The 72,089-nt window shown below is 38.2% G+C and overlaps 4 protein-coding genes across 4 annotated transcripts; 2 read left to right on the top strand and 2 right to left on the bottom strand.

Annotated features, from left to right (window-relative positions):
- The first annotated feature begins 21,959 nt into the window (after positions 1 to 21,959).
- Positions 21,960 to 22,238, top strand: LOC116200350 (pectinesterase inhibitor 10-like). The gene has a single exon (XM_031531205.1). The coding sequence runs from the start codon at positions 21,960 to 21,962 to the stop codon at positions 22,236 to 22,238; it is 279 nt and encodes a 92-aa protein (XP_031387065.1).
- Positions 22,239 to 31,913: 9,675 nt separating this feature from the next.
- Positions 31,914 to 37,249, bottom strand: LOC116199643 (LRR receptor-like serine/threonine-protein kinase HSL2). The gene is made up of 2 exons (XM_031530094.1): positions 34,294 to 37,249; positions 31,914 to 32,605 (listed from the first exon to the last, which is right to left on the bottom strand). The coding sequence occupies exons 1-2, from the start codon at positions 36,884 to 36,886 to the stop codon at positions 32,232 to 32,234; spliced, it is 2,967 nt and encodes a 988-aa protein (XP_031385954.1). The 5' UTR covers positions 36,887 to 37,249; the 3' UTR covers positions 31,914 to 32,231.
- Positions 37,250 to 54,446: 17,197 nt separating this feature from the next.
- Positions 54,447 to 58,287, top strand: LOC116201508 (malate dehydrogenase, glyoxysomal). Its single transcript, XM_031532771.1, has 9 exons — positions 54,447 to 54,714; positions 55,198 to 55,413; positions 56,189 to 56,503; positions 56,737 to 56,826; positions 56,941 to 57,024; positions 57,134 to 57,169; positions 57,271 to 57,360; positions 57,744 to 57,838; positions 57,959 to 58,287. Exons 1-9 carry the CDS (start codon positions 54,655 to 54,657, stop codon positions 58,029 to 58,031), a joined length of 1,059 nt encoding a protein of 352 aa, XP_031388631.1. The 5' UTR covers positions 54,447 to 54,654; the 3' UTR covers positions 58,032 to 58,287.
- A 9,034-nt stretch (positions 58,288 to 67,321) lies between these two features.
- Positions 67,322 to 71,652, bottom strand: LOC116199745 (leucine-rich repeat receptor-like serine/threonine-protein kinase BAM1). Its single transcript, XM_031530215.1, has 3 exons — positions 70,830 to 71,652; positions 68,590 to 70,523; positions 67,322 to 68,062 (listed from the first exon to the last, which is right to left on the bottom strand). The coding sequence occupies exons 1-3, from the start codon at positions 71,426 to 71,428 to the stop codon at positions 67,629 to 67,631; spliced, it is 2,967 nt and encodes a 988-aa protein (XP_031386075.1). The 5' UTR covers positions 71,429 to 71,652; the 3' UTR covers positions 67,322 to 67,628.
- Positions 71,653 to 72,089: the final 437 nt, after the last annotated feature.

Raw genomic sequence — 72,089 nt, 5'->3', positions numbered from 1 at the left:
AATTTCAAAAAGTATATCCATTATATCCCTAAATACGAATAATGTAAATGAATATCTAAAATTCGTTGAACCGAACATACAAGAACTTGCACAATTCATTTAATTTAAATTAATAGATACATGAATCTATTTCTACAATAGATGGGTACATGAATCTTTTTATTAAAATTTAATTTTTTCTTAACAGATTAAGAGGCAAGTAACCACAAGTTAAGAGTTTGTAAAAGGCAACGTGCTTATTGATTTTTATATATTATAATAGAAAGTTGTTTTCACTCAATAAAAGTTTCTGGTTTTATACTTTATTAATGAAAAGAAAATCACATTTGTATGAGCACCATTCCAGTCGAATAGCAAGTAGATGACTGGCGACCATATAATATTTATATATATGGTTGTTCCATGCTTCGCATACCCAATATTAAGTGGATAGAGTTGTATATCGGATTCATCTGACTTATATCATCACTAATTTGACCATGGATACTACAAATCATATCCACTAAAAATACGAAGAAAAAATTGGCTTTATCAGCTCTCGGGATAAAGTATATGATTTTCGAATTCTTGTTTGAGGCATCCCAATCCCAGACAATATTTCCTTATTCTGGATTCCTTGTTTCATACTTGCCGACCTAAAGTGTTATTCTCTGGGTGCCATTTCCTTTACTAGAGAAAGCAACTCTCTATTTTCATGTATTTTATATTATTTTCTTAAAATAATAAATATTTATTTATTTTATAATTAAACATGCGGTCCGACCCATTGAACCCTCAGTTGAACCCATAACCCATAGCTCGGCCGGTTCGATGTCCGGTCCGATTCTGATAACATTGTCTAAAACTGTTAAAATCAAAACTAATGCTTAAAGTAGGGAATAAGTAAAAATGGGAAATCAATCACGTTTATGACTGCTAAAAATTGCAACAATCATTGTTTTGAAATATTTCATGAAGCTTTAGTGAAAGTATATATCATATAATCATGCATATTATTTAATTTAAAAATAATTTTAGTAATAAACCTAATGTTAAGTTATCCAATCAGTCTTTTAGTTACATTTACATGTTAATGCCCGTGCAAGGTGTAAACTACCAACAGCTTTGTTATAGAAAAACTAGGATTATGTCTGTGCACTGCGCGGTTTTAGACATTATTTAATTTATTTAATTTTTAATTACTTTTTAGATAACTTTTAATACATTTCTGAATTTATTTAATGTTTTACTTTAAAATTTATAATGTTTATTTACATTTTTTAATATAATTTTAAATGTTATAATTTTTAAATATAAAAAATAAAAAATAATAAAGCATTAATTGAGAATTAAAAAATAGAGCTCTCACATATTACATAGTGTTTTTAAATAATTTTGACATTTGTTTAAAATAGATAATAAGTCAAATAGTATAGGAATGAAAATTTTAATTGCAATAATCTAATCATACAAAAAATGGTATGAAAAATAATATACATAATATTGTTTGATTATGAAAGAAAAAAATGATCTAATATAATTAAGAAAAATTAAATTGCAATCATAATAATAAGTAATTCGATTCATCTGAGATTATTATTGTTAATTATAAAATATTACAAAAAGAACTTATGTTATAGAAAATGTATATTATACACACGATGAGAATTAAAAAATATAAGAGAAATAGTTATAATTTAAACTTAAATTTAAATACATAAGAGTATATCGATCGTGAGAGAAACATCTCGAGATATGGTTTAAAGAGAAATAACAGTAGAAAAAAAATAGTCTAGAAATGAAGTTTCCCATACTCTATTTATAGGACATATTGTACATTGAAGTTAAAAATGCATTTCATATTTCGAGAAAAACTTTTAAGTTATTTAGAGAATTTTTAACTTTTCAAAAAAGAATATCTAGTTATATCCCTAAATACGAATAATGTAAATGAACATTTAAAATTCGTTGAACCAAATATACAAGAACTTGCAAAATTCATTTAATTTAAATTAACAAATACATGAATCTATTTCTGCAATAGATGGGTACATGAATCTTTTATTAAAAATTTAGATTGTGTTTAGTTTTAGAGTTGAGTATTAGTTCTATTTGGTTTGTAATGATTATGTTGTTGAATTATGAGAAAAAGTCTGAAAAAGTAATGGATAGTTGAGAGAAATAATAATTGTGTTGTTGAATTGTGGAAAAAGTAATGAATAGTTGAGAGAATTTAGTATTAAAAATTGAATTGAATGATTAAAAAAATGAAAAAATAATAATTGTATTGTTGAATTGAAGATAAATTGAGTTAAGTGGAGTAGAGTTAAAAAAATTTGTAAAACCAAACGAGCCCTTAATTTTCTAAACAGACCAAGAGGCAAGTAACCACAAATTAAGGGTTTATAAAAGGTAATGTGCTTTTTTATTTTTATATATTATTATCGAAAGGTGATTTCACTCTACAAAAGTTTTGGTTATATACTTTATTAATGAAAAGAAAGTCACATTTGTATGAGCACCATTCTAGTCGAATAGCAAGTAGATGACTGATGACCATATAATATTCACATATATGCTTGTTCCATGCTTTGCATACCAAATATTAAGTGAATAGAGTTGTATATCAGTTTCATCTGACTTATATCTTCACTAATTTGATGTGCTCAGGAGACACGATGGATACCGCAAATCATATCCACCATGGTCTTGTTTGGCACGAAAGTGAAGGAAATGCAGTATATACGCATATAAAATATGTGGAATTTTGCGTTGCGATACATTTTACAGATAATTTCTATTCCTTCATGCCATATATGACCTATATCTGTACTTTAAATGTGCTGTTAATAATTTTAAGTTTTTTTTTTCCGATTATAAAGGAGGTATACAAGTATAGTATAATGAAATAGAATTCCTAATAGCTAATAAATGAATACGGGTAGTCCCATCATGACTATCACATGTTGAACCTATTGGTTATCAGGCTAGAACTTACGCCACTGTACTATGCCATTTTTATTAATTTTAGCTTTTCTTTATCCTGATCAAGAGGCTCAAAGAGAATATATTGAGGTATTGACACGGTCGAGGGAAGGAAAACCGAAGAGCTGGTAGGGGAAACTTAGAGAATCTCCTAAAAATGGGCGGGTAGATACAGTGAACCTGTTGGAACATGCCGATCAACGATCAAAGCCCTAAGGAGCCAATCGTGAGCCTAGCCGCGATGGAGAATCTAATGGACGAGCTCAACCAGCACCTTGTTGAACGGGGCTGCTGCGCCTTCTCCTCATTGACAACCTCCAATGCTGTTGGGGCCTACTGCGAGCTTTAATGACAATCGTGTGACAGCATATTGAGTTTCATGGGTGATTCTTTAAGAAAAAGAGGCATCGATTAAGAAGCACCTTAACCAAATAAGGTTGGTGTGACCAATCCCCTCCCCTTTTTCTGTTGATCTTTTCCCAATTTACTGCCAAAAATCCCCTTCTCGCACTCCCAATGCTCAGACTCCAGAAAGAGACGTTCAATTAATCTAATGAACTCCTCGTAAACTATATATGTTCAATCTGAAGCATGACAACATTGTTGATTTAACATTTTCAGAATTGTATGGTGGTCTCATTGATTCAAATTTTGGCAAGTTCAATTCAACACGGTTGAAACAATGAAGTGATGGGTCAATAGTGATAATAGAATGTTTAAGTTTTGGATGATCAACTTCATGAAGTTTTCTAGGATGATCAAGAAAACAATTGATCACTGGAATATTACGTGTTAGAAATCAACTGATCCTCAATAACTGATGCGGTAAAAGACCTGACAAGTCGGTACCTGGAGTGGAAAAAATAGGTTCTGACGACCCTATTTCGAAGGAAACGGCCTCCGGAGCAAAACTCACATTGTGAGTTTTCGATATTTAAGGCAAATTCCATCGTTTAGTTCCTCAAACAGGCAATTTATGTTAATTAGGGTGTTTTTGCAATTTTTAAAAGTTTAGTTCTTTTATGCAATTTAGGTTTATTAATACCTATTTAAGCTTTCTGTAAGCCTTAGGGCAAGGGGAGTCGTCTTTTCAGATTATCAATAAAATTCAGAGCTTTCTTGCTTTGTCCAATCTCGAATCGATTCGAGTTTGATGCCTATTTCCTGGTATTCGTAGAATCAACAGGTATAGAAGGTTGTAGTTCCGGTATTCGTGCGCGAATCAACGGGTCTGTGACGGTTACTCGCGTCGTACGCTGCGTCAGTTGGTATCAGAGCTGCGTTCGTTCTTGGATCAACGATGCCGCCCAGGAGGAGGGATCGTGTGGAAGATGTTTATGACCGTGATAATCTGCGACATCTGGAGCAGAGGCTGGATCAACTGGATCAGAGGAATCGGGAGAGGGATCAGAGGCTGGATCGTATGGTGGAGCAGCTAACACAACAGATGGCTGCACTTATGGAGAGTCAGAATCGGAGAAACCCTAATTCGAATTTTGACCTTGATCGAGAGGAAACTGAAGCGGAGTCGGAAAGGGAGAATTTTTTTCGCTGATGTTCCACGAAGACAGCAAAGGGGCCCAATCGAGGAAGACAGGCAGCGATGGGAGACGGGCATTCGGACCGATATTCCCGAATTCCAAGGGGTTTGCAGCCAGAAGAGTTTCTAGATTGGCTGGCAATGGTAGAAGAGGTTTTGGAGTTCAAGGGGGTACCTGAGATCAAGCGGGTACAGCTTGTGGCGACTCGGTTACGTGGTAGGGCGTCATTGTGGTGGCAACAGGTGAAGCTTACTCCGTAGTAGGATGGGCAAACCGAAGATCACGTCATGGGAAAAGATGAAGAAAAAGATGAGGGCTACCTTTCTGCCCTATAATTTTCAGAGGATCATGTACCAACGCCTGTAGAACTTGAGGCAGGGCAGTAGATCGGTGGATGATTACACCAATGAGTTCTACCAGTTGGTTGCTCGTAATGAGCTTCAGGAAACCGAGGATCAGCTGGTGGGAGATATATTGGCGGGCTGAGAGTGCAGCTACAGAACACGATTAATTTGTTCGACCCTATTAACGTGTCTTCCGCCCATCAGAGGCCCTGATTATCGAAAGACAGCAAAGCGAGAGCGAAGCGGGGCGTTCGGTGGAGGTGTTGCCGTTGCAGGAACCGGTGGAGCTGTCCGAGCTGGCGGTAGTAGTGCTGTTCTTGGGCGTCCGATGAGACCTGCCAACATTGGGCCGAGCAATAGCGGGCCGAGCAGTAGCGGAGCGAAGTGCTTCAAGTGTGGAGAGCCCGGGCATCGGCAATCTGAGTACAGAAAAGGGGAAAAAAAGGCGATTTTTATTGAAGAGGAATTGTTTGATGACGCAGTTTATGTAGCTGGAGGTGATGGAGAGGTCGAGTTTAACGAGGAGGAAGAAATTGTGACTGGAGATGGAGTGCCCAATCAGGTGGTAAGAAGGTCTTGTATGACCCCGAGAGCTGTGGATGAAGACTGGCTGCGTAACAACATCTTCCAGTCCACCTGCACCATCGGAAATAAAGTCTGTCGTTTCATGATAGACTCGGGCAGCTGCGAGAACATCGTATCTGCTGAGGCCGTGCAAAAGTTGAGCCTGCGAAGTGAGCCACATCCCAAACTGTATAAGCTGGCATGGCTGAAGAAAAAGGTGAAGTGAGTGTGTTGAAGCACGCGTTGGTTACTTTCTTTATTGGCCCTCGGTATAGGGACTCTGTGTGGTGTGATGTTGTCATGATGGATGCGTGTCACTTGTTGTTGGGAAGGCCCTGGCAGTTTGATAGGAGCGTGAGCCATGATGGACGGACCAATAAATACAGCTTCACGCATAAGGGATTAAAGATTGTCCCGGTACCAAACAGAGGGAGGGACGCTATTGAGCCCGAACCTGCGAATCCGGTTACTGCAACCAACTTGCTGTCCCTTGCCCGATTTTAGGAGGAGTTGCATGATGCAGAGTATATGTTTGCTCTTGTGGGCAGGGAGGTTGTGGAGGACGGTCTTACGTCTTGTGAGTCCTTACCAATCTTGAAAGAATTTCAGGATGTCTTTCCTGAGGAGCTTGCCAAATGGTCTACCACCCTTGTGGGACATCCAACACCATATCGACTTGCAACCTGTTGCGGCCCTTCCAAACAGACCACACTACAGGATGAGCCCGGCTGAACATGAAGAGTTAAGGAGACAGGTGGAGGAGCTGATATCGAAAGGGTTTATTCGGGAGAGTATGAGCCCGTGTGCTGTCCCGGCACTTCTAGTGCCTAAGAAGGATGGATCATGGCGTATGTGTGTAGACAGTCGAGCCATCAATAAGATAACGGTCAGGTATCGTTTTCCCATTCCTCGCTTGGATGATTTGCTTGACCAGCTGAGTGGTGCCAGGATTTTTATGAAGCTGGACTTGAAGAGCAGATATCACTAGATTCATTTCGTCTTGGAGATGAATGGAAGACCGCATTCAAGGCTAAAGGGGTTATATGAATGGTTGGTAATGCCATTTGGGCTGTCGAATGCACCGAGCACGTTCATGAGAGTGATGAACCAGATTATGCGGCCTTTCATTGGTCGGTGTGTGGTTGTGTATTTTGATGACATCTTGATCTACAGTGCCGACTCCGAGCAACACCTGGCCCACTTGCGTGAAGTCCTCTCTGTTCTTCGACGCGAGAAACTATATGCGGCGTTGAAGAAATGTGTTTTTATGAGGTCAGAAGTTCTTTTTCTTGGTTATGTTGTTGCTGCTGCTGATGGTTTGAGGGTTGACTCATCTAAGGTCGAGGCAGTCAAGCAGTGGCCTAGACCAATGAGCATTACTGAAGTCAGGAGTTTCCATGGGTTAGCCTCCTTCTACAGGCGGTTTATTCCTCATTTCAGCAGTATTATGGCTCCCTTAACTGACTGCATGAAGGGAGGCAAATTAGAGTGGACAGAGGGGGCAGAAACGGCATTCCAGAATATTAAGGAGCGTTTCACGACCGCCCTGATTCTTGTCCTGCCAGATTTTCAATAGCCCTTTGAGTTGCATTCTGATGCATCGAAGGTGGGGATTGGAGCAGTCTTGAGCCAAAACAGCAGGCCAATTGCTTCCTTCAGCGAGAAGCTGACGGGGGCGAAAGTGAGATACAGCACCTACGACGTGGAATTCTATGCGGTAGTGCAGGCGATTAATGTTGGGAATTGGTGTATGCCCTAGAGGCAATCTATCATCAGTTCTGTAATATGATATCTATTTCATTATAATACGAGGCATTTCCGTTATTGTGTAGATTGCGCTAAATATGATTTTACACAATAATGTCCTTGGAATAGTAGGTTCAATAGGCATCAAGTGTGACTTGATTGTAAAATCGTATAATTACCGAACATTATTCCTAAATGTCCATAGTCAAAGTATTATCGTTAATTAGGACAACGATAATACGATTAGACTAGTGTGGGTGTTGATTGATGACCAAGTCTCACAGGTCATGGATATGGAGATATCAAATCACACCACATGTATACATTAAGAGTAATGTGTATTGGACTGACCCGCCATGAGATTGCTACATGGGTTGTTACGTAACTGTCATTAGCATATCTCAAAGTGACTATAATGTAATGGTCCTTTGACTTGAGGTCACCATGGATTCCTACATGTAATGTCATATACTTTGATACTGTCAAACGCCACCGTAACAGGCTGGTTAGAAAGACAGTTATTGGGTATATCACAAGCATGGAGAGGAATGTGAGTGATTGAGATAGGATTTGTCCCCCCTACGAAACGGGAGCGATATCTCACGACCACTTGGTGGTTAAGTCTAAAAGTGTATGCATACCCAAATGAGTCGATATAGCGATATCGAGCTCATTTGTTCTGATAAACTTACCCGGTAAACCAAGAAAAAGAGATATTGAGCCATACAAGGATGTCATCGACCATGCCTTGGGCTCAATAGAGATATAGAGGACAAAGGGATTATATTACATGGTAATATAGGTCACGAGATTCGTCGAGAAATTGACTTTTCGATTACTTGAGTAACAGTGATGCATTGCTAGATGCCGCTCACTGTTTTTAATATTGAAATAGAGATTTCGATATTACTATCAACGTAATTGGGAACCTACAGGGTCACACACTACGACTAAATTGACGACATATTTTGAAACAATAAAATCGTCTAATAGAGATTAGATGATTTATGGTGCGACTAATTAATCGGATATTTAATGAGATTAAATTTATCGATTAATTAGATTCGATTTATTAGATTAAATGGACCAAATTGATGCACGATTAATACGGTGACACATGGCAATTTGGGATCCTTAAATCCCCTGTCCCACATCGGTCAGGAGACTTGAAAGTCTCCCCCCTGATGCTTATATATATGTGTGCATGTACATGTACATATATTTATATACGTGTGCTATATAAATACATATATATGTGATATATATGTATGCATAAGCATATACATACATATGTGTGTACGTGCATTAATGTGGGGAAATTCAAGTTGAATTGTTCAATTTGAATTAATCCCATTAGTCTTAAAATTTCGGGTGTTGCATCGGTGTTTCTTTCGAGTGTTGGCCGTTAGCACTGTCGATCACGAAGACTCGTCGACAAAGTCGGTGTGGATACCGGTAGAGGCGTCACGCGTGGTATGCTCGGTCGAAAATTTTAAATATTCCAGGTGCGCTTTTATTTACTCTTATTCTTCTAGTAGGTCTTGGGATTAGTTTCACGAGTAGGAAATTTTGAATTTCTGTTCCTTTTTCGCTTCCGTAGATCCTGTGAAACTAACAATTGGTATCAGAGCCTAGCTAGTTAGAATCTGAGTAGATAATAGCATAAAATATGATTTTATGCTTGTACTGGTGTGATTATGTTTGATATTTGCGGTGCATGACTGTTAGACATGGACTATGTCCTAGTTGTGTTAGTATAATAGTTATACGTGTGGACTATTATGTAATGGTTACATAATAGTGTATGGTGAGATCGATTAAATGTTAATAAAATCCCTCAAAATATTAAGTCCATATCCTTCCACAGTGTAACGCTCGTCAAGACCAAGATCGATGAGTGTGTAGACCTAACCATCGCAGGATGCCCTCATCTATCCTAGTAAGACGTAGTGTTTACAAGTGGGTCGGACTTAATTGAGCAAGCCTAATAGGATTAGGAGTTCAGAGGCATGTAGTTGGGCATCGATCTACAAGATAGATTTGAATAAGGAGTTATTCACCCAACTAATCAAGAGTTGCATGTGATGCAATTGGGAAAGTGAGTTCCCTACCTAAATAGCCAGTTCTGGGTGAATCAGCTCTCGCTGACTCAGAGCTTGGTGAGATATGGATCTTGAACTACTATGAGAATGATATTCTCTGAATCAATGGTGAGGGTCATTGATTTGATATAAATAGTGGGAGCAATATTTAATAAAGTCCTCATTGAATATTGTTGTGTCATAATACTTATTTTGCATATTTCTGTGGTAGTTACCATGACAGGGAGCACTTCTAGTACTTTCTATTTGCGATCCGTCCTTGATAAGGACAAATGTCAGGGAATAATTTCCTTGGTTGGTATCGAAACTTGAGAATTGTTCTCACCCAAGAAAAAAAGCTATATGTCTTAAAGCAACTTCTTCTTGCGCCACCACCTGACGATGCCCCCCAAGCTGAGAAAGATGCTTATACTAAGCATCATGATGATGCCGTAAACGTCGGATGTCTCATGTTAGTCACCATGGACTCGGAGCTTCAGAAGCAACACGAGAACATGAAGGCGTACGATATGATCGTGCATCTCAGGCAGCTCTATCAAGAGCAGGCCCGACATGAGAGATTCGAGATTTCTAAGGCACTCTTTCAAGCAAGGTTGACTGAGGGCAGCCCGGTAGGTCCTCATGTACTCGATATGATTGGGTACGTTGAGATTCTAGGACGACTGGGATTTCCTCTGGGTCAAGAGTTGGCCACAGATTTAGTCCTACAGTCACTGCCCAGCAATTATAGTCAGTTCATCATGAGCTATAATATGAATGACTACAATAAACCATTGCCTGAACTACTTAACATGTTGAGAACAGCTGAGCATGATATCAGCAAGGGGAAGTCCATTCTAATGGTCCAGGGGTCCAAAAGAAAGGGTAAGGGCAAGAGTAAAGGCAAGAGGGCTAAAGGTGCATCCAAGTATGACTTGGGTGTGTTGAAGCCTAAAGCCAAGGTGGCGAAGGATGATTACTGCTTCCATTGTGGCAACAGTGGACATTGGAAGCGAAATTGCAAGGTATACTTGGAAGAGTTGAAGAAGAAGAAGGGAAGTGAGACTTCCACTTCAGGTATCCATGTTATAGAGATTAATGTATCTACTACTTCTACATCTTGGGTATTAGATACCGGGTGTGGTGCTCATATTTGTGGAAATACGCAGGACCTAAGGGATAGTAGATCGTTGGCAAAGGGCGAGGTGGACCTACGAGTTGGAAATGGAGCAAGAGTTGCTGCATTAACTGTAGGGACTTATCACCTAGTTTTGCCTACTGGGCTAGTATTAAATCTTGACGACTGTTATTATGTACCTGCTATAAGTAGAAACATAATATCTATTTCTTGTTTGGACAAGAAGGGATTTTGTTTCACCATCAAGAACAAGTGTTGTTCTATGTACATGAATGATGTATATTATGGCAGTGCACATTTAAGTAATGGTCTGTATGTTCTTGATCTAGATACGCCTATTTATAATATGGAAACCAAACGGCTCAAATCTAATGATTCGAACCCGACTTACCTCTGGCATTGTCGTTTAGGTCACATTAGCAAGAGTCGCATCTCTAGACTCCATAAGGATGGATTACTGGACTCATTTGATTTAGAATCGATCGAGACATGCGAACCTTGCTTAATGGGGAAAATGACTAAGGCCCCTTTTACCGGAAAGGGTGATCTTCTCGCTCTCATACATACCGATGTATATGGACTAGTGAACAAGCTTGCTAGAGGTGTATGTCTCCACTTCATTACATTTACTGATGATTTCAGTAGATTTGGATATGTGTATTTGATGAAACACAAATTTGAATCCTTTGAAAAGTTCAAAGAATTTAAGAATGAAGTGGAGAATCAATTGGGTAAGAGTATTAAAGTTCTTCGATCAGATCGAGGAGGTGAATATTTGAGCTATGAGTTCGCTGACTATCTTAAACAGTGTGAGATTTTATCTCAACTGACTCCACTTGGAACACCACAGTGGAATGGTGTAGCTGAGAGGAGGAATCGAACTTTATTAGATATGGTTCGATCTTTGATGAGTCATGCAAACTTACCTGACTCTTCTGGGGATATGCTCTACAGACAGCTGCTCTCATATTAAACAATGCTCCGTCGAAATCAGTTGAAAGGACACCACATGAGATGTGGTATGGGAAGCGTCCCAAGATGTCCTTTCTAAAGATATGGGGTTGCGAAACTTATGTGAAGAGATTGTCTTCGGATAAGCTTGGCCCTAAATCGGACAAATGTTACTTTGTGAGGTATCCTAAGGAAACTCGATGATACTATTTCTATAATCCCATCGAAGGCAAAGTATTTGTTGCTCGAACTGCGGTATTCCTTGAGAAAGAGTTTCTCTCCAAAGGAACTAGTAGGAGGAAATTAGAACTTGGGGAAGTTCTACCACAAAATGACATTGACCAATCGACGGGTGATATTGCAGAACAAGTACCACAAGGTGTTGTGGCACAATCTTCTGCACAAGTGACACAGGAGCCTCGTAGGTCTAGTAGGATACGTCATGAGCCCGAGAGATATGGATTTCTCGTGACTCAAAACAATGACGTATTGCTCATAGATAATGATGAGCCTACAACCTATGCGGAAGCCGTAATAGGCCCTGACTTTGAGAAATGGCTGGAGGCCATGAGATCTGAGATGGAGTCCATGTACACTAACCAAGTATGGACTTTGGTTGATCCACTTGAAGGGGCAAAACCCATTGGGTGTAAGTGGGTCTTCAAGAAGAAGACTGACATGGACGGTAATGTGATTACCTTTAAGGGCCGACTTGTGGCAAAAGGTTTCAGACAAGTTCATGGTGTTGACTATGACGAAACTTTTTCCCGGTGGCTATGCTTAAATCCATCAGGATCTTGCTTGCAATTGCAGCTTATTATGATTATGAGATCTGGCAAATGGATGTCAAAACTGCTTTCCTATACGGGAAGCTCCTTGAGGATGTGTATATGACACAATCTGAGGTTTTGTCGATCCACATAGTGCCAAAAAGGTTTGTAAGCTACAACAGTCTATTTATGGGCTGAAGTAAGCTTCTAGGAGCTGGAATCTTCGTTTTGATGATGCAATCAAAGAGTTTGGTTTCATCAAGAATGAAGATGAACCCTGTGTTTATAAGAAGGTTAGTGGGAGCGTAGTAATCTTTCTGGTATTGTATGTAGACGACATACTTTTGATCGGGAATGACATTCCTTCCCTACAGTTTGTGAAGACTTGGTTGGGAAGGTGTTTCTCTATGAAGGACTTAGGCGAAACTACCTACGTGCTAGGTATCAGGATCTATAGAGATAGATCTAGGAGACTGCCTAGCTTAAGTCAGAGTGCATACATAGATAAACTGCTTCGGCGCTTTAGCATGTAGAATTCTAAGAAAGGGTCGCTGCTTATGTTACACGGTATAAGCCTTTCGAAGGCTCAGAGTCTTTCTACTCGAGAGGAGAGGGACCGCATGAATAGGATTCCATATGCGTCGGCTATTAGATCCATCATGTATGCTATGTTATGCACTCGATCCGATGTCTCGTATGCTTTGAGTATGACGAGTCGATACCAATCAGATCCAAGTGAGATACACTGGATCGCAGTAAAGAACATCCTTAAGTACTTACGAAGGACTAAAGAGATGTTTTTGGTATATGGAGGCGAAGAAGAGCTCGTTGTAAGAGGTTACACCGATGCTAGCTTCCAGACCAATAAAGACGACAGTAGATCGCAGTCAGGGTATGTGTTCTGCCTGAATGGAGGTGCTGTGAGTTGGAAGAGTTCCAAGCAGGAAACAGTAGCCGACTCTACCACAGAGGCCGAGTATATTGCTGCCTCTAACGCCGTAAAAGAGGCCGTTTGGATCAAGAAGTTCGTGACAGAACTTGCTGTGGTTCCTAGCATCGCAGACCCAGTGGATCTCTATTGTGACAACAATGGAGCCATTGCGCAAGCTAAGGAACCCAGGTCTCACCGGCAATCCAAACATATACTCAAGCGCTTCCATCTTATTCGCGAGATCATCGACAGAGGAGATGTGAAGATATGCAGAATACTCACGGATGAGAATCTCGCTGATCCACTTACAAAGCCTCTTGTGCAGCGCAAGCACGAGGCTCACACTAAATCTATTGGCATTAGACAAAAGCCAGATTGGCTCTAGTGCAAGTGGGAGATTGTTGGGAATTGGTGTATGCCCTAGAGGCAATCTATCATCAGTTCTGTAATATAATATCTATTTCATTATAATACGAGGCATTTCCATTATTGTGTAGATTGCGCTAAATATGATTTTACACAATAATGTCATTGGAATAGTAGATTCAATAGGCATCAAGTGTGACTTGATTGTAAAATCGTATAATTACCGAACATTATTCCTAAATGTCCATAGTCAAAGTATTATCGTTAATTAGGACAACGATAATACGATTAGACTAGTGTGGGTGTTGATTGATGACCAAGTCTCACAGGTCATGGATATGGAGATATCAAATCACACCACATGTATACATTAAGAGTAATGTGTATTGGACTGACCCGCCATGAGATTGCTACATGGGTTGTTACGTAACTGTCATTAGCATATCTCAAAGTGACTATAGTGTAATGGTCCTTTGACTTGAGGTCACCGTTGATTCCTACATGTAATGTCATATACTTTGATACTGTCAAACGCCACCGTAACAGGCTAGTTAGAAAGACAGTTATTGGGTATATCACAGAGCATGGAGAGGAATGTGAGTGATTAAGATAGGATTTGTCCCTCCTACGAAACGGGAGCGATATCTCACGGCCACTTGGTGGTTAAAGTCTAAAAGTGTATGCATACCCAAATGAGTCGATATAGCGATATCGAGCTCATTTGTTCTGATAAACTTACCCGGTAAACCAAGAAAAAGAGATATTGAGCCATACAAGGATGTCATCGACCATGCCTTGGGCTCAATAGAGATATAGAGGACAAAGTGATTATATTACATGGTAATATAGGTCACGAGGTTCGTCGAGAAATTGACTTTTCGATTACTTGAGTAACAGTGATGCATTACTAGATGCCACTCACTGTTTTTAATATTGAAATAGAGATTTCGATATTACTATTAACGTAATTGGGAATATACAGGGTCACACACTACGACTAAATTGACGACATATTTTGAAACAATAAAATCGTCTAATAGAGATTAGATGATTTATGGTGCGACTAATTAATCGGATATTTAATGAGATTAAATTTGTCGATTACTTAGACTCGATTTATTAGATTAAATGGACCAAATTGATGCACGATTAATACGGTGACACATGGCAATTTGGGATCCTTAAATCCCCTTGTCCCACATCGGTTAGGAGACTTGAAAGTCTCCCCCCTGATGCTTATATATATGTGTGCATGTACATGTACATTTATATATACGTGTGCTATATGAATACATATATATGTGATATATATGTATGCATAAGCATATACATACATATGTGTGTACGTGCATTAATGTGGGGAAATTCAAGTTGAATTGTTCAATTTGAATTAATCCCATTAGTCTTAAAATTTCGGGTGTTGCATCGGTGTTTCTTTCGAGTGTTGGCCGCTAGCACTGCCGATCTCGAAGACTCGTCGATAAAGTCGGTGTGGATACCGGTAGAGGCGTCACGCGTGGTACGCTCGGTCGACAATTTTAAATATTTCAGGTACGCTTTTATTTACTCTTATTCTTCTAGTAGGTCTTGGGATTAGTTTCACGGGTAGGAAATTTTGAATTTCTATTCCTTTTTCGCTTCCGTAGATCCTGTGAAACTCGCAATGAAGCATTGGCGACATTACCTTTTCCACAGGGAGTTCATTTTGTATACCGACCACGAGGTCCTGAAGTACCTCCATAGCCAAGATAAGGTGTCAGCTCGTCATGCATCATGGGTGGCTTACCTGGAGCGCTTTACTTTCGTGGTAAAGCACAAGAGCGGAGTCACTAATCGCGTTGCAGATGCTCTTAGTCGAAGGCGTAGCATTCTGAACAGGATGACTGTTGAGGTACCTGGTTTTAGTTCTTTTGCTGAGTTGCTTGAAGTTGATCCCTATTTTTCTGTGACGCTAGCTAAAGTTCGGGCTAGAGAAAGAACAGAATACGTGTTGCAGGATGGTTTTCTTTTCAGGGGAAATCAGCTCTGTATTCCTGATTGTAGTTTGCGAGCCCACATTATTCAGCAGCTACACGGCGAGGGCCATGTGGGAAGAGACAGGACATTGTAGCTGGTCCAGTCATCTTATTTCTGGCCTACAATCGTAAAGAAGTAGAGAAGTACATGCAGCGCTGTAAGGTTTGTCAAGTGTCCAAGGGTACAGCTACTAACGCGGGGTTGTACATGCCCCTGCTGATTCCCTTGCAGCCATGGGTGGATATCAGCAAGGTTGTCAGAATCGCGATTCTACCTAGAATCGATCGAGGGTCGTAGAATCGTGAATCGCGATTCGAATCGTGAATCGTAAGATTCTACCTGTAATTAAAAAAAACATATATATATATATATGTAACATACTTTTCTGAGCAAAAAAAATTAATTCTTGTTCATTCAAATAAAAACACAAACCAACAAATCAACAATAAGTCATAAAAACTCAAAATATCGTTATAAATTATCGAAATTCAAGGTTCAAAATCCAAATCATAACTCAAACTCCCGAAATAAAATGTTAACAACATATATCATAACTCATAACATAAAATGAACAAGCATATCAAATCTCATCCAAATCTTCATAATCACCTACGTCATCATCATACAAATTATCAAATTCATCTTCTTCAGCATCATTATTCATCGACTGCTTTTCCCCCTATCAAATAGTTTTCGATAAAACAACTAAACAGGGAAGGCAGATTTATTAAGTTGCTTGTATCCGATGCGAGAAATATAGGCCCAAGGAAATTGAATCAGATAAGCTACTGGAGAGAGAAAGATGTTTTGGTTTAGAAAGAGAATTAAATAAGTAAATGGCAAATTCTAGACAGAGCATACAAATGGAGCCATACTAGCACATATAACAACAAATGACTTTGTTCATAGAATCATGATCAGATAAAGGAGGTTTACATTTTCCAGATCATCAACATATAAAAATCACATGGGAGAACCTCGAGACTCTCATTCAGGAGGTATACCGTCTGCATGATCTGCCAGTCTCTATTGTGTCTGATAGGGACACCCGCTTCTTGAGTCATTTTTGGCGGAGCCTTTGGAAGATGGTGAACACCCAGTTGAACTTCAGTACGGCGTATCACCCGCAGACGGATGGACAAACATAAGTGGTTAACAGGTCCTTGGGCAATCTGTTGAGAGGTTTAGTAGGAGAGCACGTGAAGAGCTAGGATCAGAAGTTAAGTCCGGCGGAGTTCGCGCACAACCATGCTGTTAATCGCAGCACTGGTTTCAGTCCATTCCAAGTGGTATATTATGTTACTCCTCGGGGTCCCCTTGATCTGTTACCCGTGCCGGATAAGACCAGGGTTCATGGTAAGGCGGCTGACTTCGTTCACGAGCTGCAAGAGATTCATGAAGCTGTGCAGAATAATTTGAAGAATGCTGCCATGAATTACAAGGCTGTTACTGACCGAAGGAGAAGGCACGTGGAGTTTGAAGTTGGCGATTTTATTTGGGCTGTCCTTACGAAGGATCGATTTTCTGCTGGTGACTACCACAAGCTCGCTGCTAGAAAGATTGGTCCTGTGGAGATCGTTGAGAAGATCAATTCGAACGCCTATCGGCTTAAACTTCCCAGCCACATTCGTACTGCCGATGTGTTTAATGTTAAGCACCTGATTCCTTACACAGGTGATAGCTCGGACGATGACGATTCGAGGACGAATTTTCTCCACCCAGGGGAAAATGATGCGGCAGAAGACCTCGCAAGTCGGTACCTGGAGAAAAATAGGTTCTGACGACCCTATTTCGAAGGAAACTACATCCGGAGCAAAACTCACAGCTATGCTATGATTTTTCAATATTTAAGGCAAATTCCATCGTTTAGGGCCTCAAACAGACAATTTATGTTAATTATGGTATTTTTGCAATTTTTGAAAAGTTTAGTTCTTTTATGCAATTTAGATTTATTAATACCTATTTAAGCCTTCTGTAAGCCCTAGGGCAAGGGGAGTCGTCTTTTCAGATTATCAATAAAATTCAGAACTTTCTTACTTTGTCCAATCTCGAATCGATTCGAGTTTGATGCCTATTTCCTGATATTCGTAGAATCAACAGGTATAGAAGGTCGTAGTTCCGGTATTCGTGCGCGAATCAACGGGTCTGTGACGATTACTCGCGTCGTACGCTGCGTCAATAACCCTCATACGAGCTTTGGTGACAGTCGTGCGATAAGCGTTCATTTGAGTCTGAAGGACAGTGATTTTCAAAACATAAAAAACTCAAATTTGAAATCTTACTTAAGAAAAAGAGACCTCGATCACAAAGCAACAACAACTAACTCATACTGGATTTGGTTCTTTTTTAAAAAAAAAAATCAGCAAAAAAAGAACCAAATCATATTGCTCCGATCTCTCCCGTTTTTCCTTTTGATCTTTTCCCAATTTATTGCCAAAAATCCCCTTCTCCGCCTTTTCACCCCTTATCTTTGAATAAAATTACTAAAACACCCATGTATTATGTCCATAGAGAAAGTAGACTTGGTTGTTTTCTGGGCTTGGATTTGGTTCGGATGGAAGTCGGGTAGAGCTAGTGCCTGGGCTTGGTCGGTTTAAATTTCTATGCCCATCCTGCACAAGCAGAATACATTGTGTCGTCCAAACTCTTGACTCGTCCCACAAGTTGGTAAGAGAAACTTTGTTGATCAGGTTAAACCACAATCGGCTAACTAATAGAACGATGCTCTTGTTTATGAAGTTGGTTGAATCATCATATATATGAAAGTCTATCATACATTATTTACCAATTCGGGTCTGCTTTATTTAGCAAAATATCAATTTCAGTTGTATCTGTGCTCATTCATTCAAGTGGCGAGCAGGAGAAAATTACGACCTAAATTAAAACAAATTTCGGTCGTAATCAAATTATACTGGTATGCAGCATAATCAAAGCGTTAGAAAGCAGAATACTCAACCTCGAGTTTTTACTGGTAGTTGGGTCTAATTTCCGCCCAAATAATGTTTAGGGCTTGGCCTTAGGTGAGTGAGAAATATATATCTGAATGAAGCATTTGGGGTCGTGAAACTCCAAATACATGGTATCCAACGCATGGTCGTGAGGAAAAATAATGATCAGTAAATCAAAGTAAGTCCAACACATGGTATCATAATTCTGCAACGAAGATGGATCCAAATGTTCAGAAGTGGAACCATCGCCTTCCTGACCGAGATGAACGTTGGTCGCAGGATTGTCATAGAAGCCTGCAAGGGAAGTCCCAGCAGCAGCAGAGATCATCATAGAAGAAGAGGCAGCAGCCTGTTCGACAAGGTGCTGGTCGAGCTCATTGATCAGCATCCCCATCGTGGCTATGTTCACGACCAGCTCCTTGGGGACTCTGCTCATTCATCGGAGTGTTCCACCATGTCTGCTCCGTCTCCCAGCCCATCACCAGGAGCTTCCATAACTCCCTACCTCTTCGTGTTTCCTCCTTCAGCCTCTTTAATACCTCGATGTATGCACCAGCGTCATGCTCCTGGAAATACGAAGGCAAGTTGTGCTGTCCAGGAAGGAATGTGACGTCTGTACCATGTATTGCTTCATCGAGTGCAAGTTGGTGCTCGTGCTCCCAATAATTATCAGGTCCTACCCTATGTGCCTAACCTTTGGGGGGAATTGTCTCAGATTTCATGGCTTGAGGCAAGAATCGCAATTTCGACAGTACGAGGCAGCTTTTCTCATGTCAGGAGGCTCGAATCCGAGAGGCCCAGAGAGAAGTACATTTAGAGGCCGAGGGAAGATAAACAAAGGTGTGGGGAATTAGAAAAGCTCCTTAAAAATGGATGGAGAGAGAGAGCAAACCCGGTGGAACACTTCGATCAATGAGCAAAGTCCCCAAGGAGCTGATCGCGAGCATGGCCTCGATGAAGAAGCTGACAGATGAGCTCCACACAAGCACCTTGTTGAACATGAACGGGCTGCTACGTACCTCCTCTTCAGCGACCACCTCTGCTGCTGTCGGGCCCTTCTCTTTCGGTCTTCTAAGTTTTATGTCAATCCTGCAACCAATTTTCCATTTTTTATAAAATCTACAAAATATATCACATGCATCAGATAAATTAACATATGCTCTCGAATGTGCTCATAGATGAGAGTCTTCCAGATTCAGCCAAAACAATAGTTATATAATGTAATTTTACTTCAGTGTATCATATATATTCATAAATTATATAAAACTACTATTTGTGAAAAGATGTGGATGAATAGAGACTTGGATAATGATCCTCTTGTACAGCGTTAAAACCTATCAATCATTAAGACTGTATTTAGGTATATAATTCACTTACCATGCATGTCTTGATTCATTTTATGTATCGTTAGAATCTTCCATAGAATTTATGGAGCTATACGTCTACAAACATCTTCGGATAACCAATCCAACTCGCCGAATAACTCTCGCATCATTCAGCAAAAAAAAAAAAAAAAAAGAACTCTCGCATAATTTTTCCTCCTTTTTTTATATACCTATTTTACATTTCTTGGTTACATTAGGATTTTCCGATAATTTTATACATTTGAAAGCAAAATGTGTAGGCAGATCGACTCATCAAGTTCCAATTGAAATAGGATCCACACAAGGAAAAACACTTTCCATTAGTTGGTTATAAGGGGCATCCCAAAATTCCAGTTGGAGTGGAAATCGTGTTACTTAATAGAGACTTGTGAGTTATATATACTGTATAAAAGCTTAAGACTTGTGTTTGATTTGGAAGTGTTGTTACCGATATACAAATGTAGAAATATAATTGCTAAAAGCTCAAAGTATTGATTAAGAAAAAAAAATTATTCGGGACTTGGAAGGCCATACTCTAAAACCGTTGAAATTAAAATTAATAGTTAAAGTAGATAATAAGCAAAAATGGGAAATCAATCACATTTATGACTGCTAAAATTAACAAGCATTGTTTTGAAATATTTCATGAAGCTTTATTGAAAGTATATATCATATAAGGATGCATATTAGTTAATTTCAAAATAGTCTTAGTACTAAAACTAATATTAAGTTATCAAATCAGTCTTTAGGTAATTTTATATTTTAAGTTTTGAGAAATTAGTTACATTTACATGTTAATGCCCGGACAAGGTGTATACTACCAACAACTTTGTTATAGAAAAACAAGGACTATGCCTACGCGTTGCCGAGTATGAAAAATTATTTAATTTATTTAATTGTCAATTACTTTTTAGAGAACTTTTAATACATTTGAGAATTGATTTAATGTTTCACTTTAAAATTTATAATGTTTATTACAGTTTTTAATATAATATTGAATGTTATAATTTTTAAAATATAAAAAATAATAAATAATAAAACATTAAATGAGAATTATAAAAATAGTGCTCCCACGTATTAAATAGTAATTTTGACATTTGTTTAAAATAGGTAGTAAGTTAAATATTATAGGAATGAAAATTTTAATTGCTATAATCTTATCATACAAAAAAATGGTATGGAAAATAATATACATAATATTGTTTTATTATGAAAGAAAAAATTATCAATATAATTAAGAAAAATCAAATTACAATTATAAGAATAAGTAATTTGATTCGTATGAGATTATTATTGTTAATTATAAAACATTACAAAAAGAACTTATGTTATAGAAAATGTATAGTATAAAAACGATGTGAATTAAAAAATATAAGAGAAATAGTTATTTAGATAATAACTATTAAGTTATTTAGAGAATTTTTAACTTTTCAAAAAAGAATATCTAGTTATATCCCTAAATACGAATAATGTAAATGAACATCTAAAATTCTTTGAACCGAACATACAAGAACTTGCACAATTCATTTAATTTAAATTAATAGATACATGAATCTATTTTTGCAATAGATGGGCACATGAATCTTTTTATTAAAAATTTAATTTTTTCTTAACAGACAAAGAGGCAAGTAACCACGAGTTAAGGGTTTGTAAAAGGCAACGTGTTTTTTTTTATTTTTATATATTATAATAGAAAGTTGTTTTCACTCTACAAAAGTTTCTGATTTTATACTTTATTAATGAAAAGAAAATCACATTTATATGAGCATCATTCTAGTCGAATAGCAAGTAGATGATTGACGATAGGGCTGGCAATATTTCGCACGACACAATAATACGACACGGAGTTAAACGGGTTTGAGTTGGACGTTTTTGATAATCGGTCTAAACGGTTCCAACTCATTTAAACACGGTTAATAAGCATGTCTTACCGGGTTGAACCCGTGTAACCCGATTATATACGATTAAACATATTTATTTAGACATATTAATTGTGTTACTATAATCGTGTAATCCGTTAACCTATTTATGTATTTGGATTACCAAAATATCCTTGTATAACCCTAAGTTCTTAAGTTCATAACCTAATTTACTTTCATTTCTTTAACCTAATTTACTTTCCTTTCTTTCACCCAATACAACACAGCACAATCGCACTTCCACTTCTACTTCTACTTCTCTACTACCCTCCTTCAGATCTCATCTGCGATTTGATTTCCCTATTCTCATCCATCAATGGTGAAGTTCGGCTTCTTCGCTCTCATTGCTCTCATCTCTGTGCACCTCGCATTGTCTGCAGATCCGCCTAAGATCTCGCCCTCCCCTTCTCCCAAGCTCGCCGCCGACTCCACTCCCACCATCTCCCCTTCGAAGCCCATGGCTTCGCCGGCTCCGGCTCCTGCCAATGCGCCTCACGGCTCGATCTCATCCTCGCCATCGCTGCCTCCCTCGGATGCGGCTCTCGCCTCTTCCCTGTCCACATCCCCCTCCCCTCCATCTCAATCTCCGTGTTAATGTGTAAACATGTCGTGTTAACGTGTTCGAGTAAACGAGTTAATCGAATAAATAAGTCGTGTTAATATGACTGGGTAACCGAATTGATCGGATAAACAAGTCGTATTAACGTGTTCGGATAATGGTTATAATCGTGTCGTGTATACATGTACCTATTATAATACGTTTTGATAAACAGGTTTTAACGTGTCTAAACGGGTTGACATGGATATAAACAGGTCGTGTACGGGTTTCCAAAACCTGACCCGTTTAATAATCGTGTCGTGTACGGGTTATGATTTCGATGACATGAATTCGTTTAGACACGACACGTATAAACACGACACGACATGAATTGCCACCCCTAACTAACGACCATATAATATTCATATATATGCTTGTTCCATGCTTCGCATACCCAATATTAAGTGAATAGAGTTGTATATCGGATTCATCTGACTTATATCTTCACTAATTTGATGTGCTCGGGAGGCACCATGGATACCGCAAATCATATCCGCTATGGCCTTGTTTGGCACGGAGAGATAGAAAGTGAAGGGAATGCAGTATATATGCATATAAAATATGTGGAATTTCGCGCGGCGATTCATTTTAGAGATTATTTCTATTCCTTCATGCCATATATGACCTATATCTGTACTTTGTATGTGCAGTTGATAATTTTAAGTTTTTCTTTTTCCAATTATAAAGGAGGTATACAGTTATAGTATAATGAAATATAATTCATAATAGCTAATAAATAGACACGGATAGTCCCATCATGAGTATCACATATTGAACCTCTTGGTTATCAGGTTAAACCACAAGCGGCTCACTCATAGAACGATGCTCTTGTTTATGAAGTCGGTCAAATCATCATATATATGCAAGTCTGTCATACATTATTTACCATTTCAGGTCTGCTTTATTTAGCAAAATGTTAATTTCAGTTGGATCTCGGCTCATTCATTTGAGTTGCGAGCGGGAGAAAATTACGACCGAAATTAAAACAAGTCATACTGGTATGTAGCATAATCAAATCGTAAGAAAGCTGAATATTCAACCTCGAGTTTTTACTAGTAGTTGGGTCTAATTTCAGCCCAAAAAATGGTTAGGGCTTGGCCTTAGATGACTGTGAGAAATATATATCTGAATGAAGCATCTGGGGTCGTGAAACTCCCAAGTACATGGCATCCAACACATGGTCGTGAGGAAAAATAAAGATCCGTAAATCAACGTAAGTCCAACACATGGTATTCTAATTCTGCAGCGAGGATGGATCCAAATGTTCAGAAGTGGAACCATCGCCTTCCCGACCGAGATGAACGTTGGTTGCAGGATTGTCATAGAAGCCTGCACCGGAAGTCCCAGCAGCAGCAGAGATTATCATAGAAGAAGAGGCAGCAGCCTGTTTGACAAGGTGCTGGTCGAGCTCATTGATCAGCATCCCCATCGCAGCTATGTTCACGACCAGCTTCTTGGGGACTCTGCTCATTCATAGCAGTGCCCCACCATGTCTGCTCCGTCTCCCCGTCCATCACCAGGTGCTTCCATATCTCCCTACCTCTTCGTGTTTCTCCCTTCAGCCTCTTTAATACCTCGATGTACGCACCAGCCTCATGCTCCCGGAAATACGATTCCTGCCTCAGCTGGCTTTGAAATATATGAGACCCCCATCACTAGTTAGCACAGAACGTAGGATCTAATTCTCAGGAGCCCGGATACAATCATGCTCTCGATGGAGCAATACATGGCAGAGGTGTCACATTCCTTCCTTGAATAGGCAACCTGCCTTGGTGGACCCCTAGGCTTGTTCGACCTCAATAAAACCTTCCTAGGGGCTAAGGTCGCAAAAGAGTTTTTACTAATGGAAAGAATATTTGTAAATTTTGTTTCAATTACATAAAAGAGAATGTAGGGCTTTTTATGTTGCTCTAAAAGGCTAAATTCTCTTTTGAAATCATTGCTACAAAAAATTTGATAAAAATAACGTCCCTTCTCACTAGTGAAAAGCTCTTTTGCTACCCTGACACCTATGAAGGTTTCACTGAGCTCCACCAAGGCAAGTTGCGCGGTCAAGGAAAGAATGTGACGTCTGTACCATGTATTGCTTCATCGAGTGCAAGTTGGTGCTCGTGCTCCCAAGAATGTGCCTAACCTTTGGAGGGAATTGTCTCAGATTTCACGGCATGAGGCAAGAATCGCAATTTCAGCAGTACGAGGCAGCTTTTCTCAGATCAGAATCTCGACTCCGAGAGGCCCAGAGGGAAGTACATTGAGAGGCCGAAGGAAGATAAACAAAGGCGTGCGGAATTAGAAAAGCTCCTTAAAAGGGGATGGAGAGAGAGAGCAAACCCGGTGGAACACTCCGATCAATGAGCAAAGTCCCCAGGGAGCTGATCACGAGCATGGCCTCGATGAAGAAGCTGACGGATGAGCTCCCCAAGCACTTTGCTGAACATGAACGGGCTGCTACGTACCTCCTCTTCAGCGACCACCTCTGCTGCTTTCGGGCTCTTCTCTTTCGGGTTTCTAAGTTTTATGTCAATCCTGCAACCAATGTTCCATTTTTTATAAAATCTACAAAATATATCACATGCATCAGATAAATTAGCATGTTCTCTCGAATGTGCTCATAGATGAGAATCTTCCAGATTCAGCCAAAACAATAGTTATATAATGTAATCTTACATCAGCGTATAACATATATTCATAAATTATATAAAACTCATATTTGTGAAAAGATGTGTATGAAGAGAGAATTGGTTAATGATCCTCTTATATAGCATTAAAACCTATCGATCATTAAGACTGTATTTAGGTGTATAATTCACTTACCATGCACGTCTTGATTCATTTTATATATTGTAAGAAACTTCCATAGAATTTATGGAGCTATACGTCTACAAACATCATCGGATAACCAATCCTCCTCACTGAATAACTCTCGCATCATTTTCCTCCTTTTTTATGTACCTATTTTACATTTCTTATTACATTAGGATTATCCGATAATTTTATACATATGAAAGCATGATGTGTAGGCAGATCGACTCGTCAAGTTCCAATTTAAATAGGATCCACGCAAGGAAAAACACTTTCCATTAGCTGGTTATTTGGGGCATCCCAAAATTCTAGTTGGAGTGGGAATCGTGTTACTTAATATAGACTTGTGAGTCATATATACAGTATAAAAGCTTAAGACTTGGGCTTGATTTGGAAGTGTCGTTACCGATATACAAATGCAGAAATATAATTGCAAAAAACTAAAAGTACTGACTACAGAAAAAATAATAATTGGGACTTGGAGGGGCATACTCTAAAATTGTTGAAATTAAAACTAATGCTTAAAGTAGAGAATAAGCAAAAATGAGAAATCAATCACATTTAAGACTGCTGAAACTAACAACAATCATTGTTTTGAAATATTTCATGAAGCTTTATTGAAAGTATATATCATATAAGGATGCATATTATTTAATTTCAAAATAGTTTTAGTAATAAACCTAATATTAAGTTATGAAATCAGTCTTTAGGTAATTTTGTATTTTAAGTTGTTTTGAGAAATTAGTTACATTTACATCTTAATGCCCGCCCAAGGTGTATACTACCAACAGCTTTGTTATAGAAAAGCAAGGATTATGAGAAATTATTTAATTTATTTAATTGTCAATTGCTTTTTAGAGAACTTTTAATACATTTGTGAATTGATTTAACATTTCACTTTAAAATTTATAATGTTTATTTACAGTTTTTAATAAAATATTAAATGTAATAATTATTTTAAATATAAAAAATAAGAAATAATAAAGCATTAAATGAGAATTATAAAAATAGTGCTCCCACGTATTAAATAGTAATTTTTACATTTGTTTAAAATAGGTAGTAAGTTAAATATTATAGGAATGAAAATTTTAATTGCTATAATCTAATCATACAAAAAATGGTATGGGAAATAATATCCATAATATTGTTTTATTATGAAAGAAGAAATTGTCTAATATAATTAAAAAAATCAAATTGCAATTATAAGAATAAGTAATTTGATTCGTATGAGATTATTATTGTTAATTATAAAACATTACAAAAAGAACTTATGTTATAGAAAATGTATATTATACACACGACGTGAATTAAAAAATATAAGAGAAATAGTTATAATTTAAACTTAAATTTAAATACATACGAGCATATCGATCGTGAGAGAAACATCTCGAGGTATTGTGTAAAGAGAAATAACAGTAGCAAGAAAATAGTCTAGAAAATGAAGTTTCTCGTACTCTATTTATTGGACATATAGTACATTGAAGTTAAAAATGCATTTCATATTTCGAGAAAAAAACTTTGAAATTATTGAGAGAATTTAAAATTTTCAAAAAAGAATGTCCAATTATATCCCTAAATACGAATAATGTAAATGAATATAAAAAATTCATTGAACCGAACATACAGGAACTTGCAAATTTCATTTAATTTAAATTAATAGATACATGAATCTATTTCTGCAATAAATAGGTACATGAATTTTTTTTAAAAATTTAATTTTTTTCTTAACAAATTAAGAGGCAAGTAACCACAAGTTAAGGGTTTGTAAAAGGCAACGTGCTTATTGATTTTTATATATTATAATAGAAAGTTGTTTTCACTCAATAAAAGTTTCTGGTTTTATACTTTATTAATGAAAGGAAAATCACATTTATATGAGCACAATTCCAGTCGAATAGCAAGTAGATGACTGGTGACCATATAATATTCATATATATGGTTGTTCCATGCTTCGCATACGCAATATTAAGTTAATCAAGTTGTATATCGGATTCATCTGACTTATATCATCACTAATTTGACCATGGATACTGCAAATCATATCCACTATGGCCTTGTTTGGCACGAAGAGATAGAAAGTGTAGGGAATGCAGTATATATGAATATAAAATATGTGGAATTTCGCGTGGCGATACATTTTAGGGATTATTTCTATTCCTTCATGCCATATATGACCTATATATGTACTTTATATGTGTTGTTGATAATTTTAAGTTTTTTTCTTCCAGTTATAATGGGGGTAAACTAGTATAGTATAGTATAATGAAATAGAATTCACAATAGCTAATAAATGAATACGAGTAGTCCCATCACGAGTATCACATATTGAACTTCTTGGTTATCAGGTTAAACCACAAGCGGCTCACTCATAGAACGATACTCTTGTTTATGAAGTCGGTCGAATCATCATATATATGCAAGTCTGACATATATTATTTACCTTTTCGGGTCTGCTTTATTTAGCAAAATGTTAATTTCAGTTGGACATCTTCTATTCATTTGAGTTGCGAGCCGGAGAAAATTACAACCGAAATTAAAACAATTCATACTTGTATGTAGCATAATCAAAGTTTAAGAAAGCTGAATATTCAACCTCGAGTTTTTACCAGTAGTTGGGTCTAATTTCGGCCCAAATAATTTTTAGGGCTTGGCCTTAGATGAGTGTGAGAAATATATATCTGAATGAAGCATTTGGGGTCGTGAAACTGCAAATACATGGTATCCAACACATGGTCGTGAGGAAAAAGAAAGGTCACTAAATCAAAGTAAGTCCAACACATGGTATCCTAATTCTGCAGCGAAGATGGATCCAAATGTTCAGAAGTAGAACCATCGCCTTCCCGACTGAGATGAACGTTGGTCGCAGGATTGTCATAGAAGCCTGCACGGGAAGTCCCAGCAGCAGCAGAGATCATCATGGAAGAAGAGGCAGCAGCCTGTTCGACAAGGTGCTGGTCGAGCTCATTCATCAGCTACTCCATCGCTACTTTGTTCACGATCAGCTCCTTGGGGACTCTGCTCATTCATCAGAGTGTTTCACCATGTCTGCTCCGTGTCCCCGTCCATCACCAGGAGCTTCCATAACTCCCTACCTCTTCGTGTTTCTCCCTTCAGCCTCTTTAATACCTCGATGTACGCACCAGCCTCTTGCTCTCAGAAATACGATTCCTGCCTCAGCTGGCTTTGAAATGTATGAGACAACCCCATCACTAGTTAGCACAGAACGTGGGATCTAATTCTCTGGAGCCCGGGTACGATCATGCTCTCGATGAAGCAATACATGGAAGAGGTGTCACATTCCTTCCTTGAATGGGCAACCTCTTGGAAAAGAATATTATTTTTACTAATGGAAAAGAATATTATTTTTAAATTTTGTTTCAATTACGTAACAGAGAATATAGGCCCTTTTTTGTTACTCTGAAAGGCTAAATTCTCTTATGAAATCACTGCTACAAAACATTTGATAAAAATAACGTCCCTTCTCACTAGTGAAAGCTCTTTTGCTACCCGGACACCTAGGAAGGTTTCATTGAGGTCGACTAAGCCAAGGAGTCCACCGAGGCAAGTTGCGCGGTCAAGGAAGGAATATGACATCTGTACCATGTATTGCTTCATCGAGTGCAGTACACTATGTGCCTGACCTTTGGAGGGATTATCTCAGATTTCATGGCTTGAGGCAAGAATTGCAATTTTGGCAGCACGAGGCAGCTTTTCTTGAATCAAAAGGCTCGACTCTGAGAGGCCCAGAGGGAGGTACATTGAGAGGCCGAGGGAAGATAAACAAAGGTGTGGGGAATTAGAAAAGCTCCTTAAAAATGGATGGAGAGAGAGAGCAAACCCCGTGGAACACTCCGATCAATGAGCAAAGTCCCCAAGGAGCTGATCACGAGCATGGCCGCGATGAACAAGCTGACGGATGAGCTCCACAAGCACCTGAACATGAACGGGCTGCTACGTACCTCCTCTTCAGCGACCACCTCTGCTGCTGTCGGGCCCTTCTTTTTCGGTCTTCTAAATTTTATGTCAACCCTGCAACCAATGTTCCATTTTTTTTTATAAAATCTACAAAATATATCACATGTATCAAATAAATTAACGTATTATCTCGAATGTGCTCATAGATGAGAATCTTCCAGATTCAGCCAAAACAATAGTTATATAATGTAATTTTACATGAGTGTATAATATATATTCATAAATTATATAAAACACATATTTTGTGATAAGAGGTGAATGAAGAGAGACTTGGTTAATGATCCTCTTATATAGTGCCAAAACCTACCGATCATTAAGACTGTATTTAGGTATATAATTCACTTACCATGCATGTCTTGATTCATTTTATTTATTATTAGAATCTTCCATAGAATTTATGGAGCTATACGTCTACAAACATATTCGGATAACCAATCCTACTCACTGAAAAACTCTCGCATCATTTTTGCGCCTTTTTTTACGTACTTTACATTTCTTATTACATTAGGATTTTCCGATAATTTTATACATATGAAAGCAAGATGTGAAGGCGGATCGACTCATCAAGTTCCCATTGAAATAGGATCCACACAAGGAAAAGCACTTGGCATTCGTTGGTTATTAAGGGCATTTCAAAATTCCAGTTGGAGTGCGAATCGTGTTGCTTAATATGGACTTGTGAGTTATATATACTGTATAAAAGCTTAAGACTTGGGCTTGATTTGGAAATGTTATTACTGATATACAAATGAAGAAATATAATTTCTAAAAACTAAAAGTATTGATTACAGCAAAAAAAAATTAAATTGTTCGGGACATGGGAAACCATACTCTAAAACTGTTAAAATCAAAACTAATGCTTAAAGTAGGGAATAAGCAAAAATAGGAAATCAATCACGTTTATGACTGCTAAAATTAACAACAATCATTGTCTTGAAATATTTCATGAAGCTTTAGTGAAAGTATATATCATATAATCATGCATATTATTTAATTTCAAAACAATTTTAGTAATAAACCTTATGTTAAGTTATCTAATCAGTCTTTAGGTAATTTTGTATTTTAAGTTGTTTTGAGAAATTAGTTACATTTACATATTAATGCCCGCACAATGTGTATACTACCAACAGCTTTGTTATAGAAAAACTAGGATTACGCCTGCGTGCCGCGTGGGTTTTAGAAATTATTTAATTTATTTAATTTTTAATTACTTTTTAGAAAACTTTTAATACATTTGTGAATTGATTTAACGTTTTACTTTAAAATTTATAATGTTTATTTACATTTTTAATAAAATTTTAAATGTTATAATTTTTTAAATATAAAAATAATAACAATATATTAAACATTAAATGAGAATTAAAAAAATAGAGCTCTCGCATATTACATAGTGTTTTTTAAATAATTTTGAAATTTGTTTAAAATAGATAATAAGTTAAATAGTATAGGAATGAAAATTTTAATTGCAATAATCTAATCATACAAAAAATGGTATGGAAAATAATATGCCTAATTATTTTTTATTATGAAAGAAAAAAATTATCTAATATAATTAAGAAAAATCAAATTGCAATCATAAGAATAAGTAATTTGATTCGTATGAGATTATTGTTGTTAATTATAAAACATTACAGAAAGAACTTATGTTATAGAAAATGTATATTATACACCCGATGTGAATTAAAAAATTTAAGAGAAATAGTTATAACTTAAACTTAAATTTAAAATGCAGTATGTCGATAGTGAGAGAAACATCTTGAGGTAAAGTGTAAAGAGAAATAACAGTAGAAAGAAAATAGTCTAGAAAATGAAGTTTCCCGTACTCTATTTATAGGACATATAGTACACTGAAGTTAAAAATGCATTTCATATTTCGAGAAAAACTTTTAAATTATTTAGAGAATTTTTAACTTTTCAAAAAAGAATATCTAGTTATATCCCTAAATACGAATAATGTAAATGAACATCTAAAATTCGTTGAACCGAATATACAAGAACTTGCAAAATTCATTTAATTTAAATTAACAGATGCATGAATCTATTTCTGCAATAGATGGATACATGAATCTTTTTATTAAAAATTTAAATTTCTGAACAAACCAGAAGGCAAGTAACCACAAGTTGAGGGTTTATAAAAGGTGACATACTTTTTATTTTTATATATTATAATAGAAATGTGATTTCAGTCTACAAAAGTTTTTGGTTATATACTTTATTAATGAAAAGAAAGTCACATTTGTATGAGCACTATTCCAATCGAATAGCAAGTAGATGACTGATGACCATAAAATATTCATATATATGCTTGTTCCATGCTTTGCATACCTAATATTAAGTGAATGGAGTTGTATATCGATTTCGTCTGACTTATCACTTCACTAATTTGATGTGCTCAGGAGACACGATGGATACCGCAAATCATATCCACTATGGCCTTGTTTGGCACGAAGAGATAGAAAGTGAAGGAAATGCAGTATATACGCATATAAAATATGTGGAATTTTACGTGGCAATACAATTTATAGATTATTTCTATTCCTTCATGCCATATATGACCTATATCTGTACTTTAAAAGTGTTGTTTATAATTTTAAGTTTTTCTTTTTCCAATTATAAAGGATGCATACAAGTATAGTATAACGAAATATAATTCATAATAGATAATAAATGGACACGGGTAGTCCCATCATGAGTATCACATATTGAACCTCTTGATTATCAGGTTAAACCACAAGCGGCTCACTCATAGAACGATGCTCTTGTTTATGAAGTCGGTCGAATCATCATATATATGCAAGTCTGTCATGCAAATCCATAGAATTCACTTTCTATATCTTCATGCTAACAAGGCCATGTAGTGAAAATGATTTCGTTGAATTGCACACGGAAAAGACATAATCATAAAGACACGTTTACTTTCAGGGCTTTCAATACTTTTTGAAGAACAGAGAATTTGAAAGGTTCCTCCAACCAAACAGCACCTTAACTTTCGCTACATAAAAATCTAAATGCCCGAAAAACATCACTTCTTCATAGATTTTCTTTCTGGGCTGATCACATGGACAAAACCTAGCCGACTAACTATCATAATCAAGCTGAACCATCACCAAGCCAAAAGCCACAACAATATACACCAAGGCGGGTCGCCCAAAATGTCATACTAACTATTTCGGCTAATCCATTACATCCCAAACTTCTGCGCATATCGACATTTCATTTCGAGCTGGTGGGTTTCCGCACCTTGAGCAACTCGACCACCCGTCTCATGGATGGCCTATTGGTGGGAGATGCCGAGGTGCAAGATAGAGCTACATCGAGGACCTTCTCAATCTCTTCGAGGTCATCTGCTGAGGGGTCCATTCTCGGGTCCAAAAGCTGGTCCATGTCCCAGAAGTAATTATTCCCTGCAGCCTCGTCGTCTCCACCTTGGGGGGAAGAAAGGGCAGTCTCCGTAACCCACTTCACAATGTCCTTGTTCTCACCGAACGAAGGGTCGTTAGGCCACTTGCCTGTTATCAGCTCCAGCAGCACCACGCCGAAGCTGTACACATCGCTCTTCTCGTTTACCTTCAATGTGTACGCATACTCTGCAAATAAAAAAAACAAATTCTTCGCTTTTAGTGAAACGATTTGAGTGTAGTACTTTAAAGGCAACATTCAATAGTATTCATTCACAATCAAGCACTTCCAACTGTTACAAGTACAAGATCTAAGTGATATTCAGCTGTCTGAAAGATCCCACGACGCCGACAATCAAACATGATCATTTACACTAAAAAGTATCATAATACAGGCCAAAGTCCATACTATCAGCAAGTTTTTTTTTTTGTCAGCAATCAATGATTGTCTACTGATATAAAAAAACAAGTACAAGGAAAATATTCAAGAAAAAGATTACAAGGACAGGAAAATACAACATATCGTCCTAAATCATTGCAAAGAAAAAAGCATGTGACTAAAGCACATCGAATAAGTATAGATACAATTGCATAAATCTTTTCAGTTGCTATAATCTGCTCTCAACCTTTTAGACTAAACTCTATATGGACTTGTTTCATAGAAACAACATAACAAATTGCACTGTACTATCAGCAGGTTGTTTCATAGAAATTTCCATGACTATATTATTGATGACCCAAGGGATGACCTCAGTACTGATCACTACTAGGAGAAGCACAGTGCAATTTGTTCTATTTTAGTGTCCATTATTGAGTCAACATCGGCTGCTCAAAGTCTTTGTAAATTGAAAAGCAAATGGTCCCATCATCATACCAGCCAGGTAAGAGAGGCACTAATAAAAAAATTTGGTTCACACAGCACTATGTAAGCTTTGGAAATAAAGATAACATTTTCAATAGTGACAAACAAAGACCTTGTCGGATTCAAAAGGATGCAGTGTAGTATAGCGTATACTCTTGTCGGTTAATCTAAAAGTCATAAGTTCGATATTTAGTGAAACTATCTGTACCCATTTATTAATTATTTATGATTTCTCTTTTATTGTACTAGATCTTAGGCCTCCTTTATAATTGAAAAAACTTTATCGACATGATATCTATAAAAAGAAATAAAAAATACAAATAATTATAAATACATTGGAAAGGTAATTAATGTCAATCACAGCACAAAAATTCAATAAAACTCGCATTTCTTAAATTTAATTTTTTCTACAAAGTTAGCTATAAATTTTCGCATATCTTTTTCAGTATAATTAGTTTGGTAAGTAAGTAAATATGCACGAGTTTTATCTTCAATATATGATTGGTTTGGTAAGTAAGTGAAATCTTGGCGCAAGATTATCCTCTTCAGGGCCCACGACAGGACAGACACTGACTCAACCTCTCTAGATAGGGCAGAGACTTCTGGGAAGTCTCCGTGCATTGTCACCTTATGAAATATATCTTAGGAAGAATCAAAACGACCGAACAAAATAGACAAAACAAAACTCAGCAGTAAACAGACAGGAAATTGATAGAGAAGGACAGGCTACCAAAATCTCCCAAGCCAGGATAATGTTATTCGAGTGGTCACAAGGGACCCGTAACGCGGTGAATATAATCAATTACAGTTTCACTTATCGATGATAGTTTTATTATTTAGTGAGTATGGTGGAAGGTTTAATGAATGATCCGAATTATAGTTACGAACCCACATTCATTATTTGCCAAGTGTAATTCCTAGCCATTTATTGAAGATATTTATCTTAATTTTTACGATTAATAAGTGAATACAAGATTCGCGTAAACTGTAAAGAAATTTCCGTTTCGGAACTTACCCGGAGCGATGTAGCCATATGACCCGGCCACCTTGGACATCACATCTTGGCCTTCGGTGGCCGCATCCGCCGCCACCTGCTGCAGTGTCTTGGCTAGTCCGAAGTCCGCTACATGCGGTCGGAGCTCCACATCGAGCAATATGTTATTGCTCTTCACGTCCCGGTGCACAATGGGCGGCACACAGTCATGGTGCAGGTAGGCCAGCCCCTGGGCTGCCCCGAGCGCGATGGCGAATCTTTGGGGCCAGTCGAGGAGCTCACCACCCTTCTCCCCGTGCAGGAGGTCCCCCAGGCTCCCGTTCTCCATGTATTCGTACACTAGGACCCGGCATTCCTCACCGATGCAGCTGAACATCAGCTTGACAATGTTGCCATGCCTGACCCGGCTCAGCGTCTCGACCTCGGACCTGAACACGGACTCTGCCTCTGGGCTATGGGTCCTGCCCCAAAGCTTCTTTGCAGCCACCATCTGACCTGACTTCAGCCTAACCCGGTAGACCCTCCCTGAACCGCCTGAACCGATCAAATTGGCCTCCGTCAGGTGATCAAACAGATCACTGTGGCTGAGCCCGACTCGCTGGAACGTGGTTATCTTCCACAGTTTCTTGCGCTTTCCTCTGCATACGTGCAGTTTAGTCCTGAGGAACCAAATGAGCGAAACCAAGAGCACCAAAGCGCAGATTGCAAGAGCCACCACAATGTACAGCTTAGCCTTCCCGGGTTTGGAGCATCTCGGCAGCGGTTTCAAATTCGGGCTGCATAAACCTGGGTTTCCCATCAAGCTTGAGATGAGCAACCCATGATTGAATCCCGATGGGACCTCACCGTCCAGTCTGTTGTCCGATACGTTGAACTGGTTAAGTGTCAGCTTGGTCAACTCCATCGGAATCTCGCCGGAGAGCAAGTTCCTGGAAAGGTCCAGGTATGTCAACACAGGCAGATCACCGAGCTCTGGTGGAATTGTTCCATAAAGATGGTTGTTCGATAGATTCAGTTCGGTCAAGTCGGTCCATGATTTGACGGAAGCAGGGATCTCCCCAGTGAGCTGATTCTCTTGCATTTCAAGCTTCTGCAGCTTCTTCAAGCCCGTAATGCAGCTTGGCACATCGCCGGTGAATTTATTCTTGCTCAAGTTGATGACAGTTAGCTCGTGAAGTTGGCAGATCTCAGAAGGAATGTTGCCTGAGAATCTGTTGCCGGCGATCAAGAGCGAGGTCATGCTCTCAGCAGAGGAGATCGAAGGAGGAACCGTGCCTTCAAATTGGTTATTCTGCAAATGAAGGTGGCTCAGTCCGCTGAGAGACCAGAAACCGCTTGGAACTTCGCCTGAGAACTGGTTGTTTTCGATCCGAATGTAATTCAACGTATCACAATCGCCATATGAACCCGGTATGGTTCCATTGAATAGGTTAGTGAACACCACGATACGCTGGAGCTTGTTTCGGTGGCAGAGGTACTGAGGCAGCTGGCCAGTGAAGCCATTGGTCGAAACATCAAAATCTTCCAACTCCGAGTTCTTCCCCAGCTCACTCGGTAAGCTCCCCGTAAAGCTGTTATTGAAGAGCTTCAGCTGGCGCAAGTTCCGGTTTGCAGCTAACACCACAGGAACTTCGCCGCTAAAGAAGTTGTCGTTGAGATTAAGTGAAGTAAGCGGCATTGCAGCAATCTTCTCCGGCAGGTTTCCGGTGAGATTGTTCTGAGAGACATCCAATTCGACAAGAGCACTCAGCTTTGATATTCCCACCGGTAACTCACCGGATAAAAGATTGTTAAAGAGTTCAATATGCTGTAAGCTTCTCATGTTCGCGATCGTATCTGGAATTCTGCCCGTCAATGCATTATTGGATAAATCCATGTTGGTAAGAGAGGTGAGATTTCCTATAGAGACAGGGATTTCTCCGATCAGGTACGATTCCATGATCCACAGGTTCTCGAGCTTCGTGAGGTTCCCGATATCTTCAGGCAGCGAAGCTTGCTGGAACGGGTTCCAAGTGAGTTCCAATCGGGTCAACTCAGTCAGGTTGCAAAGGAAGGAAGGGATGGAGCCGTTAAGCAGGTTGGCGACCAGCGCCAGAACCTTGAGCGACGGCAGCCGGCCGAAGCTCGGCGGGATCTCGCCGGAGAAATTGTTGAAAGACAGGTTGAGGACCTCGAGGGCGGTGAACCCCGACGAGAAGTCCGGCAGGCTGCCAACGAAGGTGTTGCTGGATAGGTTGAGCAGGGAAAGTCGGGAGCAGAGGGCGAAAGACGGTGAGGTGAGGGTCCCACCGAAAAAATTGTCCCCCAGGGAGAGGTTCTGGAGGGTACGGATCCGACAGAAGTCGGAAGGGAACCCGCCGGCGAGGTTGAACCCCGATAGGTCGATGGAGACGACGGTGCCGTTTTTGGGGTCGCAGGAAATGCCGATCCAGTTGCAGGCGCTCCGCTCGGAGTTGGCGACCCAGTCGCTGAGTATTCCATCTGGGTCGTCAAGTTGCGAGTCCTTGACCCGCAGCAAGACCTCGTAGTCTCCATTGACGGCGGCCGCTGCAGAGAAGCAGAGCAAGAAACAGAGCACCAGAGCAGAACAACCCCCGAGCTTCCAATTCCCCATGTTCGCCCCTCACAAGACAAAGGGTGTGGCGCTGGAACTTCTTGTGGCAGAGAGGACAACCGGTGAGAGCTTAAAGAGGTTCGTTCATGGCGATGATGGTGATAGATACGAGGGGGGGGGGGGGGGGGGGGGGGGGGCGAACTGGTGGTGGGTTGATTCACGTGGAAAGATCAGGGGAGGGCATTGCATTAATGGTGCTTTTACTGCTGAGCCTTTTGGATAAATGTGTGAAGATTTTGCTGGGCATGAGAGAAGCGAGCGGTGGGAAGCGAAGCAGAGTGAAGTGAACGTGACACTGTGCAAATCGACAAAAGCGGAGAGCGAGTGGTTGCTGGGGGAAGTGGAAGGTTCCCCCGGGCCATACCAAAGGAGATTTCCCTCCCTCCCCCTTTTTTTCTTAAATAGTTTTATTTATTTATTTTTTAACAAAAAGAGGCCCAGAGCAGTGTTATTAGAACCGGACCGGATGATGAACCGGAAGGGGCACGGGGTCATGGGTTTATGGATCCAACCGGGGGTTCGATGGATCGGACCGCACGTTTATTTAAAATAAAATAAATATTTATATTATTAAAAAAATTATGATAATTAAAATAAAAGTATGATGATTTTAAAGAAATATAACAATGGTATAAGAAAGTATCTATATTTAATATTTCTTACTTCAAAATAAATATTTTATTTTAATAAGTACTTAAAAGTAGAGTTAAAAGAACAAAAAAGTGGTGGTGACTTAGTTGGTAGTATGCTAAAATGAGAAGCAAGTGGTCATGAGTTCAAATCTTTACCTAACCAACCAATTTTAACATTAAATAGGAAACTCATAAAAACTCATAGAACCGACCGGTTCAATAGAATTTTGCTTAAAATCGGCCGGTTCAATGGGTCCGACGGTTCAAAGTTGCCATTTCGATTTTTAGGTGAACCGGACCGGACATGGTGCCGGTTCCCGATCCGACCGGTCGAACCGGCTAGTCCGGTCCGGTTCTGATAACAATGGCCCAGAGTATCATACAAAGAAATAAAAGCTAGTCATCTAACTGCGAGTTTGTGCGGACTTTTTGCGGTTTTAATTATATATGTGTTGATATTATTGTATTTATGAATTTTACAATAATAACAAAAAAATTAAAATATATGATCTCCTTGAAAATATTTAATATATAAATATATTGTGAAAATTCAAAAAAATTATGAAAATGTGAAAAAAAATCTTTGTATATATTAATGTACATGTGATACAAATAGTCAATCGTTCAAGAGTTCAAGGTTGCGAATGAAAATAAAAAACCCTTAATTATCAAGTGAAAAGTGTGTCACTACGTCACTCTCTTTAATTGAACATTATTTTTTTCATATATATATATATATATATATATTACGAGATTTCAACAACCTATTAGCGACTAATAATCGCTCGAGTAGCTGAGACTAACCATCGCCCCAGTAGCTCTGGTTATGAGGTGCTTCAAGTGAAGTTTGGTTACATGAAGTTGCATTTTGGAATCTGCCCACGCCTCGTAATTTCTTGAAATAAATATATATATATATATATATTGTTATGAGTGAATTTTCTTTTTTTATTAAATTCATTTTTCTTTGATGTCTCTATTAATCAACGGATATATTATTTTATGGTTAATGGGAGATTATTTAAAATTGGGCGGGTCCACATGTTTTTCACCGTGGGAACTGCACATGAACTGCGATTGCCGTGATCAATGGAGTAATCACGAGAAATACGTTCTAAAAGTAAACGTTAAAGTGTCTCGAAATGGAACGGTTTAATCTTAACATTAGTCGTGGATGTGACCATCGCGCATACAAGAGATTGGGACTCGTGTATATTTTAAGTGCATGAAGATTCGTCCAATGCGTTTGATTTCAGAGTTAAAGTTTTGAATTTGTAATTTTAATTTTGATTATGAAAAAAGACAAAAAAAAATATAGGACATGTGGACTCCATCGGTTTTGTTGTGAAGTGTATTGGGTAATGTATGGGATTGTATATTGAATAATATATGGGGCCCACCAGTTTGACTTTGGAAAAGTATGTTTTATTGTGTAGTGTATTGAGTTAAAGTTAAAATTAAAATTTTAAATTGCGACTCCGAAACCAAATGAAGTAGTCGCGACTTTAATCCAGGTTTCAAGCAAGAAAATGGGAGCATTATTCAGTAAATCGGGGTATCTTCAAGCCTAAGGTACTCGCTCCAGTTTTATCGGTCGTGTGTACCTGAGTTATTTGTTCATTTCTCGTGTGGCACAACATCCTCATGGGAATCATAACAAGTGGTATAAATTCATAGTACAAAACCCCAAATCTGTTAACGGATCAGAACTTATTAATCGATGGGAACAAATGGGATTCTTAAACGCAATACACGCCAAGGATGTATGATTCATTTCCATCACTACCGAATATATGCTGATGGAGATGAATTTCGATGAACGGGGTGTTTGTAACACATTGAACCAGTTAGGAGAACTATTTAGAACATGTATCTTCGGTATCTTTTTAATTACTCCGGAAATAATAATAACTAGATATTTACTTGAATATAAACCGTTATGCTAGTAAGATCAATTAGCAATTGTTTCATTAGTTAAAGCGAAGCATCAACAACATATGCAGAAATAAATGACAAAGATCGAAATATGTCATGAGCTCATGGTTGTCACGAACTGTGAGTGCTCTAGTAGTGAGATAGGCCAAGAACTCTTGGAGCCTGTCTGGCCATTTTGAATAGGGAATATCGTCTAGAGTAAAGACGAGGTTCCTCCTAGTTGGTGCTGCTGGTGCTGCCGCTACTCAGGACAGGTAGATATTGGGATCGGTCTCTAATAAGTAGATCTCCGTTTAAAGAAAAATGATATATTGCACCACATAATTTAACGTTGACAGATATTCTTATATCTATTCCAACATCATTTTTTTACTTGAGGTAACCCAAGGTTGTTAATTTGATATCAACATCTATTCTCAGGATGAAGATAGTTGGTAAAACAAAAATAGCGACGTTGGGATACCTCATGCAAAAAAATGACGTTGGGATAAATCTAAGAATATCTGTCAACGTTATGATATATGATGCAGTAAATCCAAAGAAAAATAGTAAAGGGATAAGGGGAAGGGACAAGAGTTTCCAAGTTAAGGGTGTGGGGATCAATGGAAGAAAGTCTGCGAAGTTTGGCAAAGAGAAAGACATTGTGAATGAAATTAGCGAATATCATGCCACTTTGAAACTGAGAACGTACTTTGCTTCAATTTGAGGCTAAATTTGCTAAAGATGAGGAGAAGGTTGGACTAAATCCAATGAAATTGATCAGCTGGCACACTGATGGCCAAATAGAAATACAACTATTAGAATAAGCATATAAGGATTGATTCCTTCGGCTTTAGATCTTTGTGGATAGAAAGAAATTTCAAGTTCACCACTCGGATAAAGAAAGCATATATGTCCAGTCTTTTTATACCTCGTGGATGGAAGGTTCGATCCACCGCCCGAATAAGGACCCATGACTCGGTTTGAGGGGCCGAATGAGATTCGAATTTGTGAAAATAAAGCGCAGTAGATATATATAATATGATACGGTCATCCGATGACTATTTGCAAAATATCCATAAGTACTCGGCGTGCAAGGTAAAAAATGTTATAAAGATTCTAAAACTCGGACCTCGTGAAAGCTATAGTGCAATCGAGATATCCGAGACATAATATCTTCTTTCTTTTTTTTTTGGTAGAAAGGGAAACATATATTAACAACTATCCAGAATTTGCTGAGGCATCTCGGCTAACACAAATTGTACGAGACATAATATCGCGATGACGACCACCCGCGATGGAAACTCAATTATATCAAACGTCAAAGCAATGCTTTCCCTTTGTATTTCATTCTTATCCCTTCATAGAAACAAATGAAGTGTAACAAAAAAAAAACAATAATAATGAACAAATTAAGGAGATAATAAATAATTAAAAGACATTAAATGAGAGGGAGGGCGTTGCCATAGGAAACGGCAAGAAGCAGACGACGGGCCCTGCGCGTCAACGTGAAGATTCAGCTGTTTTTAATAACAAGTTTTCCCACATTTTGTTCCCCGATGTCATAGCTAAGAATATATTTTAGTTTCAAAAAAAAAAAAAGAATTCCTCAAGAAATTCCCCAAAACTTAGAGCCCCAGCCCTTGCAGTGCCCAAGAATGTGCACAAAGTCAAATGGATAATAAATTTTCAAATGGTAATAAATTTTCTGTATGGAGTAGAAAATTAAGGGCTTGTTTGGTTTGTGGATAAAATTTTAGAATCACAATTTTAATTTAATTTTATCTACAATAAAACAAAATAACTCATACAAATTCAAAGAGTGGGTCTCATTTATATCACTTTTTTCCACAACAAAACAAAATAATTCATACAAAGTTAAAAGTGAATCCCATGGGAAATAGTTGTGTCAGTGTGGAAAAGAAAAATGCCAGGGAAAAAATCATTTGAAAAATAAAAATGGGAAATAGTTGGGAGAGATGAGGAGCATTTGAATGCTAAGAAATTATATGGAGGAAAGCCCAACTAACTTTAGGTTTTAGAAATGTTGGCTGGTCTATCATTGTCGATCGACTTAATCTTCTCGTGATAGACCTCGATCAGAATTTGATAATGCAAATTGAAAGAATGTCTGAATTCGGCTGACGTTACTTAAAAGTGACCTCGTAATAATATTCTCTGTAGTTATACCAATAGCTTCCTAAGATGGTTGCCATCTCCACCGAATTCGGCTGGTCCAAATTTTTCTCTGAGTTGCATTGCCCCTAATTATCATCGTTATTATGGGAAATTTACGACTTGGAATTATTCAAGACATGCCGATGATCAATTAACTTTTCAACTACCCACGATTTTTTTTTCCGTTTTACTAACTCAATTTATTGGGATATGTGGATGGTTATATCTCTGCTTAATTTGTATTGGAAAACTAATAAAATCTTTCATATGAGTTATTTTTTTTTGTAGATAATTATCAGTTTAATTTTGAAGAATGTTCAAATCTCTGTTGGGGCAAAACCGAAACCATTCTTTATTTATCTATGGGTAATTTCGATAGTTTTTGAAACTTTTGCGGGGTCGGGGACCGCCGCACCCCCCACGAGTCCCAGTGCATGCATAGGTTTACTGCATAAAAGAGAATATGTTCGATATTCTCATCATAAGCTTATTTGTTTCGCTTTATTAGTTTAATATTCTTCCAAAATAACTATATATATATATATATATCAAATCTACTGCCAAATCATAAACGTGCTATAAATTCACAGGTCGCATGATCTAAAGTTGTTGAACTAACCCACCAACATCTCTTCTTAGGAGTCCCTCAAATCACATTTTCTTATTTCGGGAGTCATTGTTCTAAACGGTGGCAATAATTGACAGACAAGAATCCCTATTAGAATTGAAAAAGAAGGCACATTTATTCAATTTATTGTCGTGATCGCGAGCACATATATTCGTTTGCTTTCTCTGCAACCAATTATTTACCAATCCTCCTATTTTTAAATTTTTTCTTTTTTGAATTCTTTCGGGTTCAGTCAAAGTGAACGGGGGTGGACTCAATTAAGTCAAGATCGCTGTGCCCGCATGCGCGACTGCATGCTTTCGGTGGCTCGGGTTGGTGGGCTATTTTGGGTCCTTTTTGAATCCTTTTTTGCCTCCCTTTTCTTCGTAATTAGCTTTAATCACATCGAGTCGAAATAGATCTCAAATTAAATAGTACGAATTTCAGGCCCATGTGTTGGAATAGTTTGTCCCATTGTCATTGGCACGCATAAAACATCAAGTTGCGAACGAGGAAAGCTCATTTTATGATGACAAGTCTACATTACTAATTGTATCTTTCATTCCATGAGAGTGATATTCAAAGGGTATGCTTTTCTTGCAAAAAGATTTTCATAACATTAAAAGAATATTAGAAAAGATTAAATTATCAGAAAAGAAGTTTAGCTAGCTAAAATTGGAATGACTTTTTTTAAAATAAATTTTGTTCTACAAATTTTCTATTTTATACATTATCTATAAAATTAATTATGTAAGGAAATCGCTATAAAAAAGTAATTTATTAGCAATTAAATGAACAATTTTAGTTGCTAAAGTAAAGTATTAACTAAAATATTTTTCAACCACATATATATTAAGTTGTCAATTCTTTTAGATACTGAACTGTAAAAATTGATATGCAAACACATCATTTCAGTGGTTACAGGTATTAAATAACGACATTTTATTCTTTGGTAAAGTGTAAAATTTAGCTGTTAGAAGAGTTTATTAAGCAACCAATAAACTCTTTATCAACTAAATTTTTAGTTGCTAAATAGCAAAATATAGTTGCTAAAAACTATAACAACTAAAATAACTTGGTATGTATCAGTTGCAGTTGCCATAGTTAAGTAGTTAATTGGCTTGGTGACTAACTATATGTAGGATTAGAAAAACATTTTAGTTATTAAAAGTTATATTTTAGCAACAAATATTGATCATTTAACTGCTAGTAAACTATTTTGTTGTAGTGAACTATGTTTTCAAATGGTCTAATTTATACATTATATTTAAAAAGTATATTTGTTAGCTCTCCTGCTTATCCACTATGGAAGACAGACTATGGTCCTCCAAATCGAGGTGTCATTTTTCTTTTTTAACTAATTTCGCATAAGACTTTTCTAGTTTTATTTATTTCATATTTAATATTCAAGTCTTTTATCAATCTTATTATATTGAGTTAATATAGTGAACCTATGATAGGTGATACCTTAAGACAAAAGAAAATATTGTCTGTGCAAATTAGTAAATGTTTATTTTGATTTCTCAATTCAACTTAAAAATTTTCTGCATGAAATTCATTAACTATGTTATAATTTTTTAGGATAAGTAAATTTGGAATTGCAGTTGAAAGATAGTCTTTCAAAAGGAAAGACTCTCAAGTATTTTAAGTTTTTTCTTTTAATAGGTACTCGAGTAATCAAAAGAGAGTATAGTACAGTGACGCATGCTCTTGCCTGTTGATCTAGAAATAACATGTTCCATACCTAATGAGACTATTCGTGTCCATTTATTGGTTATTTAGGATTTATTTTTTATTGTAGTAGACTTTTGGCATCCTTTGTAATCAAAAAAATAGGTGCTCAAGTATTTATTTATGCCAATGAAGAAAAATTGTCGATAATTGGCGTGGATCAGTTCAAGTGTATCGATACCTTTTCACTTTTAGTAAGGTCTTGGGATACGAGTCTTATAAATGTAGAAAATTCACGATTTGAAGAATTTTACCATGTATCCCGAACTGATTCGAATTTAAATTAGTTCAAACTTATTGAATTTCTTTTTCTTTTTTTTTTTGGTAGTATCATACTCATTAAATTTTTGAATATTAGATATTACATACTAGAGGGAAAAAAAAAAGAAACTAAGGACTTTGATTTGGGTTTATGTAGGGGGCCAAAAGCCCCTCCAAAGAAACTAAGGACTTTGATTTGGGTTTATGTAGGGGGCCAAAAGCCCCTCCAGTGCTCCCATCTAATTATTATTATTATTTTTCCTTTGTAAGATCAGTCAAATAGGACAGGACTGTGGAAATAACTACTGCCCCAAGAAAATTAAGACAAGAGGAGAAGAGGAGTTAGAGAGATCAGGAGAATACATAGAATACTTGTTCATTTATAGGCTCAATGAAACGATAAATTAAGAATAACATAAATTTCAAAATATGAAGAAATATTGAAAAATTTAAAAAATATCGCTAACCTGATTGAATCTTATTCAAGTATTTTAATTCCTAAAATATCAAAATAATATCTCTCACACTATCGCATCGGCACATAAACCTCTAATCGACCCGACCCCCAACATCGGGGAATATTATCAACTTGCGAACATAACTTTTACTACCAAGACACGCAGTGGACATGTTTGAACTCATTCTTTGGTTGGTAATTTGGAATCGGTCGTTGGAGTAAGAGCATATTATATTACATAGAAGGCACTGCATGGTATGTTCCTGTGTAACTCGAAATGTGGGAGGCCTCAATAGGTTTTTAAATTTTGGTTTTCTTTTTCCAATATTTATTATTATTATTATAATGACAAACATTTTTCTTTTTCTGGGTTATAAAAGAGAGTTATGGGCCTAGAATGCGATAAATGGGGGATGGGAAACATGGAGGATGAAAAGGTCTATTAATGAACCTCAGAATCTCATAATTTCATGACGATGTCTGTATCAAATGTAATTTCTTTTAGTCCAACCATTCGGCCCAGAAGTTATTGGGCCACCCTGAGAAAGGCCCAAAAGATTGAGGAGTGAAAAAAGCCCAAAAGTTTCTGGACAGTTTTTTTCTGGTTTATTAGGAAGTGGATTCGCATGCGGTTGGTGTCTTGGTGAAGGGGGTAATATGGAACATGACGTTCTTATCAGTTTAAGATTTTGCAAAAATAAAACCAAACACATCACGTTATGTCCGTTAGTCTCCATATGGTATGGAATTATACTGGTCGAGGAAAATCAAGCTTTCCTTATCCGAGTACGAAGGACACAAGGAACAGTGCAAGTGCCACTGTCGATTCTCAAGGACATCTACTTAATTACCCACCCATTACAAGTACGGTCACGCGTAAGACCTCCAACGGGGTCTTTTCATGGCAACAAGATTTATAGAGAGCCATACGAGCTAGTCTTGGTCGGTGGTGCAGACAGTGCAGTAAGATTCGAGATTGATCTGAATCTGATACGAGAAATCTGCGTTTAGATTATGTAGCATAAAAAGTCACGTTATCGAAATATTTCTCCATTGATTAACGTCCATTCTTTTGGTGAATGATTCTTGTGTTTCGAACTATTATTTTTCTTAATCACGTTGATAAGTCTTAATATCAAGCAAATTTCATCTCTCCCTCTTGTTTGCCATTCTATAAATTAAAATCCTGGAGAAATATTCTAGAAGGAAAAAAATAATAAGCATGTAATAACATATACGAGCACTCAGTCCAAAACTTGCCGCAATTCCTGACCTTGCCTTCTTCATTCTTTCGTAAAAATTAAAAAAGAAAGGCAGTAATGTGATGATATATAAAGTTCTTCGAGAATCAAAGTCTTCGTAATACTTTTTTGCCTCCATTTTCAATGATTGCCAAACTTAACCTTGCCTTTTCAGTCTTTCAATAATTAGTAATTCCTTCTACTCTTCCTCAGGAAAATCAATAGGCACATACAGCATACAAGACCTGGAAATGCTAGGATTCGCAAAGCACATAGGGATCGAGCGATACTTATATATACTGGCACACATTGGAATGATATATGTTTACCCAATCACCGTGGCATGATAGAACTGAACTGAAAGCAGTTGGGATGCTTTCTTAGGAAATGGCTTGTCTGATACATACTCTAACGTATCTTGCATGTTTAGCAGTAACCGATTCGGATGCTTTGACATAACATTGCTATTTCGCCAGCAAAAAATTAGAACAAATCATATGATTCTTTCATCGTATCAAGTAATTAAGTCACTTCTTTGGTTTAACTAATCCAAGATAAGATGTATGGGAACTCACCCTTATGCATATATTCTCGTTAACAAATCGAAGAACGAATAGCATATATGCAAGATTTTCATTAGGATTTTTACGAAAGATTGCATACCTTTGCTATTAGACTCAACTCCTTAACCTCATAAACAAATCCAAAGTGGCTCACTTCTTCAAATTATTGAAACTTGTGTGAAGGAAACCAAAAAAAAAAAAAGAAAAAAAGACAACATAATCCAGCAAAGCCGGAAATTCAATAGAAGAGAATCCATGGCTGTGAAGGACAGCAGTTACAGAGCGCCCTTGCTTTTGTAACTAACCGGCCGAATTATTCCACGAGAAGATACAAAAGAAGAGGAACAAGTGTGCCAAATCATACTATATCATAGATCATACCTCTATAAGAATTCAAGAATCGACACTGCAACAAACAAATACGCTTCTTCTTCTTCACGTTCAACTTCTCGTTGCTTTGCTCTTCGATTCTCCATGAAGTCAGAGTAGCAAAAATACGAAATATTATAATCAAAGAGTTTAGGAAACTAAACTAGGAATTACAGTTAATGCCTGGCTCCTTACTGTCTGCCTTTGAAGTGATGATTCTATAAGGGGAAGGTATTTAAATTATAGAGAGCGCTAGAGAAGGGGACAGAGAGAGAGGTCTCAGCTTTTGTATTGCAATAAAATGTCTGATGACTCTAATTCTAAAAGGGGACAGATTGGTCATTTTGGAAGAGATGAATGGCTGATGGAAAAGATGATGAACAGAGTAAAGTGCAGTGCCAATGCCAAACTCCACCTGTTAATTAGAACCCTCTCTCCCTCTCTCCCCCCATTGCAGAGAGAATTTGAGAGAGAGAGAGAGAGAGAGAGTATTGAGAGAATGTTGGGGATGGAGATGGAGGGGTTATAAAGAAGGGGCCCAGCAGGAGAGGAGGAAGAAGAAGACATTTGCATCTTGTCATGGAAGTTGTTTTAGGGGGGGAAACGGGACGGACGGGAATATGTTCGGCAGAAGCCTTCTGTATTCGCTCACGTAATGTGAAAGCACCAATATGATGATTACAAGTTTCTAATCCACGCGGTTACCGTTTCCGCTTTTACCGTCTTCCTTCCTGAATGTAATGCAGTTGACGCGCGACTCTACATTAGGATGAGCATGTATATGTACATATGAGAAACTAGCTAACTGTATAAGTCGATCTCAAATCAGCGAGATTCCTTGCAGTTCGCCGACTCGAATGGAGAATTTAATTTGCAATCGAGCTAATCAGTCGGGAAAGGGACGGAATGGGATGAAATCTTATGTTCCTTGAGATGAAGCAGTATAGGTTTTGGAAGGGAGTAGCCGTTGAGAAGCCATTTTCAACACACTTTCTCTTTGGTCCGTTTTCTGGTAAAACGCAAACTCTCTCCCATCCTTTAATTTTGTGTCCATACCACTCCACTAATCATACGACCATCAACGTTTACAATCTCAATCCCTCTCCCTCCAAAATACCCTGCTGATTTCAAAGTGCGATATTACGAGATATTATAACTGTCTGATTATAAAGGTTAACCTTTTTAAATATGGCGTGGTTTAGCTATTCATTGCTCAATATTAAGAAATCGTACTATGGCTTCGACGATGTTTCTGTTCTTAATAGGTTGCAATGTAAGTTCCGAATCATTGTTCAGCTGATGGGTTATTCGTTGTCCGGTACAGAAGTTACAGACGGTACGAAATTGGCTCAGAAGGAAGCATGCCGTTCCATTTGGAGTGGATTATCGGTTGGCGGATCTGTGTTTGGCATGCACCGGGCACGAGTAAATTAATTAATGATCGGTTTTTGTTTCTATGAAGATGGACATAATGTAAAAATGTACCATTGTGATTAAGAAGTCAAGTTTTATAATATTCTTACAAGCCTGCAACGTTGGAATTGTAAAATTGGGGACAAGAGTTCGGCATTCTGAATCCTTGTCCTAACCGGCCATAGAATGGGCTGTCGAATTGCTTGTTTATTCCTAAAGATCGTAGAAGAGAAAAAAAAAATCATACGATGCGTTTTATTCACGTTTTCTATCATATGAATTTGTCCGCGAAGAAGTATATATGCCAGTAGACGCATGCACTATACGATGCCAACGAGACTCGCAACCAGAGGAGGCAAATGTTGATAAGGAAATGTGATGAATATGTAAGCTACACGAAAGTTTTGTGACGAAATTATTGTGATTAGTTTTTTTCCAAAGTACTATTAGGTGCCACATATATTTTGTATACATCCGTACAAGTTGGGACCATATATATGCAGTTGAAGTTGGAGTGCAACCAAGTCCAAGTCCAAGTCCCAAACCTAATTAAAAAGAAAGGCGAAACAATCATTCATTCCGTGTGGTTTGTCGGGAGCAATTTAATTTGGAAATCACTGTTAAACTCTCGATATTTATGATATTAATTCCAGAGACCGACCCGAGGTATGTTAATATGTTTGGTAATTGTTTTTACGAAAGGGTGTAACATAAAACTCGAAAAACATTCACTCAGTTAGAAAAACATATTCCTGTTACAATAACTAACTAACTATATATATATATATATATGTTGTGTCATTGTTGCTATTCTTTCATGTTCTTCGCTGCCAGTATGTAATGAAAATAGGGGAATTTACCCAAATTACCTATAATTTATCCATTTTGTCAAATTTATCATGTATTTTTTTTGTCAGATATATCTTATGATTTATTTTTTGCATCAAATCTATCACGGCGTTATCTTTTCAGTCGATATTTAACAGTCTTGCTGACGTGACGCCCACGTGGCAAGTGTGGTCCACTATCACTCCACGTGCCACGTCAGCACGGCCATTAGATGTCGACGGAAAAGATAACGCCATGATAGATTTGATGCAAAAACAGGTAAATCATTGATCATTTTGGATAAAAACCCCAAAACAATATCAAAAATGGGCTTCGGCCCCTTCATATAAGCAAATATATATATATATATATATATATATATATAAACATGGGTAAAACGGGGTAAAACGACTCTACGACAGTTGTCATCGGCGTCTATGAATATTTCCTATAGTACACCCTACTGAGAGACCCCTGCTACGTACAGGGAGTCACCGGCGAAGCACGGCGGAGCAAACGGCCAGTCGGGATATATAGGACACTGCAAACTGGCGAGCCTAACTAGCTGGTGGACACAAGATGAAAAGACCGACATTTTAATGTTCATCGTTATAGTTTATGCACAGCATAAAATTGAAACACAGTATTGCCGCTTTAACTGGGGCAAATCATGGGTCCGGTTGCGCCGGGGATTTGGAAGAAGTCGGGGATCGATTTTGTCGGGTCAAGGATCTGAAGACCCGCCCCCAAGTTCGACAAGAGAAACCAAACCTATACGGTTAGCCTTTTATCGATCGGTCTCAGTTAATTATTGTCTTTATTTTTTTTAAGGAAGAAAAAAAGAGCTCTGGGGTGCACAGAACATTGTCGGCAACTTGATGAATTATTATATGGAACATAGATGCGCACTATGAATTGAAAATTACGTTTTGCTACTAAAAAGTAGAATTATAAGATGAAGAGGAAAGTGGAACTTCATGCCCCGTTTTTTCAACTCATGCTCAAGATGTTGGTTGAATTTGGGCACAATAATATATGGAATGATGAGATAAGAGAAATGAAATGCGATGAGGTTATTATTTCTTTAGGACTACGGGACAATTACATAGGTCGATTCTTCAATTAATCCATATAATGAAAGAGTGCTCATAGCGGGCTAATCTCAATTATTATGGGGATTCACAGGAAATAAGACTAGTAATTTATATTATCTTGCAACATTGTAAATATATTAGTAATGGGGCCAATCAAAATGACAGCAGGACGCGTCCTGGACGAACTTATTCATTTGTTGCTACTCGGTCGTATTGTTGCGTCCGTGCTCTACTCTTGTATTACTTGTTTAGAGTATGTACATACATGACATAATTTTCGCGTGGAGAGATATGTATATCCTATCAAAGACACTTACTAATAAGAAAAATCTATTGTCCGACCAGTCTAAATAGATCAAATTAACTGCAGATGTTATAGTCCAATTGCTACTTATAGTAATCCATCTACGATCAAACGAATTCTCTCCCAATGAAGCCCTTCTATCCAAAGGAGATCTTTGCTCAACATTCCTCGATTAAAGATATCTTGGTCCCAAAATTCAACTATGATTTATATTGTGGTCATGTTATTTCGGTTTGTTTGATGAAAGATTCTTCAACTTAACTAGAGTTTTCTTCCCCGTGTTCTATCGGTTTCAACCAATGCTCTCAAACGACCGGGGAAGAAGATGAAAACCCTAGTAAAACTGCGGTCGATCATATACCCAAGCAAAGCATAAAATGCTCACGCTTCTACTGGACATAGTCATACACATTATTACTGCCGGTCGCAAGAAATGGTCACTTGGTCTAGAAGACCAACAAACCAAATCTTGTTGTAAACCTTCTAATTTCTTCCTCGAAGATGGCATCTGGTTGATCTTTAATTATGTTGCATCCATCATGTTTAATGATGCATCATCATTGACATATAATCCACACAAACCTATATATTAAATCATGATCACGCACGAGTGGATCAACATGATGATCGGTGGGCATTAGACATGATTATTATATATTTATTCCCCTTATCATCATCTTTGGATTGGGGTTTGTTTTATAGCACGTGGTGGGCAGAAGGGTTTAATTTGGATAATGGTATTTAATTTTTAATAAGTTAAATTAATGAAAAGGACGATTATTAACAACAATTAATGAGCGAATCTTTCTCTCTTTTTTTTTTTTTTAAATAAAAATTGGGAGTGACGGGGTGCCCCAATGGGACAGCCACCTTCTCTGACAACGAAGGGAGGAGAAATATCGTGTGTTGTGCCTTAAACGTCAATGAACGTCTGAATCCCATTCGTTCAAGGAATCCCCCCACTACCCAATCTTTTCATTTTTCCTAATTATTTTATAAGTATTTTTTTTTTGCTTGTACCGCTGATGATCCCACCAACAATACGTTAGTGTATTACTCCACTAGAAGTTTTTGTCGTGGGAAACAGAAAGGCCGACATTACAGCCCCCGAGAGTATAATCAAGATGCAATAATTTCTAGTTTCTCTAAATAATAACACTGAGGGACAACGAATTACAGTGATATACAAAGCTAAGCGAGTGACAATATTTTGAAATTTGCTTGTTCATGTATCTTCTCGCTCCACTCTTGCATGATGCTTCCGATTTACGGGGTCTTATGAAGGGAAACCCCTTTGATCCCCACCTTTTTCCTAATTGGAAGTTCCCATAAGGTACACGAGCAAGCGGATTTCCATTTTCCAAGAAAATGGAAAATGGGAGAATTAGACTTCTATCGTTGAACACACATAACATCTCCTGCTAACGTCTCCTACACATAACTTGCCCTTAACATGAGATCGAATAATTATGCGCTCAATTCTCACTCGCAGAATTTTCATTGTTGTTATGTCTTTCATTCCCTGTCTCCCTCTAAGCTTGTGGATCTCGTTCATGTCTGGGAAATAATTCAATTTGGTATGCTTGGGCCACTAACGGAAGCTCAAATATTTTGGGAAACCTCAATTTTATCAAAAGATAACACCACGTGTTTGGGCCCAATGGGCCCTTGAAGCCCAATAAATGAGTGGCCCTTATAGACATAAAATTGAATATATTAGCTGTTCGATAAAAATTTTGAAGTATATATACCAAGAAGAGCATAAGTTCTCTTGAATGCCTTCCAAAGGACATCCGGTTACAGTTAAGAGGTTAGCTTAGATTGGAAACCAATCGCTTCTTACCTTGTGGTCCTGAATTCGGATCTTATTACGTTGAGAAATTGGGAGGAGTATCCCATGGACACGTTATGTATAGGGGATTAAGCTAATGTAGAAAACTGATAAAGCCAAGCTCTAGGGCGGTGGTGATGCGGAGGAGAATGGTAGAGAGACGGTGGACGTGTTGCTGCGCACGGTGGCATCGGTGGGAGGTCGTGTAGAGAGAAAGTTATTATGAATGGGTTATTACATCATATATCATATGATTTTACTGGATTCTCAAATTTATCATATGCTTTAAAAATTACTCAAAATAACCCATGATTTACATTTTGTTCCAAATCTATCTTGGTGTTAATTTTTTCGTCAACAAGTAACGGCAGTGCTAACATGGCACGCTTCAAGATTAACGATGCCTACATGGAGCGTTAGTGGAGCCATACTTGCCACTCTGAAAATTTTTCCGGGATAGATTTGAAAAAAACAAAAACTATGTGATAGTGATTTAGAATTCGGTAAAACTGTAGGATATATGGCGTAATAAACATATAGAGTTGAGCAAATTATATAGAGTTGAGCAATCGAATAATAATAATAATAATAATAATAATAATTTTTAGACGAAAACAGCGAGAGCACATTGCATAATATAATAGGAAGGAAAATCATAACTTATCAAAAGATGAAAAAAAAAAAGAGAAGGAAAATCATTTTTTAGCATACTTATCTTTCCTTTTCTATGACAAATACTAAAAGAAAAGAAAGCCCTTTCATCTCAAATGCAAAGCCTATCTTACTTTTTTTTTCTTATTTATTTATTCATTTTTGTAATTTTACCAAATATGAATAGTAAAATGAATGAAAATATATAGATATAATTTGGTTCACTTTTTTTTTCTTTTTACAATAATTCATTTCACCCTCTTTTTTTGGTGAATATTGTCATTTTATTAATAACAAACCTAATTTATATTGCATAGCCAACAAGAGCATCAGCGGACATAGACACTAGACTGCCGACCATGGGGTTAGCCACTCGACTACCAACTAAGAAAATGACCACACCAACATAGATGGTTGAATGATCATCCCTCATTAAATAAAACAAGAGAACAAACCACACATCTAATATGACGGGATCCTCTGAACAATCTAGTACTAACCAATTGAGAATTAATCCAACCGAAAGGTCCTTAATACAGTCACCATGAGGAACAGCGAGACGAACACTTGGTGGCGTCGGGCAATATTAGTGAGTCGTCGACGCGAAATGCCCGACCAGCCAAGGAGTTTTCTCCTTTAAAACTTCACATTCACTGCCATCTTTTGATTGGTTTTGATTTTTTTGTTATAAATAATTAATAACTATTTATTATTAAATTTAAATAAATGGGTTATTACGTCATATATCATATGATTTTATCAAATTCTCAATCACTATCCCATAGTTTTTATTCTTTTTCAAATCTATCCCTAGAAAATTTCCAGAGTGGCAAGCATAGTCCCACTAATGTTCCACTAGGCACCATTAATCTTCAAATGTGTCATGTTAGCACGGCTGTTACATATTGATGGAAGAATTGACGTCGTAATAGATTTAGAATCAAATATAAACTATGGACTATTTTGAGTAATTTTTAAGATATAGATTTGAGAATACTATAAGATATATGGCATAATAATCCATATTAGGAAAAGAGTGAAAGGGAGGAGAGAGAAGATTCTAGAAAAAGGGTTGAGGTGCATAAACTTTTTATATGAAAGACTGTAACTGTATAATAACTTCCTTATTGAGATGCCAATTTGTAGGAACAACTTTGGGCAAAACACTCGTTCTAAAATCACTATGATTTATTAAAAAGAAAGAAAAGAAATCACTATTATGATTTGGTTCATTTTCAATAAAAATGTATGTTTGTTTGGTTTGGTTCATAACGTGAACGAGGCATATCGTCGGAAAAGAAAACAAAATGTGTTGCAGAAGAGACCAATTCCATCAACAAGGTAACAAACAAAAATCAAAGGGATTGCCATGGGAGAGGCAGAGGATCAAAGAGCATCGAAGGCCACACCCTTAATTTCCTCTAAATAATAAATATTTTTTCCTGCAAAAATTAGTTCTTTTCGAAGCGGATAAGGTAATAATTTTCTTCCACACTTCCCAATTCGATCAAGCAAGAGCCCATCTCCTCACCCTCAGCCTCGACCCCCTTTTGTATTTATTTGCTTGCCCATCTTTAAATATACAAAATCTTCTCATACACATACATATACATATATATATATACTTCTCCCTGATCGGTTGGCAAGAACTTCGACGAGTACTGCCCCCATTCACCCGCAACAGGGAACAGGACATGGAGGCCAATCAGCGGATTGCGAGGATCAATGCCCATCTTCACCCCCCCAATTTCCAGGTCCGTGTCGTTGACCCCACCTGGTTCTCGATTCAATTTGACCGCCTTTTGGCGCGAGTTTGATTGCTAATTGCTTGTACTGGTTCGTGGGATTGGTGTCTCGGATTGAGCTGTCATGTTTCAGCTCAAGCTGCTGAAGTTGATGCGATTTCGGTCGAGTATCGTTGGGTTGACTTGGCGGGCACTTGTGCTTCGGCGAAACTAAGCTTACCCCGTTCACAAAAATCTACTTTTCTCCGATGACAGCGGCGTGTCCACTCTATATTCCGACTTCGTCGGATGTGTAGCTTTAATGGATGTCTTTTAGACGAGTAAAGATTCAGTTAGGTTACCATGACTTGTATGTACTTGTACAGACAAGGGGAAAATCCCCATGTCATTTTAAGATACTTCGGAATTCCCTATAACTGGAATGGAGAGAGTTTTGTTCTGTCTCTAGATGTCATTATTCTGAGTATTTCTGATCTGTCTTGCTGAAAACAGGTGGAGGAGAGTTCGAGCTTGAGGCGCGCGAACTGCAGGGCCAAAGGTGCAGGGCCTGGGTTTAAGGTTGCAATTTTGGGGGCTGCAGGCGGGATCGGGCAGCCATTGTCTATGTTGATGAAGATGAATCCGCTGGTTTCAGTTCTTCATCTTTATGATGTTGTGAACACTCCTGGTGTCACCGCCGATATCGGCCACATGGACACTGGAGCTGTGGTAAGGTTTTATAGTTCTCATTCCATATTTGGCCCTATTTTAGGTCTGAAAGTTGGAAAAAAAAATTTCAAGTGCAGAATCATGGATGTCATATGTCGGTGCTTTACAGTAGTTGATTTCGATCGAGTTTTCTCCAGCTGAATGACCTGGAAATTTGAAATTGGAATTAGGCATTACATTCTGTGGGATCACTGTTGAGAGGCACGATATCACCTGAACCATAGCATTTGAAACTGGTCAATTATAATCAAAATACTGCGTGGAAGCACTACTAACTAACAAAAATACGTGCAGAGTAAGACATTAATCCATTATTAGCAAACAGAGGAAAGAAAAGAGAGCAACTTAGTTTAATGTTTTGCATACATTGACATCCCATAAGTTTGCAAGTTTTACTACTTTCTTGATGGCAAGAACCTGTGGAGTTGCTCTATGGTGACTTGATGGTTACAAGAGTTCCTTAGATGAGTTCATTGATTGATAATAGATTGGATGAAAAAATACGTCCAGTAGTGAGTTGCCTTTGGGACTTTTAAACTAAATCAGATCAGACCCTATGTTAAAATTGACAGATGCCCTGCTTAATTTCATGATGATATTCCTGTTAGAACAGTAGAGAAAAATCTGAATATGAGCTCAATTCCATTTTGTTGATTGACTTGGGTCCAGCAAAATTAAATATGATCCACAAAAATTGGTGATTATTAGACTAGATTTATGTAAGAGTGAGATGATAATTGAAAATGCAAAACTAAACTGGTGTTTTGAAATTCAGGTGCGCGGGTTTCTCGGACAGCAGCAGCTAGAAGAGGCCCTAACTGGAATGGACCTTGTGATCATCCCTGCTGGTGTGCCTCGGAAACCTGGGATGACAAGAGATGATCTCTTCAAGATCAATGCTGGAATTGTTAGGACCCTCTGTGAGGGAATCGTGAAGAGCTGCCCAAGAGCTATTGTCAATCTCATCAGCAATCCTGTCAACTCCACTGTCCCCATTGCTGCAGAAGTCTTCAAGAAAGCTGGGACTTATGATCCAAGGCACCTCCTAGGTGTTACCATGCTCGATGTTGTCAGGGCAAATACCTTTGTGGTATGTGAAAACTTAATCAATTAGCATTTTATCACACTATTTAAGAGGACCAAATTATGTTCTCCATTCGATATTTGTTTGCTTTCTGAATTTTTCATTACTTTCAGTTTCTGCTTTTCGCATAGAAATTTTGTTTGTGTCCATCTCTTAAACCAATATTGAGGCAATGGAAAGAACTGTTGAAGAGAAATAATTCCTTGCATAAGAAGTTGACATTTATCTTGTTCTTGCAGGCAGAGGTACTTGGCATCGACCCTAGGCAAGTCGATGTTCCAGTTGTTGGGGGTCATGCTGGAGTTACGATTCTACCACTTCTTTCTCAGGTTGAGAGTCATTCTTATAAGTAAAATATGTGCGGCATATATGTATGTATACAATATTGGAAAGATATTCTCGTGGAAAACCCGATAAAGCTTTAGGACCCTTCATCTTTGTAGGTTAAGCCTCCAAGCACCTTCACTCCAGAGGAAACCGAGTACCTGACAACACGCATTCAGAATGGCGGGACAGAAGTTGTTGAGGTAAAATCCTTTCCTTCTGATTATTTTCCTGCTAAGTTTCTACTCATATAAATTGTTCGATCTTGAATATTCTGTTTTGATGCTGAAGAATTCTATATGTTTGTTGCAGGCAAAAGCTGGAGCTGGCTCTGCAACGCTATCAATGGTCTGCCATATTTTCTCTTCCTGTGTATTTCCTTCTGTGATCATTCTTTACTACTCTGATTGAGATAGCTCTAAATGCATGAGTTCTTCCAATAAATTCAGGCGTATGCTGCTGTTAAATTTGCCGATGCATGCCTCCGTGGGCTTAGCGGAGATGATGGGGTCATCGAATGCGCGTTTGTTTCTTCTCAGGCATGTCGCTTATCTCTATCACATGGATCTTATCTCATCCCTTTTTGTTTCCCCCCGTGACTTTGTCCAAATTTCTAGCTTATTAGAGAAACATAAGATGTCTTTTGGTAAGTGATGAACCGATAAATTGTCAACATTATGTGTAGTTCGTTTGGTTCTAAGAAACCAAAATAAGTTCTCCATTTTTCAATTTTATTTTTCTAGAAAATGAGGAAGTTAGATTTAACTGTGCTGGATTGCACTTCGCGTTTCATGGTATTCTTTTTTTTTTTTTTTTTTTGATTTGAGAAAATTGATGGAGATTGGAAAATTAAGTCGGAACATTTTTCCGGAACGAAACAGACATTTACTGATTCATGGGCTTTTGCACGATTAACTTTCAGGTTACAGAACTTCCATTCTTTGCAACCAAGGTACGGCTTGGCCGAAATGGAGCCGAGGAGGTTTTCCCTCTGGGACCCCTGAACGAGTATGAGAGGTCAGAGTGTTTCCCTTCCCTGCACATAATAATACCTTACTCCTTTTGCTTTAGCACAACGAAGACGATAATAACAAATTGAATTTTTATGTCATGGTTTTTCTGTTATGTTATATACAGAGCTGGACTCGAGAAGGCAAAGAAAGAGCTGGCTGGAAGCATTCAAAAGGGTGTGTCCTTCATCAGGAACTGAAGGAAGCTGCGATACTCATGATATAGTTTCTTTAATACCTCTGTTGTAGCCTCTGAAATCAAAATTCCTCCGAAATAAGCGATTCCCATACTAGGAGGGGCGAGTTCTCTTTTCGTGTTGATGCCATCAGAGAAGTGTAGTTTGGTCTATGATTCATGTGGTAGTGATTAATAAGTAGGTCGCGTTTATTTGTAAATTAAGAACCGATGTTCATCTCTCACATAATTAAATGGCCTGATGGACTTCTTCTGTTTTCCTTCGTTATTGGAAAAATGAGCCGCTACGTTCGGCCGGTATCTAGATAAAGGTTCGACCTAAACTGTAATTTTGTTTGGAAGATGTCTCGTTGAAATAGTATAAGCCATCGGTCGAGCCCAGTCAGATCTAAATAGCTAAATCCTCAGTCGCGTTGAAGGTGACTGATCAATTGCAACGGTTATGCATACTCTGATAAAAGAGTTGGCCTTGTCGAGCGGTTTAACATGGTTCGATGCCCATCCGAAACAATTCATTCAAAGCCCAAAGAGGCCAACTCCTCGATTCGATGTATGACAGCTCGAATCCGTTCAAAATACAGCTTGCAGGACCCGATCCGGCATATCTTCGATGCGATTTAACTCATACAACAGTTTTGAGACTTTTTCGTTTCTTTTGATGCGGAATTATTGAAGAACCAGATATGGAATGTGTGGAAGACAAGTTCTCATCCTACAATTTTCTTCCGCCCAAAATATTCGATAATCGATAAATCAAAGTTATGGGCTCACTTTAAATGTAATTTGACAGCAGATGAAGCCCATATGTAATCGTCAACAAGCAAGCCCAATTGACCCAGAAAGCCGATTTCAATTTTTTTTCGTTGAGATTACGAAGTGTATTCAGCAAATAGAAAGAGACTAATATATATTTGAGCATATGATCGAAAGTTGTTTCTAGTAGATTTTCGAACCTTAAATTGCAGGTAAAATTAGACTACATGAAGCGCAGTTTGTCAACTGCATCACGTCTCGTGATTAAGTTTACAATTAAATTGAGTGGCCGAATTCATTTTAACTTCGTACTGGAGAAGGAATCCCAACACGCCTTTTCATGCAAAGAGATTGTTGGTTTCTTCAGTGGTAAGTAGCTCAATAGAATGGATGAATTTCGTACCTAAAGTTTTGGAATTTTTTGACTTCTAACGAGCAGAAGCTCAAAATAGTGATGCATGTTTGATTGGATTGGTGAGTGAATGATTCATAGGACAAGTTCTCTCGAGACATATCACCTAATCCCTATACAGTTGGGGATGTATGTCTTCTTTTGACCCTCAGCAATCCCTTTACAACCCACTCGGCCCCATTTCCCGATTTAAGATTCGTCCGCACTTCCCGAAGACACCGGACCGATCTTCCTTACCAGGTCCATGGAGCCAGGATACATGAAAGAGACTAGGAAACCAATCACACGTAAAAACTCACAATTGTTACAAACTAAATCAGTCGAGAATTATTAAACCGTATTAATTATACGTGAGAGACACTCAATAATAGGGATCCTAGGCATGTATGTTTCACGTGTAGCCATCCTATATGTCAATGGGGGATGTCCGTCCGTCCATCCATCCATCCATCTCTTAAACCCCCCAATAATTCATGGCATAATTATGGAGGATCTTTCCATTGTCTTCTAAGGTAAAGTGCATGGGGATGTAGGCCTTTAACATAAGTGGACTTAGGTTGAAAGTCACTTTAGAGGGGACATTATATTGGAGCCCATCTTCATCATGCATGTCACAACACCAATATTTATCCCGCGAAAAAGTTGATTTAAGTCGTACTAAATGCACCAACAGTTAGTTTTTAAACATCATATTATTTTTCTCATAATATATATTATCTGATCCTGCAAATGATACGTGCGTATCAGTTACATCTATACATCACAGACAGCTCAAAGGATGGGCAGTCAGCGATTTTCGATCATCCGATTATCTTCGGCAAGACGTGTGGTTCCCCTTGCGATTATGCTAAAAAATGCGTTCAACTTTATCCTAATGTTGTTATCAAATGAATAATAACGCATTAAGTCCTAAAGTTGCAAAAAGTAAGTTTGTCCTCTTTCTATGCCCTAATTCCTCTTCTTTTTCATTTTTCCCCCCATCCTCTTTCACTTGCCCTTTACCCACTTTTTTCCTCTCTCCCATTTGGAATTGAATTGAATTTTCAAAGGGTGCAGTGAACAATCAAAGGCAGTGTCATGCCTCTCCTCCTTTTTTGCTTTTCCCAACATATCACCTCAGTTTTGCACCCACACCCATGTTATTATACAGGGGAATTGTATATTCTTCTTCTTTTTTCTTTTTCCCATATAATAGTATATATTGGAATCATTAATTATTCAGAAAATATATAGAAATTGATATTGGGGACCTGTCATATATGAGGGACCAGTTCAGCTTATTTGTTACGTATAGGCGCATACAGTTTTCATGCAACCATGTTTGTCCCGTTCTAGGAAAGAATATGGACCATATACATGTAGTACATCCTTAAAGCTATATAAACGATTCACGAAGAGGTAAAATACACAACTCTGAAGTTAGTATTCGGATTATTTAGTATGTCTTCATTTAAGAGTCAATCTTTTAAAGAAGACAATTGCAACCGATTGGCATCATTACCCATGATATAAGTAATATCCAAAATGAGGAAATCTTGACACTTCATTTCTCTGTGTTTAGCTAGATCATTCTGCATCTTGTTTGCATCCCAGTAGGTGTGCTTCGCTTAGAATTGCTTGTTCTTCCAACTTGCATCGGTGAGACATCTGCAGTTCAACTTCGCTCTTCGCTCAATAAACTATGACATTAGCCATTAGCCATGGGCCTGAACATGGCAATGGCCCAAGTTTAGGTAGAAGGTGCAGAACTGAACAACTAATGCCTCCATTGTCTTGCATGGCTATGTAAACCGACAATATGAAACATCTATTACAACATATAATCGCGTAAACAATGACTTTGCGGCTATCGAACATTTTTCTACTGATCTGTTACACCACTTGACTTGTGTACGTAACACAGGAATAAGATGCTTTTCTACGAATTGAAGGTGGATGCCAATGAACTATAAAAAAAAAAAAAAGGTGGACGCCAATGAACTATCAAAAAAAAAAAAAGGTGGATGCCAATGTAGTGTTCATAGGCCTAGGCGGGTCAATAATGGTAATTGAATGGTTTTCTCCCAACACCGACTCTTTGCCTCTTTCTATTTCTGTAATAATATATTTGGTTTTGTGATAATCTTTTGACTCGAATTATTTGAACACATATTTTTTTTTAAAGAAAATAATAGTTGTCTTTCTTTCTGGCTGATAGACAGAGGTAATTTTCCAATAACATAAATATGGTCAGAAGTAATATTAATATCCTATCCTATCATTATTTATATTCAGTGCAATCAGTTTTGTCAATTTGTCAATAATTCTCTTGGAAAATAACTGAGGGAGGCATTGAATTCAAGTCTATTGAAGGAATTAAAATTGAGGAATTAATCCTAAAATCTTTGAAATCTGTACATATTGGAGAATAAGATGTGCTCCTGCTCAAGAACACACACTAGTATCCACAAGACAAGTCTCAACAATTGGACATTTCCTCGACGATGTATTAAATTCCGAGTCTACTTATTTAGCTGGTCCCAGGTATCAAAGTGGTAGATAAATAAATATATAAATAAATCAAAATTATATTGTTAATCATTAATTATTGCTGTAAAATTAAATGAAGTCAAAGAAAAGGGTGAAAGAAAGAACATTAAAGGAGGCATGTGGTGTATCCCACGCATACCTAAATCGTGGACTTCTCATTATTTGCTTTTATGGCACTCTCTTCCTCCTTTTTATTTATTTATAACTATACTTTTGTAGATACGTCTGAAATTTAATATGGTGGACCATTGTGATATATATTTATTTCCCTCATTAATTAATAATTCCAATGTGTGCTATCTCCAACATGCACGTGAGAGAGTTAGACGAATCTTTCCCTCTCTATCTTTGCTTTTTTTAATTTTGAATAAATAATGGAAATTGTTTTTTTTCCCATATCTAGATCATCAGAATTTTCGGGTATAATTTCCAAAAATTATGTCTTTAAATGAAAAAAAAAGGCTTGGATTAATTTTTTTTTTTTTTGACATTTTTCTGCGGATAAATGAGAGCTATCTAGCTCTAAGACAAAGATGTCTGTTTAATTTTGACAAGTCAATGGGAATCCGACCTAATCTACAACAAAACAAGATACTAAACATGATTTCCAGAATGATTTGATTTAAAGCACAACAATATGTCCGACCAGCTAGCATCTTTGACTAAGTGCGATGCATAAAACGAAAAGCTAACACTAATAACTGCAAATATTAACTTGTATTTTCATTTTTATTTTCTCCTCATCTTGGCATACCAGTGAGGGCCAAACCATTTAGTTCGGATTTACTCTAAACTAAATGAAAAATCGATTATATTTTTTAAGATTTTTCTTGCAGAAAGAATTATTGAAAGAGGACTTAATGGGGGGCATGAGAGGAGATGACTGAGGCATCGAATTGCTAAATATTCGTTGCTAATGCCTTTATGCTTTTTCGATGTCTTTACATGCTTAAAAGGCAAACTGTTTATATATAAATATATATATGAGCCAAAAACTATATAGTACTGCATGTGGGTGGAGAGAAAAACCTACAGATTTTATACGAAAAGATAGGTTGATTTATCACCATTATTTATTACTTGTTTTTAATTTAGTTTGTATTTTAACATTGGGAAAGAGAGGGAAACAGTTTATATAATTTACGTATAGTCCTCGACCGCTTTGGGGTTTCACTGTGTTTTTTCCGTTTCTATGGAAAAAGTTGTTTGTCACTTTGGCAACATTTCAATTAATTTCCCCTTTTCACTTTCAATTTTCAACTTTTGCTTACTTCTATGAACAATACAGCAACGAATCTTCAATTGAATCCCATCACAATAATTTGTGTGTCGGCATGCAATGAGCAAAGATTCTTATTGTTTCCCTATGCACAATTTCCACACATAAATACAGAGTGAACAAAGAAAAGGAACAATTTCACACTTAAATACAGAGTGAAGAAAGAAAAGGCACAATTTCCACGCATAAATACAGAGTGAACAAAGAAAATGAATGTAATTGCACTAACGTTTTTTTAGAATTAAGAGGTTTTGAATTCGATTATCGTCAATGGAATTATATGAATCCCTATATTTAGCTTGTCTTGGTCATTGGAAATATGTAAATAGCGGCCATCACTAAATAAATTAAGTTGTTAAGAGAAGCCCAACTCTTTTATTTATGGCTATAGAAAAAGACATGGAGCTTCTTCTTCTTTTTTTGAATTATAAGGAAAACTACGAGTTTAGTATAAGAAAACGGAAAATTGATCCAATAAAGGGATATTGATAGTTCCATTACAAAAAATCGAACTTTAAAATCTATTTTAGTTACTAGACAATAACGAGTGCAGTGCACTACACTTTCTTTTTTCAAAGCCATTGAGGATTTTTATTACTTTGGATTCCCACCTTGAGATACGCTATAAATCATACTTACTCCATCCTCATAGCAATAAATTACTATAAAAACCTTATCAAATTCAGCCACTATAGTGTTTTCAAGGCTTCTATAATATTTCAGAGCTATATATAGTAGAATAGGCACCTAAAGTGGAGATTAGGTTTCGCTGTTGTCATTAATATTATCTCACTTATCAATCTTAATCATGTAATCCATCTTTCATTTATTATGACACTTATGTACAAAAACGGCATGATGAAATTTCTTGCCTCCCTAAGAGAGATCCTATGAATTAGAAGTCTAGCTAGTGGTCATATTTGTTTTACCAAAAACCCTCAAAAGAAACACAAAATCAAATGTAAATAATTTAGCATTTCTCTTTCTCTATTGGTGGTAAAGGAATTCATCTCACGACTACATAGGTTGAGGGAATCCTCACTTTCTCTAAATATAAAATGATAATAAAACATCATGTGTTATTGTCTATTATCAAACGGCTATATATATATACACACACATATATATATAAGAAGCTACTAGACTATTGATACATTTCCACAATATTAATATATATATATATATATATATTCACATTAGTGCATGCTTGATTATCCCAATCATTGATTGAATCTCTCTCTTCTGCTGTCGAATCTCAAACAACGATCAGATATGTATGTGATGCACAAAATATATGCATGTCACGGATCATGTTGTCTCATGGCTCTCATCTGTTATTGCGGAAAAACTCAAAAGAAAATTCAAGTTCTTAAGTTTGTTGTACGATGATGTTAATATAAATTAATTGATCTAAGAAAGAACGTATTTAAACTCGAGAATATATCCAAAGAATTATACGTAGAACGAACAAGCCATAAGAGTTGTAATTTAGATTTAATGAAAATGAATCGATTCTATATGAAATCAGATCACACCATTTCATCATGTGAAACTTGGCTTGAGAATCTTGAGAAAGAGATTAAAACATACTACGCATAATTAGTCTATTTGGTACTAAATTACACTCCGAAGAAATTCTTCTAAGAATTTGGTCTGTCCAATCAGTTTTCATTTTAAAATCATATGAATGCATGATCATTCTAAAGAGAGTTAGTGGCCTTTGGGTTTATCTTAACTATCATTAAGTTAAAAGTTACAAATAAAAACATTAATATCTAATTAATCAAGATAAAATAGACTAGTATTTAAATTTGAAACAATTATTAAATTTTCGGTTACAAAAGAGACTCATGGCATAGTCCAATACAATGAAATAGATAGTCTAATAGCTAAGAAAGAGGCACGGGTAGTCCCTTAACGAGTGTCGAACTTGAATCATCTTACTTACTAGGTGAAAGCGTGCACCACCGCTCTACACCATCTTTGATACAATTATTAAATTTATGGCAACTGTTAAAGTGAATAAGATTACAATTATTCTTAGTTTATAAAAACTACTTTCCTTAAAATCGAGAAACTGCAATGATGTTCATTAATACCAAGTATTGTGATCTTACTTTCAAAGTGACAAATTGAATTTCACCGAAAAAAGTGAAAATTTGAATATAATTTTTCTATGAAAATTACCCGTCTAATATATGGGTAAAAATATATGAGCATAATATAGGCCAAGGTTATTTCGAGAAATTAAAGGACCATCCTCCATATTGCAGTGAGTCATACGTACGTTCGTGGAATTTGACTAGTCATATTCACACAAATTGTTATCTAATATCCATACAACACAAAAAACACCAGATACAACAAACCCCAACAAATGGTGACGTCTTAAATTTCTTGTCATGAATCGCCCCCACCCAACCAATGAGAAAATAACAATTTTTATTTTTATTTTTATTTTAAAAAGAGAATTAGATAAATACAAGCTCACCAAACCAAGCTCCCATTTGCTCCTAAAAGCAATGAAATTATCTCTTCTTCCCAGCTAGTTCTTTCCCACCCATCACCGATCATGTGCGCAAGCATCGCATGACCCCTAGATGCCCTTGATGGCTCTCTAGAACTACAATAGTCGATATATACGCGTCGTACTTACTCTTGGGATTTCCAAATTGATCCGACAATTATAGAAACCCATTGTAGTATTCTGTTTCAAGTGGTCCACTAAATCAGAATGAGTTAGCTGAGTTTTTTACATGAGGTATCAACTAACATTAGTTCCTTATTGTTGAATGATTGATAGTATTAAGCATATAAAGCGAGTTTAGCTCATGACATGTATGACCAAACACCGAGATCATACTGGCTAGATTATGTTTGAGCTTGACGTCAGTTAGGGATTGATAATTCGTGTAGACATATATAGAAAAACTTAAATGAAGCGGCACATGACGAATGGGACTACCTTAGCCATATCCGACGTGATGGCCTCGTCACTTTCATTAGAAGGAAAACATCATTTGTCCTTCGACACAAGTAATTATTTAATCCGAAACAGAATTATTTAATCCGAGACAGAATTCCTTGATAAATTTGTGTTTGTCCCCTGATTTGTTGCTCGTGGCATTCCTTTACAAAACAAAAGCATCACACTTCTCATATATATATATATATATATAGTTTCATGAAGAAAGAAAGAATATATAGTCTCATAGTTGTAAGAATGGCATGCTTAAAGATCATTGATCAAATATTCTGAGGGTTTCGAATTTTTTGGTTGAATAATAAATGGGGGCGGGAAATTTTTGTTTTAGGAAAAAGAAAAAGGGAAAAACCAAAGAGTCTCTTACCACTAGATGACAAAACCAAATCTACCTAACAAATTCCCATGAAATAAGTAGGTTGGCTCTACCATGTCCCACGCCCGACGGCAAAGAGTGTCGTGATTGCATCGGAAAATAAAAGGTCTCAATATAAGTACCATATTATTCACAATAAATAGCGTAAAATTGTTTAATATTCTTTCGGAAAGCCCCCGAGAGAGGGATCATATCTGAAATACCAACTCGTGTAGCTCCACACATCAATTAGAACCATATTGTCAATAATCTGCAGCTTTTCGAGATAGACTTTAAGCGCTCGTCATTGGTTCTTAAATGCTTTGATAGGTCTCTCAATGTGGGCACATTCCGAATGAAAATGAGAATTAAATCGAGGATCCGGTCGTCACGGCAAGGGCAGATGCTCTTGTCAATTTGTTGCCCCATTTGAGAGGGAAGTGACGCTTTCAATGGCTCACTGGGTCCACTTAAAGGCAAACCAGACCTCAGCACAACCTACTGCTCTTATTTATTAGTTTGAAATTGTGTTGGTCCCAAATCTTCACACCCTTTCAGATCAGCCCCCCAAAATAAAACAAAAAAATTCAGAAGAAAAAGAAAGAACACTTTCCTCTCTCTTTTTGATCCCTTTTCGTCTTTAATACACCGTTTGATTTCGCAGTTAAAATCATAAAAATTTTAACTTTAACTTTAATTGATCATGCTATACATCCATTTATCTTTCTTCACCATCAAAATTAAAATTAATTTAATTGAAAGTAAAAGCACCGTAACAGTCTTACCCACATTAAAAGAAGCACTCCCTCCACTCACTCTCTCTCTGTCTCTGAGTGGGCTGTTCATCACTGAGTGAACAGAGCAGAGACCTCTGCTCTGCCATTAGAACAGATCTCAGAGAGAGAGAGAGAGAGAGAGAGAGAGCAAAACCGAGGAAAACAAGCGGAAGAAGAAGAAGAGGAAAGGGGCAGAGTACACAATCATGGAGGAAGACAAGATTTATCACTGAAAGAAATAAAAATACCCCACCAATCCCCTACTGTACACAGATATCCCTTCATCAAACACCCTTACCTTCCATTAACTTAAAAGCTTAACATCACTTCTCCCCCGCCCACTGTCTCAAAGTTAGCTAAAGACCAAACCCATCATCTCCGGAAGAAATTTTAATTTTAAAAAAAAAAAAAGCACCAGATAGATCAAACACAAACCTAAACCCCCCCCTCCCCCTGAAATTAACCGAGATCCTTAAACTTGAGACACCCTTCAAGTAGAAAGCCAAAAACAAGTTTAAATGCTAAGGAGATCGCGCGGCGGGGACTGTGGGGGCGCCTGCTGGTGATCCTTCGATGGGGACTGCGTGGCTGAGCCCTGCAGAGAGTCGGAATCCCCGGTTTTCCCGGTGGCGGGCGGTTTGGGCCGCTCAGTGAGGATCTGCACAACCTCCCTCATCGTGGGCCGCTCCACGGCTTGCTCCTCCACGCACAGCATGGCGACGTAAAACACATGCATGGCCTCGTGGAGCGGGACCGACGGGAGCCTCGGGTCGAGGACTTTCTCGACCTCTTCCTTCCTCGAGTCGGTCATCTTGCGGACCCACTGGACTATGTCGACTCCGTCCCCGAACTCCCCGACGGGCTTCCTGCCGCTCACGAGCTCGAGCAGTACCACCCCGAAGCTGTACACATCGCTCTTCTCGTCCACCTTTAGGGTGTATGCATACTCTGCAATTCGAGATGATAAACAATTTTTAGACCCGAACGTGTTCAAGAATTCAAACAACACAACAGTCCCATGGCCCTGCCATGAACAAGTACTTGGCTGTAATTATGGCAAAAAGATTATGAAAAATTCAATGATATGCTTCCAAGCTCCGAAAACAGGAGAAACACTGACCGAGACATTGAAGTCGAAGAACAAGACATTATTATCGTACAACTAGTCAAACACAAACCTAAAAAAGCAAGATATTCACTTGAGACATCAATGCAAGATTCAAACTTGGACGTAGTCACTCCTGCTAGGAAAAATATGTACCTAAACAAAAATTAATCATCACAACCCAGTGACCAGTATTCAAGATTGGCATCAACTAAGTAAACAGACTTTTCCGAAAAGGTTAAGTTGGTGGGATGGTGCAACAGCCATATGTTACAAGACAAAACACAAAAGGAAACGGACAGTAACAGACGGGAACAGGATATAACGACTTGCAGGAAAGTAATGGCTTCAAAAGAATCAGTTACCGAACCTGGTGCGATGTAACCATAAGAACCGGCAATGGCAGACATGCACTCGGAAGTGCCCGAGTCTTGGAGGAACTTAGCAAGGCCAAAATCGGCCACGTGGGCCTCAAAGTTGGAGTCCAGGAGGATGTTGTTCGACTTCACGTCTCTGTGGACGATCAGAGGTGAGCAGTCATGGTGGAGGTAGCAGAGCCCCTTAGCAGCCTCCACGGCAATCTTGTACCTTGTCTCCCAGAGGAGGTGCCCACCTTTCTTGCCATGGAGAACTTCTCCTAAGCTCCCATTGGGCATGTACTCGTACACGAGGAGGTTTGTCTCGTGGTTTGAGCAGAAGCCCAGTAGCCTCACGATGTGTCGGTGCCTGATCCTCCCTAGAGTTTGAATCTCTGCATTGAACCCATGATCGTGGGAAGATCCTCGGCTCATCGCAGGCAATCTTTTTACTGCTACCTGATCGCAGTTGGGCATGCCGCCTTTGTAGACAATCCCTGCCCCACCTTTTCCGATGATGTTATCCTCTTTCAGGCAATCAAGGACATCATCGCAGGTGAAGTCAAGCCGCTGGAAGGCTGTGAGCTTCCAGGCTCTGGACTCACTGGCTTTCTTGAGGGACCGAGCCTTGATAATGGCTGCTACAGCAAAGGCTATCGAGCAGATGAGGAGCCCGATCACAAGCAGCAGTTTCAGAGAGGCGGAGAGGGGGCCCTTCACATGTGGCTGGCGGGTGCCATTGGCAACCCCATCCTTGCAGGGACCAAGGTATGGTCCGCAGAGGGCTGGGTTGCCCAGGAATGAGGTATAGTTGAAGTAGCTAAACTGTCCCGTGCCTGGGACCAATCCCGAGAGGTTGTTGTACGAGAAGTCCACAGATGTTAAGCTTTGCATGCTTGATATTGATGCAGGAATGCTCCCAACGAGATGGTTTTTTGAAAGATTTAGATAGTTCAAGATCCTCATGCTGGTAATCTCATTTGGAATCTCCCCTGAGAGATTGTTTCGGCTCAGATCAACAAAAGTCAAGAGTTTGCACTGGCTTATCTCAGGAGCAATCTGGCCAGAGAACTTGTTGTGGCTAAAATCCATCTTTGAGAGCTGCTGCAGTTTCCCAATCTGAGGCGGGATTTGGCCCGAGAACCTGTTACCATCAAGGAGAAGCTTCTGAACTCCAGAGAAGTTGCCGATACTAGGAGGCAGAGACCCACTCAGCTGATTGTTCGAGAGACTAATCTGACCAAGATTAACTGCAACCAAGTCAGTCACTGGGAACTCCCCAGCAAGCATATTATCTTGCAGCTCAACTTGGGTCAGCTTCGGAAGGCCGAAAAGCCCTTGCGGGATCGACCCATTTAGGAAGTTCTCACCCATTCGGATCCTGCTTAGGGACTGGCACCTCCCCAAGGACTCTGGGATTGGTCCGAACAAGAAGTTCCCTAGAGTGATGAGTGTTTGGAGATTGTTCCCATTGCACAAATCAGGAGGCAGAGTGCCCGTCAATTTGTTCGAAGACAGGTCGAGGAGCTGAAGCTTCCCATTCTTTCCCAACCCAACGGGGATGCTACCCGTGAAGTTATTCTCCCACAACTGCAAGACCTCAAGCTGGGGAAGGTCTCCCATGAAGTCGGGGATCGACCCATGAAGCTTGTTGCGGAACAAGTTGAGTAAAGTCAGGTTCTTTAGCTGCGAGAACGATTCTGGTATCTCCCCAGAGAGCATGTTGTTGGAGAGGTCCATCGATTTGAGGCTGCTCAGTTGGCCGAGTTCACGGGTCAGTGGACCCGAGAGGGAATTCACTTGGAGGAACAGAGTGTCCAGCTTCTGAAGCTTCCCGATCTCAACGGGAATCTCGCCTGAGAGCCCGCAGCTGGCTGCGTCGAGTCGAACCAGCTCCGACAAGTTCCCAATCTGCAGCGGCAGGCCACCTTCGTAGCTGTTGTAGTAACTGTTCCACAAAACAGAACATGAAAAATCTCGGTACCACATTAACATTTATGCAACTTAGCAGAAAACCCCCTTCTCTCTTCGCATTAAATAAGGGATATATCATACAAAATCTTAAGCCCGGCGGGACTTCTACCGACATAGAATGCATGCTATGGAGACTCTTGAATCCATGTTGAAAGCCAGAAAAATAAATAAATAAATAATACCCCTTTATTCACACTATCATGAATGTCTTGAGCAAAATCGAAAACCCAAATCAAGACAACATTCTAACGAAGCAATGAGTTCTGTTTGAGAGTGTTACCCGACATAGAGCTCCTTCAGTTTTGTCAAGTTCCCGATCTCGGGGGGAATGGCCCCGCTGAGCTCGTTCCCCGAAACGGCGAGGTACTCCAGGAACTTCCACTGGCCGTACTCCGGCGGGATACCGCCGTTGAAGAAGTTCCCACCGAGGTGGAGGTGGCGCAAGGCCGGCATTTGGGTCACGACGAGGGGGAGTGGTCCCGACATGTTGTTGTTGTAGAGGTCGAGGACCTGGAGGATCTTGAGGACGGCGAGCTGAGCGGGGAAGGACTCGTTGAAGAGGTTGTTGGAGAGGTTGAGGTAGCGGAGGGCGGAGAGGGAGGAGATCTGGGGCGGGATGGGGCAGGAGATGTTGAGGCCGGAGAGGTCGAGGGCGGTCACGTGGCCGGTGCGGGGGCTGCAAGTGACGCCGGACCAGAGGCAGTGGGAGACGGAGGAGTTCCACCCAGCGAGGGGAGGCTGCTCCGAGACGGGGTCCAAGACGAGGGAGGACTTGATGGAGAGGAGCCCTCGGAGCTCCGGGATGTGGCCGGCGGCGGCGGCGGAGGAGAGGTGGATGTGGAGGTGGAGGAGGAGGAAGAGGAGGAGTAGAAGGCGCATTTTCGCCCTTGTTCCCTGATATGGAATAGCGGGTGAGCTTCCAGTAAAGGGCTCAGTCTCCTTCTTTCCTTCTTCTTCTCCCTTCGTGAAGACCTCTGCAAATCAACGGAGGTTTAGAGAGAGAAACAGAAGGGGGAGAGAGAGAGAGAGAGAGAGAGAGAGAGAGAGGGAGGGAGAGGGAGCTGTTTGGGATGGTGAGCAGAGTAGAGAGAGAGTGAGTGAGGTGTGTCCGGGAGAGGAGAGAGGGTGACATTATATTGTCATTTTCTGCCTATATTATTTGCTTTTTCCATTCTTTTTCTTTTTTCATCCCTTTTTTTCTTAGTGCAGCTGAGGATAATTTTATGATCAGAAGCTTACAGAAAAATAGGAAAAAAAATAAAGGGGCGTTTTAATTTTGAGGCGTCATAAAAAAAAATTCAGAAATAAAATATATTGGAATTTTTGCATTATAACCATTAATCTCTTCTCACAAATTGTTTTAAAAATTATTGATAGAGATTTATCCGGTACATATGAAAATTACTTACAACCGAATTTTTAAAAAGATACGATGGACAAGTTTCCAAAGCTCCATATGGTGAATGAGGTAAACATTAATCCGAATTTTTCTTACAAACTTAAATGGGCCACAATTTACATTTTTACGTACATAAAATCA

Source organism: Punica granatum, chromosome 3 (assembly GCF_007655135.1).
Source record: "Punica granatum isolate Tunisia-2019 chromosome 3, ASM765513v2, whole genome shotgun sequence".
Lineage (NCBI taxonomy): Eukaryota > Viridiplantae > Streptophyta > Magnoliopsida > Myrtales > Lythraceae > Punica > Punica granatum.
This window is presented reverse-complemented; position numbering and strand designations above follow the sequence as displayed.

Excerpts from the sequence above, each read along its gene's own strand:
- LOC116199745 (XM_031530215.1), bottom strand. The coding sequence starts at position 71,428 with ATGCGCCTTCTACTCCTCCTCTTCCTCCTCCTCCACCTCCACATCCAC. Across the intron at positions 70,524-70,829 it reads CTGAAGGAGCTCTATGTCGG|TTACTACAACAGCTACGAAG; the intron begins GTAACACTCTCA and ends TTTGTGGAACAG. Across the intron at positions 68,063-68,589 it reads TTATGGTTACATCGCACCAG|AGTATGCATACACCCTAAAG; the intron begins GTTCGGTAACTG and ends CTCGAATTGCAG.
- LOC116200350 (XM_031531205.1), top strand. The coding sequence starts at position 21,960 with ATGGTGAAGTTCGGCTTCTTCGCTCTCATTGCTCTCATCTCTGTGCAC.
- LOC116199643 (XM_031530094.1), bottom strand. The coding sequence starts at position 36,886 with ATGGGGAATTGGAAGCTCGGGGGTTGTTCTGCTCTGGTGCTCTGTTTC. Across the intron at positions 32,606-34,293 it reads ATATGGCTACATCGCTCCGG|AGTATGCGTACACATTGAAG; the intron begins GTAAGTTCCGAA and ends TTTTATTTGCAG.
- LOC116201508 (XM_031532771.1), top strand. The coding sequence starts at position 54,655 with ATGGAGGCCAATCAGCGGATTGCGAGGATCAATGCCCATCTTCACCCC. Across the intron at positions 57,361-57,743 it reads GCGCGTTTGTTTCTTCTCAG|GTTACAGAACTTCCATTCTT; the intron begins GCATGTCGCTTA and ends ATTAACTTTCAG. Across the intron at positions 57,839-57,958 it reads CCCCTGAACGAGTATGAGAG|AGCTGGACTCGAGAAGGCAA; the intron begins GTCAGAGTGTTT and ends TGTTATATACAG.